Below are 72,089 nucleotides of genomic sequence, written 5' to 3' on the forward strand. Positions count from 1 at the left end.
TGAAAAAAAATTAAATTTTTAAATAAAAAATATGCATATTTTGTAAAGCCTAGTTTTGCACGCCGGACACTTATTTAGGGACGGATGGAGTAGTAGATATTTAATTATGAGAGTTTTGCAGACAAAAATTAATTACGACCCTTTAGAATAATATGATGATAAAAATAAGATCTTTATACCAGTTCAAACATATTGAAAATTCGACCACTTAATTTTTTAAACACTCTCTCTTCTATTTTCCATTGATAAGCCAAGTACAACAGTACAGAGGAAAGCCAATTACAATGAGAAAGAGAAAATAAGAGAACAGAATATATAGGAAAAAGAAAGTGGTTGTGCTAGAGACTAAGAAAATGGGCAAAAAAAAATACCCTTAAAGTGTACATGAACGATTCAGATTCACTATGCAATGAATCTGAGCCGTTCATGTACACTTTAAGGGTCTTTTTTTTGTTCATTTTCTTTGCGCTTTACATTTCTCAAGGGAAAAACATTTTTCGAACTTAAAACATGGCAACCACATAAGAGCCAAAAAAAAAGAAAACTGGTAAAACAGACAAAACAAGATCGAGATAAACGACAATTGGATCATAAATTGGTAAGAGGAAAGGGGAAAAAAATATTTACAGACAAAACAAGATCGAGATAAATCAAGAACACTATCTAAATATCTTTAATATCAGTTTTATTTACTGCATGAATATTCACATATTCTTCGGGCGAATAATACAAATTCAGGGTCTAAACATAAACTAAAAGCGGTCACGAGGAATTACTTGCATCTCCTGGGTAGTTTAGGCGGGAAAGGTATTGTTGTCGTGGTGGTGGTGGTGGTTGTTCTTGTTAATGGAAGCGGAGCTGAAACAACGAGCAGCTGAAACAATGGCCTGAACCATTGATTCCCACATCATCGTCTTAACCAGCTTCCTCTTTCTTGGGAAAACACTGGCGGCAACGGGCTTTGTTCGAGCTCCTCCGGCAATTGAGTTTGCCGCCGCCTCAGTCCCTTCTCCTCCGCCTTTGGCTCTGACCACTTCCTCTCCTGGCTTCGCCTCCATTTCTTTTTGCTAGTGTTCAGTTACTGAACCTCCATTTCCGTTCACATATATATATATATAGGCTTACGTATTATTCCATTCACATATAGTATCATTCCATTCATTGAATCATTTGCCCCTCTCTCTCTCTCTCTCTCTCTCTCTCTCTCTCTGAGCACGCCCGCGCCAACGTCATGTTCAATCAACGTCATGTTCAATCCTCGGGGATGTATTTCAGGGCTCACGTCAATGATATTGATAGGAGTTATAATTTTTAGAGTTGAAAATATGTCACTCTTAAAATTTTATTGACCGGATATCATTCGATATGATTTCGTAATATGTTTGTTTTATAAGAAAATAAACTATTGCTACACTCTGAAATCAGAAATTCGTTTTCTTCAACATAGATGTGTAGGATTTGCGAAGCGACTAAAATATTTTACGAGCTCCTATTTCACTTAAGGATTTTCATTATTCCATGCGACAATAGCGGCTCCACCCTTTGGTTAGGGTGGTCGTATACGAATACCGCAATCTATTTTCACCGTGATCAACTGTACTTATATGCTCAAGGTAATCTCAACTATTTGGCATTTGTAGTTAAGTGAATCCATATTTTTTCGGTAAGTTAAATTTTATTGGGCACAAGCCAACACCAAGATTACAAGAGAACCAAAACAGAACACAGCAAAAAGGAGGGCATACCCTCTCTACACACGCAAGGATGGGACCGGGGTTTAGTGGCGGCGACCATCACGACAAGAATTTTAGAAAATGTAATTATTATATATAAAAAAAAATTATGCCCAACTGATATAGTCTCGCCACTACTAGATTTTTTTAGTATACATTTCGCCACTGGTAGTCTGATAGGATAAAATTCTGATTCCGTCCTTGTACACACAAACTCCAACACAACACAACACAAAACAACACAAAAACAAGGCCAAAAAGCAGCCAAGCTAATTTTTGGCATATATGACATACTCGACAAGCTCTATAGAATGAATAACTCCGATCATTATCACTGATGGCGCTCCATTTTGTTACTATTCCTGATTTGGGACCTTTTTATTTTTTTTATAGGATTTTGATACTTGCGCTTCACTTTTTACTGATGGCGCTCCATTTTGTTCATAAAGTTACAAGTAACTTTACGTTAAAAGTGGAGCGCGATCAATAAAAATAGAGCGCGAATATCAGTTTCCTTTTTTGTATCATTGCTTTGGGACTTCAAGCTTGGCCTTCTTAAACTTGGTTACCAAAGATGGGCATCCCACCTATAAAAATCCAAAAAAGCTACTCGAAACTTGGAAAGCCACCAAAGGAAACTTTCCTTTTGCTTTTAGGCCTTGTTTGATAAGTGAGTTAGAGAGTGGGATAAGATTACTAATCCTATGGGTTCCCTAATTCTATGTTTGATTGCACAAAATTGAAGGGGATTAGTAATCCCATGGGATGGGCAATCCCCTCAATAGGGAGGATTAGTAATACCTTGGGGGACTAGGTATTAACAATCTTATCCCATGAAATTAAATTACATTGACCCAATTACCCTTGGTCATTTGGATAAATTATGCAATTACCCTTGGTATCTCACCCGTGCACCAAAAAACCACCGGAAATTACCACTGATGTAATGGGTATGATATTGACTGTGTAAAAATTAGATCATCAATGCATCAGTCCATTTTTGAAGAGTGAGTTAAAAATATCCATTATTTTCCTACATTTTTTGTGCAATGATTTTAAAACATTTTTTTTCATGTTTTGTAACTTTTTGGTTTTGTTCCTTTTTTTTTTGTTTGCTTCGTGATATTTTTGGAACTTGTAAAACCCAAAAAGACAAACGGAAATGAAAAAAAAAGGAATAATAGATTTAATTAGTAACTTGAATCATTTGTGTGGAACTCAAAAGTGGATTCCACAAACCCAGTTATGCGCCGTTGGTGCATAGCATTGGGTAGCCATAATTGTGTTGGACTTGAATGTAATATAAAAATGTACATTAGTTGTATTTTCAATCCCTGTTAATTGTATTTTCACAAAATGTTGAGTACAGTTAAAAAAAAAGTGAAGAAAGACTAAAAAAATAGGACATTTTAATTGTATTTTCTCTTTTACTTCATCGAGGGCAAAAATTAAAGAAAATTATTGTTTTAATCCAATCTAACCGTGTCCTAAACAAACATGGTATTAACAATTTCATCATTCTATGTTTTTTTGGGTAAGTATTCCATTGTTTATTGCCTAAAAAAAATTAGGTAAAATTTTGAAAATTATGCTCTTAAGCATTCTTTTTCTGATCTTCTGTCATCGCCCTGTAAAGGCAGAAACTACGGGTTCGTCATTTAAGTCAAAGAATCTCCGTTCCAGAACCGTGCATGAACAAGGGTAATGTTGGAACATCAATCTTCCAATCCTACGTGTGGAAAACAAATGTAATATTACTAATCTCATCTCTTTACGAATCCCACTCTATAATTTCATTTCCTTACGAATGTCATCCCAATATCATCTTTTTACTAATCCTATCTAATCCAACACATTTATCAAACAAGGCCTTAGTACATTCAAATTGAAAACGGACTCAACTCCTTTCTTTCTTTTTTGGTACTCCTTTCTTCGGAAATTCGATTCAACTCCATTCAACTACAACATTTGCTTTAGAGAGAGACTTCGGGTGGTGAGTTTCCATTCCCTGCCTTCCCATTCCTTTTTTCCACTTTTTACAATCTCCTCTCTCTCTCTCTCTCTCTCTCTCTCTCTGATGCAGGGCAGCCTCCTTTTACGAAACTATTTGCAAGAAGAGATCACGAACTTGCTTATGTTAAAGATTCTCTCTTTGAAACATAAACACAAATGGATATGAACTAGAGGTACTCCCTCTTCGAACACACAATAATGAGAAAACTCTCAATTTTTCTTTAATTCAATAACAACTCCATTTTAATGTCACCCTACAATTTATTTTATACTAAAAACCTAAGACCATAAAGAAATCAGCAAAACAGGAAGCTGAATCCCGGTGAATCACTATTTGACTCAATATTACCAAAATCAAAAGGTTTGATCTCAAAATACTAAATATTAAAAGAAAACTTGCCAAAACAAATGGCACTTAAAGCGGAATATTCAAAAATAATTTATAACCAAAATAATAAAACTAAAAATCTATTTCTTAAATAATAAACCATTTCCATTCTGCATCATTCTCCCTGTCTTGAAGAAACTCGTCCTCGAGTTTATAAAGTTGGATTCGTCGTGACTTGCCTGCATCAATCTTGTATTTCAAATTAATTTTTCGAACCCCAAACTGTAAAGATGAGTCAAGAAAAATAAAAGCAATATTGTTTGCCACAATTAGCTCTAAGTATGCAATCCAAATATTCTTCGTCATAATAGCTTCAGTACGTTCCCAAAAAGAATCCTCAAATTGATTACCCCAATCAATCTCATCACCTTCAAGCATGGTAAAAACTTTTTTTTCCAATTTTTTTTGATTTTTTTCTTTTGTAATTTTCTCCACCGGTTCTTCATCAAAAACTGGTGATTTACTCCAATCCACTACTGGATTTGGAATAATATTTACTGTGAATGGCCACTCAATAGTAGCTTCATTCACCATTGCTCTCCCCCTCGTCCGATGATTATCAGCCAAAGGTTTGGTGATAGAAACATCATCCGACACCTCCTCCTCTTTCGGAAACCAAGGTTGAACTGGACGATGGCGAGATGGGATTGCAACTTCAAAAGCCTCCATGCGTTGGGTAAGCAACCCAATCGCCGCCAAGACTTGCTGCAATCTTTCCTCCATTCGAGCATCTCGAGCAACCTCATCTCGTTCATAGACTTCATCAACACTAGTTGTATGACCTCCTCTTCCACCTCGACCTCCAGCACGTCCTCCGGCCATAGTCAGGATTGAAACGAGAGCTCTGATACCAACTGATGCAGGGCAGCCTTCTTTTACGAAACTATTTGCAAGAAGAGATCACGAACTTGCTTATGTTAAAGATTCTCTCTTTGAAACATAAACACAAATGGATATGAACTAGAGGTACTCCCTCTTCGAACACACAATAATGAGAAAACTCTCAATTTTTCTTTAATTCAATAACAACTCCATTTTAATGTCACCCTACAATTTATTTTATACTAAAAACCTAAGACCATAAAGGAATCAGCAAAACAGGAAGCTGAATCCCGGTGAATCACTATTTGACTCAATATTACCAAAATCAAAAGATTTTATCTCAAAATACTAAATATTAAAAGAAAACTTGCCAAAACAAATGGCACTTAAAGCGGAATATTCAAAAATAATTTATAACCAAAATAATAAAACTAAAAATCTATTTCTTAAATAATAAACCATTTCCATTCTGCATCATTGATACCAACTGATGCAGGGCAGCCTCCTTTTACGAAACTATTTGCAAGAAGAGATCACGAACTTGCTTATGTTAAAGATTCTCTCTTTGAAACATAAACACAAATGGATATGAACTAGAGGTACTCCCTCTTCGAACACACAATAATGAGAAAACTCTCAATTTTTCTTTAATTCAATAACAACTCCATTTTAATGTCACCCTACAATTTATTTTATACTAAAAACCTAAGACCATAAAGGAATCAGCAAAACAGGAAGCTGAATCCCGGTGAATCACTATTTGACTCAATATTACCAAAATCAAAAGATTTGATCTCAAAATACTAAATATTAAAAGAAAACTTGCCAAAACAAATGGCACTTAAAGCGGAATATTCAAAAATAATTTATAACCAAAATAATAAAACTAAAAATCTATTTCTTAAATAATAAACCATTTCCATTCTGCATCACTCTCTCTCTCTCTCTCTCTCCCTCCCATCTCTATGATTTTGAAATGGTGGAGACTCTGTTCTTGGAGAAAGAATATCTCTCACTCTTTTTACGAAGACCCATATTTCGAGTTCTAAATTTGGATTCTAGCTCTTGAATCAGGCCGGTTTTCCAACTAAAGTGCTTTCTCACCTTCCAATTAGAACGTGGCGTACAACTACACAACAAATCCACCATCGTCCTTGAAATTCATTTTCTAAGAATCAAGATAAAAGCAAATTTACTGCTAAGAATCAAGATAAAAGCAAATTGCAAATTACTACTACTAAGAATCAAGATAAAAGCAAATTAGTACTGGTACAAGAAGATAGTGACACGTAGCAAGGCATCTCAAAAGCTCTCAATTAAGAGCGTCAAAAACAGAGGGGAACTAAGAAAGAAAGAAACACCTTTTAAGATGGGTTTTCCAGTCCTAGGCTGCATTCTTTTCCCCTTAACTTAAACTTGATTTAAATTTAAATTTTTTTTTCTTACTTAAAATTTTTTCGCATTTGTTAATTTTGCGTCAAATTTTTGTAGGTTATTGTTTCCTCTCGACGAGGGGAATCGAAAAAATAAATATTTTTTACTTTTATCCAAGTATTTTAAGAAATAACCACTTTTTAGCAAAAAAATAGACTGGGTTTCATGTATTGTACCCATCTTCAAAACTCTTGGGAGGCTAATAAACCATACATGGAAAAATATCCAAGTAGTGTGGAAAAATTGAAGCAAAACAGGACACCAGATATGGAAGATTGTTTTCAAGATTAACTAAACATCACTATTTTGAGAATGTTTATTACAAGAGATTGTCTTATTTACGGAAGTGCTGTAAACAGCCTGTTTACTGTTTACAGCACCAATCAATCTCAGTTGTCTATTCGTGCAATCAATGGCTAATACTCTTTTTCAATTATGACCGTCACAATTAACTCTTTCCCGACAAAATTTCATTAACATCTTGATCGTCCAAAATATTTTTGGACGGTCGTAAAGAAGATTTTCTCTTATTACAATCTCTCTTTCCTCGTTCTGTACAGTAGTAGTCCTATCTTTGTCATGTGGAGTAGTACTATTAATAGAGGAAGGTCTAGGGCTAATTCAGTAATATACCATAACTAGAGGGACTTGGATAGTAGTTTGGGAGGAGCTTTCCTCAATTTCCCACCTCCTTCCAATTGTTCTTTGCTGAGGAATTCTCACGATGTCGTGACGATGTCATTCCACATGACATCACCCAAGTAATCTCATCCACATGAATCACCCAAGTGATGTCATCCGAGTAGAACTAGTAGGCGTATTAAAATGTCAGGTGAGTTTGGATTGAAAAGTTAAACTCATTTTTTTTTTTCATAATTTTCTGAATAAAGATAAAAATAAGTCAAAAAGACTTTTTTACTTAATTTTTTTTGTCCTTTTAAAAAAAATTATGAGTTTCGATCAAAATTTTATACTTTTCCGATTTTTCTCGCCAAGACGAATCAGTAAGTGACGCAAAATCAACAAATGTAAATTTTTTTTAATAAAGACCAAAATTAAATTACTATCTGATTTTTCAATCCAAACCCCCCAATGCGCCCAATTTTGATGGCATAATTTGGTGAAATAGAAACCATAGTCCTGTTTAAGAACTCAAAGACTCGTTAACAATGTAGGATCAACCTTCTCTCTCTCTAAGAACACTTTCCAGGAATAATAGTCACTTGGGGGTACGTGAGAGCGGGGAGGAGCTGCGCCTCACGTAACCCTCTCCCTACCTGTCGGCCCTCCTCTCCTCCCATCTCCCTTATTTCTTCTGTGACGCTTTTACAGTTAGATTTGGCATTCGCTAGACCAACAACGTTTGTCCGACAACTTGGAATTTATTTAGACAGTTTAGCGACAAATCTACTGAAATCGGCTCTCAGTGATGAAGACCGAATAACGGGTTTTTCTTTTCTTTCTTTTTTGCTTTCTCCCTTTGTGGAAAGCAAGAGAACTCTTATTCTCAAAAAGTGTGTATCTTTCAGAAAAGTATCTTTTTAGCAATGCTCGAAATAGAATTTTAAAAATCATAACTTCAGTAATAGCGTTTCAAGAGCCGATTAACATGCGAACGACTACGCACACAATTGAATCCGAGGTTGTATTCTAAACTTATGTCTCTGGAGTCTGGATAAAGACCTCTCACTCTCTATCATATACACCGTGGGAAATTCTAGTTACACACATTTCAAACTCATCTCTCAATAACACCACCTAATAGAGTGAGTTCCCAATCCAAACTGTGTTCATGTTGTAGATCTCGACATGAGCATTATTCAGGCTAAGGGTTGCTCGAACATTGATGAAAAGAATTGTTAAAACTCCTCCCCGTAATCAATTGATTTGAATCAAGCACTTATCAACATCTGCTCAATTTGATTTTTCGCATGACTAATTGGCCTGTTTGGAGCTGTAAAATTAACGGCTTTGATGTTTAAAATGGATTTTGGGACTCCATGTTATTAGGTAGTGGCGGTGTAAATAATTTAATCTCGTATTTCGGAAATATAAAAATTCATATCTTGCAGTTGGGAACGGGAGTACGGGACTCGTTATAACAAGTGAAATCCAACATTCGTTGGACTTGAAAGAGAAAGTCGGAAGCCCCCCAGAGTCAAATTTCTTGTCTAGCTTTTGGGCACTTTCAGTTGAGAACAAATTCGGCATCACTTGCTCTTTTTCCATTACTTGACTCTCTGTCCCTCCTCTGTAAACCAAGGAGTAGCTCAAGTGACAATATGGATAAGTTGTAGATGCAGGCGTTCTGAGTTCGAAACTTGGCAACCTCTTGTGCCCGGGCCGCAGCGGAGAAATCCCGTGTGAAGTTCCTAATCTCGGCATGGATGGCATGACATGTATTTGATCGGACTGAGGATGGGAATACTCAAGGTGTGGGCAAACTAACCCGGACACCCGTGATCGTCGAGAAAGGAAAAAAAAACTCTCCTATTTTCCATTTTATAAGGCCAAGTACAACGGGAAAGAGGAAAGCCAAGTACAATGGAAAAACAAAATCGATATAACAAAACAGGAAAAAGGTTTTCTTCAACTCAGACAGGTAAAAACTTTTTTCGAACTTAAAACAGGGCAAAAACAGGGCAACGACAAAAAAGCGAAGAAAAAACAGGCCAAATCTAAAGCAACAACAAACGGAGCAAAACCTCAAGAGGTTGGCTGGGTGGTCAACACCAGTGACTTAAAAGTTTGCTGTCTCATGAGATCTCAGGTAAAACCTCTCAAGTGTTATCAATTCTTTTAACGAGCATTTGCTCTGGTTTTAAATAGGGCTCCGCCAGTAGAAGGTGAGTTTATGGTCCCTAGGATTACTCTGGCTCGGACATTTGATAATTGGGAGACAATTTTTGAGACACAGATATTTCATTGTGTTTGATTTTTCAATTTTCTTTACCATGAATTACGCGACAATTGGATCATAAATTGGTAAGAGGAAAGGGGGGGGGGGGGGGGGGGGGGGAAATTAACAGACAAAACAAGATCGAGATAAATCAAGAACACTATCTAAATATCTTTAATATCACTTTTATTTACTGCATGATTATTCACATATTCTTCGGGCGAATACAAATTCAGAGTCTAAACATAAACTAAAAGCGCGGATAAAAATAAAATAAAAATATATATATATATATATATAAATTAAAAGCGGTCACGAGGAATTACTTGCATCTCCAGGGGTAATTTAGGCGGGAAAGGTTTTGTTATCGTTGTGGTGGTGGTTGTTGTTGTTAATGGAAGCGGAGCTGAAACAAGGAGCAGCTGAAACAGTGGCCTGAACCATTGAATCCCACATCATCGTCTTAACCAGCTTCCTCTTTGTTGGGAAAACACTGGCGGCGACGGGCTTTGTTCGAGCTCCTCCGGCAAATGAGTTTACCGCCGCCTCAGTCCCTTCTCCTCCGCCTTTGGCTCTGACCACTTCCTCTTCTGGCTTCGCCCCCATTTCTTTTTGCTAGTGTTCAGTTGTCGAACCTCCATTTCCATTCATGTATATATAGGCTCAAGTATAATTCCTTTCACATACAGTAGTATTCCATTCATTGGTTCATTTGCCTCTCTCTCTCTCTCTCTCTCTCTCTGTGGGCGCACGCGCGCCAAGGTCATGTTCAATCCTTGGGATGTATTTCAGGACTCACGTCGATGATAGCAGTTAGTATAATTTTATGAGTTCTTTTACAATAACACCCAAACATACACCCACATATACAAGTGTATTAGCTCCACACACACTATATTTTAGTGTGTGTAGAGCTCACACTTTTATATGTGTGTGTGTATTTAGGTGTGTAAAATGGTTGTGGTTATAGAATTATTGGTTATAATTTTTTGAATTCAAAATATGTGTCACTCTTAAAATTTTATTGACCAGATATCATTCGATATGATTTCGCAATTCGTTTGTTTTATAAGAAAAAAACTATTGCAACACTCTGAGATCAGAAATTCATTTTCTTCAACATAGATGTGTAGGATTTGCGAAGCGACTAAAATATTTTACGAGCTCTTATTTCACTTAAGGGTTTTCATTATTTCATGCGACAATAGCGGCTCCACCCTTTGGTTAGGGTGGTCATATACGAATACCGCAATCTATTTTTTCACCGTGATCAACTGTACTTATCAAGGTTCTAAATACCGTTTCGGACATGGTACCGGATTTGTTACTGGAACGATATGTACTGGTACCGGTATGGTACCTGGTACCGTTTCGACTTTGTCGTTAAAATATAAAAAAATATATACATTTAGTTACAACTTTGTTTTTCCGTTACATAAAGTCCTACTATTAGACTATTACAATTTTAAAAAAATCAGTTTAACATTTATTTTTAATAATCAATAGCTTTCCAAACGGTGGGCTCAAAACCAAAACCATTGGTTTTCCAATCCATTGGTTTACAAACACACTTTCTTCCCTCTTTTCTCCCCTGTAAAATTTCCCGTTCCAAATTCCCAATGCAACTATTCCACATTTTTTTTCATTCCACTTTCAAAGGGGTGGTGTTTATCTCCCCAAAACTGAGAAAAACGTACAGGAACAACAGAGGATTGCCGGAGAAGACTATCCACAGTGGTGTGGAAACTGAAAACTTCACCAGTTCACCCATAGTGAAGATAGATCAATCAGCTGCAAGATTACGCTGGACTGCCGGAGAAGACCAAGAGGAGTCAACGTCAAATATTGCTCTGATCGTCTTCTTTTTCTCTCTTTCCCCTCCATTTCTCTATTTTCTTCTTTTTCTCAGTTTTGCAAAATCTCGGATGAAATTTTCGGTAACGTGATCTTGGCCGGTATTTCCGGTAAAGCCCGGTATTGAAGCCGGGACGGTATTAGAGGATTGCAGTACCGTTTTCCTCTCAAACTGACCGGTATGGAACGGTATTCACAACCTTGATACTTATATGCTCAGGGTAATCTCAACTCTTTGGTATTTGTAGTTGAATGAATCCATATTTTTTCGGTAAGTTAAATTTTATTGGGCACAAGCCGAATACCAAGATTACAAGAGAATCAATACAGCAAAAAGGAGGGCATACCCTCTCTACACACGAACTCCAACGCAACACAAAACAACATAAAAACAAGGCCAAAAAGCAGCCAAGGTTACTAAAGATAGTCCCACACAGCTAGGGATCGAGGTTACGAATTTGAAACTTAAAATTGCCCTCTTTTTTTTCTTGTACAAGTCTTTTTCGTTTAAGTAGCTATCGATATTCGATCAAGCTAATTTTTGACATTGATGACGTACTTGACAAGCTCTACAAAATGAATAACTCCGATCATTATTATGGGCCCCAAATAGACTCAAAATTGGACCAAAATTGGACCAAAATTGGAAGCCCAAAAGACTGGACAATAGCTCTGTCCCTCTTTGTTATGCTACTATATTTACTATTCCTCATTTGGGAACCTCTTTTTGTTTTTTTAAATCATTGCTTTGGAACGTCAAGCTTGGCCTTCTTGGTTACCAAAGTGGGCATTCCCACCTACTCCATAAAAAATCAAAAAAGCCACCCGGAAAGCCACCAAAGGAAGGAAACTTTCCTTTTGCCTTTAGTCCATTCAAATTGAAATGGACGGATTCAACTCCCTTTCTTTTGTTTTTGGTACTTTTATACTTTAGATAGAGAGAGATTTCGGGTGGTGCGTTTCCATTCACTGCTTTCCCATTCCTTTAATTTGGGTTCTGGCTCTCGAATAATCAGGCCGGTTTTTCAACTAAAGTAGTACTTTCTCACCTTCCAGTTAGAACGTGGCGTACAGCTACACAACAAATCCACCATCGTCCATGAAAAGCAAATTACTACAAGATAGTGACACGTAACAAGGCATCTCAAAAGCTTTCAATTAAGAGCGTCAAAAAAAGTAGTACTACTAACAGTGAGGGGAACTAAGAAAGAACACATTTTTAAGATGGGTTTTCCGTTCTCCAGTCTTAATCATCAACTCATTTTCCTACCAGATCTTACTTATTGTATGGCACATGGAAACTTGACTGAACTTTGGGAAAAGTCACCAATCAGTGGCGGAGACAAGAAAATCTTGATCCAAACAAGGCATGATTATATATGGTACCCTAGAGTTTTAGGCACTTTCATAGGCACATTTATCCTTATGTTTGATTGCAAAAGGTGCTTGTCCTTGAGCTTTAAAAATGTAAATATGAGAGATTTTTGGCTAAGTCTCCCTAGTAATAAAGTGCTGCACTCCAAAACACGAGTCTCTGCATTGTTTCATTTTCTTCACAAATTTACACAAAAATAGAAGTCATCTACTATATATGATCACTTGTCATTATTCAATATTCACGATGTACGTCTTCTTTCTGTATACCTGTTTCTAGTATGACAAAAAATAAAATGCTTAATCTCGAAAATAGTAATTCAATCTTGTAATGCAAAAATCAAGCATGTAGCTAAACAGGGGAGTGAACTGTGAAGTTTTTTGTGATTCTCAGGAAACTTTGCTTCGGATATGCTGTGCAATGCTGATTCTCATCCAAAGGCGTTTACTTGCTGGTGATTTCACTTCTAATCTCAAGTTACTCCAACATTATCCCTCCACAAATATCATCCACCTCCTATACGTCGCAAACAAACTGCGCACACAGCCTGCTCGGTAGTTCTTTCAGGGTTTTTTCCCCCTTCTTGTTTTGCTTTATTTTTCCTTTCCATATTGACGAATTAATCTTACTGTTCATTTTTATTTCTTCTGCTATTTCCCCTTTGTTCTTGTGCCTAAACTTTCTTGTAAAATTACTGATTGTAAATGACCGTTAAAGTGAAAACTAGCGAGGGGTATTCTTTTCCTTTCTAAGGCGTTCTGGTGAGGGAGAGAGGGTGGTGGTCTTCGGCGGACAGGGAGAAGGGAGGAGAGGTGGCCATCAAGAGAGAGGGGTCAGCTCCCTTTCAAATGTCAATATCCTATATCCTCCCTACTCCCCCTTTGTAGGACCATCTTGAGCCACGTTGATGATTCAAATTGTTAATATCGTACATCCCGTTTAGAAATAATCTATGCTAAAATCAACTTCATCTTCATCAGATATTCATGGATATGTGAATAAACTCGTATATTTGTATTACATGTTATTCATAATGTCCTTAAAACTCACTTTATGAGTCCTCTAAACTCTTCAAAAATGATAGGATATGTGAATCTAGACCATTCATTTTCTTTCATAGATTGGGTTTCATGTATTGTAGTATCAATCTTCAAAACTCTTGGAGGCTGATAAACCATACTTGGAAAAATATCCAAATAGTGTTGAAAAATTGAAGAAAAACATGACACCAGATATGGAAGATTATTTTCAAGACTAACTAAACATCACTATTTTGAGAATGTTTATGGCTGCTGATTTTGCCACTCCATTTTTTGTTAACGCCACTCTCCTGCAAGTGTATTTTTGTCTGCAAGTGTATTTTTGTACCAAAAATACACTTGCAGGGGAGTGGCGTTAACAATAAAGGGAGTGGCAAAATCATTTCCCATGTTTATTACAAGAGATTGTCTTATTTACGGAGGTGCTGTAAACAGCCTGTTTACAGCACCAACCAATCTTAGCCGTCTATTCGGGCACCTAATGGCTGAGATCCGTTTTCAATTATGACCGGTTACAATTAACTCTTCCCCGAAAAAGTTTCATTAACATCTTGACCGTCCAAAACACTTTTAGACGGTCATAAAGAAGATTTTCTCTTATTACAATCTCTCTTTCCTCGTTCTGTACAGTAGTAGTCCTTCTTTGTCATGTGGAGTAGTACTCCCTCCGTCCCAGCTTGTTTGTCAAATTTTGACATACGTGACTTTTAAAAAATTGTCTATATATCAGAATCTATAATGTTTTACATAATTTCGAAAATATCATATTTTAGATCTAATTGAGATCTATTAAATAAGATCCATATTGCATATAAAAAATATTATAAATTGAAACATATAGACAATTTTGTAAGAGGTTCCAAATAGTGAAAATGGACAAACAAATCAGGACGGAGGGAGTACTATTTATAGAGGAAGGTCTAGGGCTAATTCAGTAATATACGATAACTAGAGGGACTTGGATAGTAATTTGGGAGGAGCTTTCCGCAATTTCCCACCTCCTTCCAATTATTCTTGGGCGCTGTTATTCGCAGCCCTTTATTTTCTCCCGTAGCCCACTACATTTCGGTAAATGGTTGTTGAAAATCATAAATAACATTTCGGTAAATTTCTGTTGAAAACAAGATTATATTTCGGTAACTACATGTCGAAAATATGTTCAATTTTCGGTAAACAACTGCCGAACATGCATTTTCGGTAAACATCTGTTGAAAAAAATATTATATTTCGGTAATTAGATGCTGAAAATATATCTCAATTTCGGTAACTAACTGTCGAGTATAATTGAAAATTTTTAACGGGTTATGAGAGTAAATAGAGGGCTGCGAATAGCAGCGCCCTTATTCTTTGTTGAGGAATTCTCACGATGTCCTGATGATGTCATCCACATGACATCACCCAAGTAATCTCATCCACATGACATCACCCAAGTGATGTCATCTCGAGTAGAACTAGTAGGATTATTAAAATGTCATTTGTTTGTTTGCGTCAAACTTTTGTGACTTATTAATTGGGCTCGACAAGAGAAATCAGAAAAGTAAAATTTTTTGATCGAAACTCATAATTTTCTGAATAAAGACAAAAATAAGTCAAAAAACTTTTTTACTTAATTCATTTTTCTTTTTAAAAAAAATTACTATGAGTTTCGATCAAAATTTTATACTTTTCCGATTTCTCTCGCCAAGATGAATCAGTAAGTCACAAAAATTTGACACAAAATCAACAAATGCGAATTTTTTTAATAAAGACAAATTAAGTTACTATTTGATTTTTCAATCCAAACCCCCCAATGCGCCCAATTTTGATGGCATAATTTGGTAAAACGGGAACCATAGTCCTGTTAAGAACTCAAAGACTCGTTAACAATGTAGGATCAACCTATTCTCTCTTTCTTTCTTCAAGAACACTTTTTAGGAATAACAGTCACTTGGGGGGTACGTGAAAGCGGAGAGGGGCTGCGCCTCACGTACCCCTTTCCCTACCTCTCGGCCCTCCTCTCCTCCCGTCTCCCTTACTTCTTCTATGACGCTGTTAGACAGTTTAGTGACAAATCCATTGAAACCGATTCTTAGTGACGAAGACTGAATAACGAAATTTTTTTCCCCCTTTTTTGCTTCCTCCCTTGGTCGAAAGCAAGAGAAACCTTATTCTTCAAAAGTGTGCATCTTTCAGAAAAGTACCACTCAATGTGTATATCTTGGTTAGCAAAGCTTGAAACACAATTTTATTAGGAAATTGATTTTAGCATTTCAAAAATTGATGGAGGAGCTCCAAAACGAAGTCGTTTTATGTACCAATACAGTTCAGTTTTGGAGCCCCTCCATCAATTTTTGGAGTGCCAAAATCAGAATCCTTTTATTAAAAAGAGATAAAATTATACATGGAGGGGCCGTGTAAAGGGTTTGTGCGGCAAAGCTCTGAATAATTGACACGTCACTTATTCTTTCTCTTTCATTCTTTCTTTTGGCACCTTATGGAACAAAAACTTGATTATGAGAGTCTTAGAGACAAAAATTAATTATGACCCTTTAGAATAAAATGATCAAAAGTGTAGAGACCCGAAATTTTCTTTTAAATTTTAACATTTTATAAGTGGACAAAAAATGGTTAAGTGTGAAAATTTTAATTGTGGGTCAATGTGCAAGAGTTTGAAAGATGTGGGTGTTGGTGTAATATAGTGCAAGTGTGTATATGTGTGTGTGGCAGGGAAAATATTTTCCACTTTTCCCCCCTCTCCCGTTCTCTCTCCTTCTCTCGGCTCTCTCTCTCTCTCTCTCTCTCTCTCTCTCTCTCATCTCTCAAAAACTCACCTCCAAATTCAAAACCCACAGCAAATAACCTCCATTCCATCTTCTACTCGTGTATTGTGGTCTGTATCGCACTGGTTCGAGTTCGGAGAAGTTGTATTCCGGTTGGAACAAGGTTTTCGGAAAGCTAGAGTTTGTAACTTCTTGGGTTTCGTGCTCCGACTTCGAGGTAGGGAATTTTACCTCACGTTATATGTTATTTGAGTGTTTTTATGCCTTATTCGAGTTGGTATTGGTTGTTATTGAGATTGGATCGAAATTTGAAATTTTCTGTCAAAATCTGTTGAAATCGTCTGTAAGTAACTCCCCCTACCGGTAGAAACTTTTCACCTACCGGTAGAACGATTGAGAAATTTCGTCAACCAGCTCAAACGTATAGCAGCAGCTCAAAAGCTGCTCAACGTATCTAACTTCTACCGGTAGGAATTCCTTGCCGGTAGTAGGAATTCCTTGCCTACCGGTAGGTCAAGCACGAATTTGAATGTTGGCCTTTCTGTTTTCAGTTTCTACCGGTAGGAACCTTTCATCTAACTTCTACCGGTAGGAATTCCTTGCCTACCGGTAGGTCAAGCACGAATTTGAATGTTGGTCTTTCTGTTTTCAGTTTCTACCGGTAGGAACCTTTCATCTACCGGTAGGACTAGGTCAAGCACGAATTTGAATGTTGGCCATTCTGTTTTCAGTTTCTACCGAATTTGAATGTTGGCCTTTCTGTTTTCAGTTTCTACCGGTAGGAACCTTTCATCTAATTTCTACCGGTAGGAATTCCTTGCCTACCGGTAGGTCAAGCACGAATTTGAATGTTGGTCTTTCTGTTTTCAGTTTCTACCGGTAGGAACCTTTCATCTACCGGTAGGACTAGGTCAAGCACGAATTTGAATGTTGGCCATTTTGTTTTCAGTTTCTACCGGTAGGAACCTTTAATCTACCGGTAGGTCAAGTTCTACCGGTAGGACTTGCTTGCCTACCGGTAGGAGCTTGAGTTGCTTTCACCTGCTTTCTTGAGCTGCTGCAGTATATTTCAGCTGCTTTTCTTTATCTTCCAAATCTTATTTTGAAGCCTCTCATCGATTCTAATGAGTTTGTTTGTGTATTCTTCCAAGTGTTTTGGTGAGTATTACTCGTTTCTCACTTAGAGTGGCATCCAATGGACTAGAGTGAACATGTCTAGGGATTCGATGAGTAGTATTGCAATCCGTTTTCTCTCTCGACTAGTAAAATTCTTAGATTCCTTTAGTACATGCTTTTACGGACTCCGAATATAGAAACTAGATAATCGGACATCGTAGAGTCTAGTTGCGGGTTAATATGTGGCTTGTGAAGGTACGAAAAATGTACTTAGAGGTACGGTGAGGACGTGTGGGATTATGGTGTACTTAAAGGAAAAGGCGTGTATTAATTAATTAGTCAGAGTCTTGATATGGATGACAGTTAGGAGCGGTTTGAGATGTAATCAACGTGGTGGATTGGTAGATTGTTTAGAATGCTTGAAGTGGAAATCGATGTGAGAAAGAATTATTTGAGATGATAAAATGACTTGTGTCCTCACGACTCGTCAACTCTTTTAATCCTTTTGACACTCTCTCTATGAGGTTTAATTGTAGAAACTAATGGATAAAGTATGGTAAGATTATACGTACGGGCTTGATACGCTATGTCAGATGCGAATGGGTAAACCAGTGAAAAGGCATGAACATGTACATTTGTGGAGTCACGTATGATTAATTAAAATTCAGTGGTATAACCGTCAAAGGGATGATGAAATTGATTATCAAATGATGTCGATTATGAAAAGTGTGAGAGGTGACCCAAGTGGTCGTTATCAAGGGAAAAGACTCGGGGTGACCCTACGCTCGAGGGAACTAGACTCGAGGTGACCCAACTGATTCATATTATTGGAGGAAAAGACTCGGGGTGACCCTGCGCTCGAGGGAACTAGACCCGAGGTGACCCCACCTGATTATTACTCCCTTCGTCCCCTTTTTTTGTGTCCAGTATTCCATTTTGGGCTGTCCCTTAATAAGTGTCCATTTTGTAATGTTAGGGGGGTAAAAGTTGGTGTATTGTCTATTTTGTCCCTAAAAGTAGATTTTATTTTGAAAAGTTAGTGGGTAAAAGTGTAATGATGATGGGTAAATAGGGAAAGTGGAGGAAAAAGTTGATGTGAAAGATATAATGATGATGTTTTTTTAATAAGTTGGAGTTACGAAGCAGGACACTTAAAAAGGGACGGAGGGAGTATTATTAAGGGAAAAGACCCGGGGTGACCCTGCGCTCGAGGGAACTAGACCCGAGGTGACCCTAGTGATTATTGATGAAAAATACCGGATTAAAGGAAAAGAAAGGTTTTGCAATAAAGGGATTTAATGAAGGTCAATGTGGACACAAGAAAGATTGTACTACCGTACGAAGGATGATAAGATGTTTTGATTTGATTATAGACAAATGTGGAATGACGTGAGTTTAATAATATAACTAGTTTAAAAAGTAAACGGCTAGTGATATTGATGTGAAGTCTAGGACTCTTAAGCGATAATTTGCAACTTGTTGGAAGTCACTTGTACTATAGGCGTATCTGTCCATACTCATTTATTCTCGGTGTATGATTCATTCAAACTACATATAGCTTGAGTTTAGAATTCTCTACTGAGCTAGTGTAGCTCAACCAAATCTTTCTTTTCAAGTTCTGACGCCGGGCAATAGATTGGATGCATTGTGTGCTTGACAGTAAAAGACTTTTGGAAGCTGATATCACTGGTTATTTCGTCATCTTTGTGAAGATATCAATTCGTTAAAGATGGTTTTGTAAATAATTACTATTGAATTTTCTTTTGACTAAAGTTGTAATTATCTAAACTTAATGACTTGTTTGTAAATTAAACAGGTGGGAAACTCCTTTGGATAACGTATATGATATGCGAGGTTTCTTTTCTTATTGAAATGTATTACTTAATTATGTTGAAAATCGAGGGCGTGACAAAAAGAATAAGATCTTCACACTGCTTCAAATGGATTGAAAGTTGTAGCACTTAATTTTTTAAACAGTCTCAAAAAATTAAGTATTCAAATTTTCAATCTGTTTAACCACTACGAAGATTTATTTTTATCATCATATTATTCAAAAGGTTCAAAATTACTTTTTTTTTTCTAGAGCTCTCATAATTAAGTATCTGCTCTTTAGGATCCCAAATAAAGAGTAGATATTTAATTATGAGAGTTTTGAAAACAAAAATTAATTATGACCCTTTAAAATAATATGATGATAAAAATACGATCTTTGTACCGGTTCAAACATATTGAAAATTGAACCACTTAATTTTTTAAACAATCTCAAAAAATTAAGTGCTCTAATTTTCAATCCGTTTGAACCAGTGTGAATCTTCAGATCATTTTATTCTAAGGGTCATAATTAATTTTTGTTTCTAAAACTCTCATAATCAAGTTTCTGTTTCGTAGGGTGCCAAAAGAAAGAATGAAAGAGGAAGAATAAGTGACGTGTCAATTATTCAGAGCTTTGCCGCACAATCCCTTTACACGGCCCCTCCGTGTATAATTTTATCCGAAGTTGTATTCTAAACTTATGTCTTTGGAGTTGGAATAAAGACCTCTCACTCTCTATCATATACACCGTGGGAAATTCTATGTACACGCCTTTCAAACACATCTCTCAATATACATCACCTAATAGAGTGAGTTTCCAATCCAAAATGTTCATTTTGTAGATCCCGACATGAACATTATTCAGGCAAAGAATTGAGTTTCTCGGACATTGATAACAATTTCAACAGTTTACATTTTTCTTTTGAGAAAAAAGAATTGTTAAAAACTTAAAACCCCTCCCCGTAATCAATTGATTTGAATCAAGCACTTATCGACATCTGCTGAATTTGATTTTTCGCATGACTAATTGGCCTGTTTGGAGCTGTAACATAAACGGCTTTGAAAATCCAACATTCGTTGGACTTGAAAGAGAGCCGGAAGTCCCCAAAAGGCAAATTTTCTAGTCTAGCTTTTGGGCACTTTCAGTTGAGAACAAATTCTGCATCACTCAATTCCAGTTGTTCTTTTTCCTTTTCTTGATTCTCTATCCCTCCTCAGTAAACCAATGAGTAGCTCAAGTGACAACATGAATAAGTTGTAAATGTAGACGTTTTGGTTTGAAACTTGGCAACCTCTCGTGGTCGGGTCGCAGCGGAGAAATCCCATGTGAAGTTCCAAATCCCGGCGTGGATGTGCGTGTCTTTGATCGGACTGAGGACGGAAACAGTCAAGGTGAGCGCAAGCTAACTTGGACACCCGTGATCGTCGAAAAAGGAAAAATTTCTCTCTTCTATTTTCCATTTGATAAGCTAAGTACAACGGGGAAGAGGAAAGCCAAGTACAATGGGAAAGAGAAAATAATACTAGAACAAAATAAGAAAAAGGTTTTCTTCAACTTAGACAGGGAGCAAAATATTTTTTGTACTTGAAACGTTTGCGAAACTTTTCTTGAACCTAGAACAGGGCAAAAAACAGTTTTTGAACTTAAAGCAGGGCAACAACAAAAGAGCTCAAAAACAGGGCACAAGCAGAGTACAGCTTTTTTTGAACTTCAAACAGGGCAACGACAAAAAAAAGAGAAGAAAAAACAGGCCAAATCTAAAGCAACAACAAACGGAGCAAAATCCCAAGAGGTTGGTTGGGTGGTCAAGACCCGTGACTTAAGAGTTTGCTTCCTCACGAGATCTCAAGTTTGAAACCTCTCAAGTGTTATCAACTCTTTTGGCGAGCATTTGCTCTAATTTCAAGTAGGGCTCCGCTAGTAGACGGTGAGTTTATGGTCGCTAGGATTAGTCTGGCTCAGACACTTGATAACTGGGAGTCAATTTTTGAGACACAGATATTTCATTGTGTTTGATTTTTCAATTTTCTTTACCATGAATTACGCGACAATTGGATCATAAATTGGTAAGAGGAAAGGGGGAAAAAAATTAACAGACAAAACAAGATCGAGATAAATCAAGAACACTATCTAAATATTTTTAATATCACTTTTATTTACTGCATGATTATTCAAATATTCTTTGGGCGAATATAAATTCAGGGTCTAAACATAAACTAAAAGTGCCCTTTGCGTGTTTTTGCGGGTCAGATAAAAAAACATAAACTAAAAGCGGTCACGAGGAATTACTTGCATCTCCAGGGGTAATTTAGGCGGGAAAGGTTTTGTTGTCGTTGTGGTGGTGGTTGTTGTTGTTAATGGAAGCGGCGCCCAACCAAGGAGCAGCTGAAACAGTGGCCTGAACCATTGAATCCCACATCATCGTCTTAACCGGCTTCCTCTTTGTTGGAAAAACACTGGCGGCGACGGGCTTTGTTTGAGCTCCTCCGGCAATTGAGTTTGCCGCGGCCTCAGTCCCTTCTCCTCCGCCTTTGGCTCTGACCACTTCCTCTCCTGGCTTCGCCCCCATTTCTTTTTGCTAGTGTTCAGTTATTGAACCTCCATTTCCCTTCATATATATAGAGGCTTAAGTATTATTCCATTCACATAAAGTATTATTCCATTCATTGGTTCATTTGCCTCTCTCTCTCTCTCTCTGTGGGCGCACACGCGCGCCAAGGTCATGTTCAATCCTTGGGGATGTATTAATGCCGGAAATATTCAGTGCCCAAAAGTAAGCTAATGGACTGAATTTATAGGAATATAAGCAAAAGTCGGAGAATGGACAAATGGACTGAATTTATAGGAATATAAGCAATAGTCGGAGAATGGACAACTCAGTTGGAAATTTAACCCAAGTGTCCACTAAAGAAATGTTACTTCTCTAGTACTCTATACAAGAACCAATGGACCTTGGGCCCACCCAGGTAACAATCATTCCCACAACACAAACTCTAATCTTCTGTAATACTAAAGGGCTAAAAAAAAAAAAAAAAAGCGAACTACACAAAACTCGTTCAACGCACGTAAAAACACCACAAATAACATTGTGACCAAACAATGGGATGTCCTTACCCATCTCCTGGTTATATAAGATGAGCTAAAATCACAATCTCAAATTGTCTGCTTTGACAATTCTCCCCTTCATGCTAATCGAACTCATTCAGCCATGAAAATTTTAGTATGTAGTTCAACAGTGTAGTATGAAGGCCCGACAATAATGAGTTTATAGCGTACCTTTCACCTTGAGGAAAAACAATAAAGAGTATGCGGCTCACTGAAAGACGCAGCCCCGTAAGTTAATTATTATTAACCCTTTTGCTTTTAAGTCTCCAATCGCATCTATCCGTCTCCATCTTAAGGTCTCATACCATAATCAATCCACTTTCATTTTTGCAGAATACTGTCTTTAGATTGTTGGAAATCCAGTCTTCAAAATGATTAAAGTGATGGGATCGTCTCTTCAAAATTTGGAAACGAAAGAAACCATTCGAGTCGAGTTAGAAGAACACTTTCCTAAAGACAGTATTTACCCCCACCAGAAGGTGTGCATCGGGTTACAGCAAATCTGCCTTTAAGATAAATCGAATCCGAACTCTAGGTTCTTTCTGTCTGCGTTTGCACAAACGAAGACAGACAGAATATCCGCTAAGCAAGTGTAAAAGAACCAATGACTGATACTCTATTTCGTGGAATAACAGAATATCAGTTTTCATTCTAGGAAGAGGGTGTACGGAGTGAGAGATATCCAAACTGGAATTTTCCAATCCACCGAATAACTATACAAACAACCTATTTATAGGAAAAGGTTGTATCTCTAGTAAACAACCATAAGGAATGGTCATGTCTTTTGAAGACACACTAGTTAGAAAATATCATACTTATTAGTAGGCACCCTTTAAACAATTAATTAGGAAGGATCATGCCTCTTGGAGGCACCCCATGTTTTACATAATTACATCATTTCCTAACAATCTTTTCCAAATGAACACATCACAATTCATTGGGTGTTACAACCATTTATATGAAGTCACAACTTATGTGAAAAGATATAGCAATCTTTCACAGAATTCTCACTCAGCACCTTTCCAAAAAATTCCAAACTAAAATCCAATTTTATTTTGAAAAACTCCAACAAGTTCAAGCTTGGCCTTCTTAAAAGAAAAAAAGTGGGCATCCCACCTATAAAAAACCAAAAAAGCTACTCGAAACTCGGAGAGCCACCAAAGGAAACTTTTTCCTTTTGCCTTTAGTCCATTCAAATTGGAAACGGATTCAACTCCTTTCTCTTTTTCTGGTACTTCGGAAATTCGATTCAACTTCGACGTTTGCTTTAGAGAGAGACTTCTGGTGGTGGGTTTCCATTCCCTGCTTTCCCATTCCTTTTTCTCTCTTTTTACGATCTCCTCTCCCTCTCTCCTACCTCTATGGTTTTGAGATGGTGGGAACAAGCTCTCTCACTCTTCCCACTAATTTTTGGACTCCGGAGACCCTAGTCTCGAGTTTAAAGTTGGATTCTGGCTCTTGAATCAGGCCGGTTTTTCAACTAAAGTACTTTCTCACCTTCCAGTTAGAACGTGGCGTACAACTACACAACAAATCCACCATGCATCGTCCTTGAAAAGCAAATTACTACAGGTATCTCAAAAGCTCTCAATTAAGAGAGTCAAATAAGTAACAGTGAAGGAAACTAAGAGAGAACCTTTTTAATCATCAACTCATTTTCCTACCAGATCTTACTTATGGCACATGGAAACTTAGACTGAACTTTGGGAAAAGTCACCGATCAGTGCACCGATCAGTGACGGAGACAAGAAAATCGTATCACCGGTTCAGTGGTTTCCAGTTTTGAAATCATCAGAAACACGACGCCCCAAACACGACCAATACATGGTTATCGTTATTTGTCTGAATCATTTTGCCTTTATTTAATACTAATGGCAAGTATAGCGATGGTCACTTAAAGTGAGCCCATTGAATGATTATTATACGAGGGATGTGCGGGCTTTTTGAAGTGTAAGGTCTCGTTCCGCAACGTGAAATAAGAACTTATTTTTTAAGAAGGCAATTTCAAACTCAAAAATGATAAATTTATTGAAATCTAAAAATATGCAATATGAATCTTGTTTAAAAGATCTCAATGAGATCTTTAATACGGTGCAAAAAAATTAAAAAATTATTTTTCATTTGCATTATTTTTTAGTTTGAAAATATGAAATAAGTACTTATTTTTTAAGAATGTGTTCTGAAACGGGCCCTAAGTCTCACGAAAGCAAGAAATGAATTTATTATGGGAGCAAATCCATCTAATACAAAGGGTAATAAGTCAAAAACGGACAACCAAATTGAGCCCAAGGAATAATTACTCTCAGACTGATGTACAGATCATTTGGGACGCAAATCTCATAAAAAATAGTAATAAATAAGTTCATAAAAGTTATGGGAGCAAGTCCATCTAATATAAGGAAGACTTAAATATTTATTCTCAAACCTCATCCCACGTAAGAATTTATTCCGGTCATTATGAATAGTTATGTTTTTATCATTTCATATGGTGAATTATTTATCTTACCCTTTTAATAATATATTCATATATGTTTTATTAAATTGACATCCTAAATTAGTAGGATTCAATCATTTTTTAATTTAGTAGGATTCAACCATTTTCTAATTTAGTGGGATTCGTAATAATCAAATTTCACAGATTTACATTCGAAAACCATATTTATTTTTTCATTTATACCACGTATTATCATGAAACATTTTGGAACATAGTGGATTGACCATATTTTTATTTTTTGCAGAATTATCATAAAAAATATTTCAAAACATATACAATATTCATACTGACTATGTTTTTCATGGTTAATTTGTCATGAAAACAATAAACCAAAATCATGATTTTTTGGCGGAACTTTAAAACCCATAACATTCCGGGAAAATAGCTCTTTTTGAAACATGGTGGATTGACCATGTTTTTATTTTTTGTAAAATAATCTTAAGAAATATTTTGGAACATACACAATATTCAAATTGACCGTGTTTTTCATGGTTAATTTATCATGAAAAACAATAAACCAAAATCATGATTTCTCGACAAAACTTGAAAACCTACAACATCCCGGGAAAAAACATGAATATAAAATGTTTTTTTCATGAATATACACCATGAAAAAATATGAACATACAATGTTTTATTTATGAAAACTCAACAAGATGAAAATACATCATGTTTGAAACAAAAAACACCATGAAACGATAGAGGTACAAAACTAAATGGAGCTAACCAGCACAGATGTCGAACACCACTCCAGATCTTCGACCGCTCTATTTGCGATGCTAAACCGTAGGTCTACACAAACTTAAAATCTAAGTACTGGATCGTAAACCTCTCTTCAAGACGAACCCGGCACACCCCACCTCGCTGGAACCAACGACGGCTCATCTCAATCTGCGGCATCTCCGCTCAGCTTCTCCGAATGGGCCTCTAGCATCTGCTTATTCCGTTGGGCTTGAGCCTGAATCCGATCGAAACAAGAATTGCATCTTCCCCATGACCCTGCCGCCACTGCCGATTCGTGTATCGCCGCTGCTAGCCATGATCTATTCGTTTCTTCAATCTGTCGTGGAGAAATTAGGCATGCAAAAATTTTAGATCCAAAGGCGTGGGTTGCTGTGTTCGGGGTGGGAGGCGTTAAATATGGGAGACGACGTGAATTACGGGATTTGGTTTCTAGGAGGCATTAAATATGGGAGATGTCGTGTATTTCTGGGACTTAAGTTCTTATAATTTCATCCCCAAATTCTTTACATACACAATCTGCACATATTGAACGGTTCGGATTATAAAAATTTGATCGGAAACTATAAGAGTGAGATTTGGAATGTTTTTTTAGGTATTTTTTTGGATGTCCCTTGAACCGCCCCGTGTATATATAAGGGTAGTTCTAGGATTATTTTAAAATAAGGATGAAATTATAACTGTCCAAAAAGTGCAAGATGAATACTTACGTGGGATGAGTTTTGAGGATGGATGCAAGTCTACCTAAATTGGGCTTATGGAATGATTACTCTCCAAGGCATGTACAGACCTTTAGGGGTGCAAGTCTCACAATAACAAGAAATATAAGTTCATAAAGTTGTGGGAGAAAGTCCATCTAACAGAGATGGATCTTTTTCTATTTAAGTTTATACTAGGATCAATAATTTACATAGAAACATGTTACAGACAAATATTGATACAGACAGAAATATCATTGCGGTCCCTGCATGCTTCAGGCGAATAAACAGATTGCCTTATCTCCGTTTATAAGAGTCCACCTACTCCACTCCCCCGTTAAGGTGAATCCAGCCATCCGAAAGACAATTGTGTCCGTACCGCCATGGAGAACTGAAAAACCAACGGACCTTTAATCAGAAGAGGGTAAACGTGAGATGGTTATACCCATAGCCATAGGTGATAGGGCGATACTACATGAAAACGAAATGGTCACAAACGTTCTTTTCCTTTTTGGTGGTAAGTTCTTGAGAGGATTGAGATCAAGAAAAATGGGCTCTATGCTCTGAAGATTCAGCGAAACTATAGGAATTTAGAGTGGGAACTCTAGTAAGTATGGATCAAAAGAAACGTCTGAGAGGCCATTTAGGGCGAACTAGATCAAACGAAATTCGGGCATAGGGGGAATCTTGGCATGCAACAGAAAGACACGATGTAACTATGTTCAGATGTCCGAATAGAACTATAAGAATCTGATATAAAATTTCTACAAACTAACAAAGAATGGCAGAACAAACGGGACTGTAGAAAGTTCTGATTCACAAGCAAGACAGCCCATTGTAGGACTTTTATCATAATCTGAAAGAATGACAAATGAACGCAGAGTGTACAACCAGTTAGATGCAGGCAAAGAATATGAGGAGATTATGGTAAACGGACAAGCGTTCCGGGAGATAATAAAGCATTGAACAAAGGTAGAATTTTTTTTGATTAGGGAGAGGTCAGTCACTGGAAAATTTCATGTAGAGAATCAAGTAATTTAATTTGCAAAGGAACGTACTACATAGAACATTATTCCTGCATTTTGTTCAATGGATGCACAACATGCAACCTGCTTTCGTAACTACGAAACTCTAGAAAGAGATTCATTATAAATTTATATTGAGAGCTTCTTGGTTTTCAGTTGCTTAAATTTTCTCTAGGTAAGCTAAAAACTCAAAAATCCTCCACAAGTGTCCAATTTACAGTTTTCTTCTGCTCCTTAATATCAAAGAATCTGCCTCATTTTCACTTAATTTTTCTTGACAAAAACTATGAATCATATATAAGTAAGGCAAAACGACAACAAACTATATTAGTTCAACTGCCAAATTAAATTACAAATTCCAATAAGATGAATACCTGAAAGAAGCCGATAAAAATAACTAAACCACTCCAGTCTCCAGTCTTGCATCACTGAGGGATTAGTATGACCACCATCACTATATTCAGAGTTGGATGTGATTAGTCATCAAGGTTTCTAGTTACTGTTCGTTTCTCTCCAATTTGCTCTCCAACACTTCCAGGACATCCCCAGGCGGACACTTGTCAGCTGGATTCTGTGGTGATGTTTGGCAGAAACACTCGGGCCAGGAGTTTGTATAAAAAGACTCGGGCGGGACCCGCTTGTGAGGCCCACCGAAATTTGTTCCAAGCATCACACGCCTAACAGCTTCTTCAAAACCAGCCATTTGCCCATTTTCCCGATTGATAAATATAGGAGCAAGGGCTTTTCTGTCAGGCCGGATCGTGGTGCGGAAACCGTAGTATAAACGGTGCCCTAGGAGGTTATTGGCAAAATTGCTTGGGCCATCATACGTTGGCATGAAAACATCGGAGAGGAGACAAACCATGTAATCCACAGCAGAGCCTAACAAACCCCGATTGTTCCCCACTAGGTCCTCACTGGGGTCCACTGTGCTGTGGTTCTCAAGGCGAGGGAACATAGAGCGAAAAGGTTTCATGAATCGCTCACCGCCAAATATCTCACCCGCTGCAAGGTATATCCTCGTGGAATTGTCAAACCCCATTGCACGTAATATGAGACCAACCTGCAGAAGCAAGAGGCAGAATAACACAACTTTGATCATGTGTGGCACTGTGTGTTGCATTGTGGGATCAATTGACCCCATACACCTTTAAAAATGAGAACATCTATGTATTTACCAATTCATATGGGATTCCTTATTTCACACTATTTAACAAACTTGTTAGCATGTACAATTAGCATATCGGTTTAGTCTAAACTTTTCTTGTATTTAAGTACAACCCAATTGTTTATCTCCGGGTTTGGAGTCAATATACTAAAGACACCAAAAATATTCAACTTAAGTAATAAGCATTAGTTTCGTCAAAAAGCGGAAACTAAATTAAACTAACAACTAAAGAGTTTTAGTTATATAAAATACATTAGTAGACATTGCCTTGATTTTATTTTTTGTCGAAATCACACTCGTCTATATCTAGGGGGAAGGAGACTTGGGGTATAAACCAACAATGCAACACTACCTCGCCTATGGCAAGGTTTGAACCCAAGACCTCCCTGTTGCGAGGGTCAAGGAAGTGCCATCTCAGCTAGAGCCCATTGACTAGGGGTACTTTCTTTTTTCCAATTGACCCCACTTGGAAAATATTATAAAGCCGCCGCTGATTCTATTTATAACATAAAAATTGCTTGTTGGCCCGTGAATAATTGGCACACGAGAATGGTTTCTTCAATGGGAACATGATAGATCTAGATACATGTCTCCAGCTCTCACGAACTAGTAAATGAGAGACTATATCCAAATTATCTGCACACAATGTTCATCTAAGTTTGGACCAGATCGTTAATGAACCAAGTGGTCCAAGCCAGCATCTTCTCAAGTGTGGAATGTGGAACATTCAAATATTCGATTTTACTTCAAGTTGTCCAATAGTGAAAATAAATTAGGCACCACGAAACGCTGCACCTCGTCAAACCAGTCTGGAGTATAACAGCATGAGTTTACATCTGAACAGTACGGCCACAAGAACCATTATACTACGTACTACATATGAAAAGAAAAGAAAATTACTTAACGTATATTACTTAACGTTGTGCAATCTACAAAGGCACTAATTCACAAGTTGACTGGAAGAAAATTAGGGAGAGGGTGACAAATAAGAAAATATTACCTCCTCTGGAGTTAATGGACATTTTCCAATGGCTCTTCTCTCACTATAAACAAGCTTCTTCTCCGCGAAATTTTCTTGCCGATATTTCTTCAATATACTTTGCTCCTTAGTTGTAAATATATCAAAGCACCTGCACAGATAATCTAATATTACACAGGATCCGCCAAAGATTATAATATCTCCATTTCAAAAATTCTAAGGAGAGTTCTAACTTCCATCGACGGTAGTTAAGTGTTACTAGAAGCTAATCCTATATAATAGGCATTGTCACGCAAGATCTTTCTCATAGGTGACAATGACATAACATTGATTCTAAGACAAGTAAAGAAGAGACTTACCCAGCCAACTCAAAGGTTAAAACCAAGGCTTAGACTCTAAAAGCCTTATCAAAGGAAGGCAGTTCGGGACTCAATTGTGGAAAAATTTCAGAAGAGATTAGCAGGATGGAAGTGTCAATATATTCCAAAAGGTGGTAGACTGACGCTTATGAAGACTACGCTTTTCAGCTTGCCTACATAATTTATTTCTCTTTTTGTTATTCTGGTTTCAGTAGCTAAGCGGCTAGAGAAGTTGCAAAGAGATTTCCTTTAGGGAGGTGTGGGGGAAGAGTTCAAGTATCATTTAGTCGATTGGGATACTGTGTGTGCTCCCATTAGAAAAGGAGGTTTGGGAGTGAGAAGGTTAAAAAATTTCAATCAAGCTTTAATGGGAAAATGGCTCTGGAGATTTGCATGCGAGAGAGAGATGGTGGAGGGTGGTTGTTGCAAAGTACGGTAGTGGGTGGGGAGGGTGGTCTTCAAGTAATGTGAGGTTGCCTTATGGGTGGCGCTTTGGAGGGGTATCATGAATGGATGGGAAGGTTTCGCCAATAATATTCACATGTCGGTTGGGGACGGGAGAAGGGTCAAGTTTTGGGACCACGTGTGGTGTGGGGATGTGACCTTGCGGGAGGCTTTTCCGAACATTTATCTTTTGGCGTGTGATAGGGACGCGACAGTAAGATTATCTTTTACTTTATGAGGAGGCAGTGGTTTGGGATATCCGGTTACGAAGGCGTGTTAACGATGGGGAGGAGGAAGAGTTGATGACTCTTTTTTCTAGAGTGTATGGTATGCAAGGGTTAGGAGCAGGGGATGATGAGTTGCGCTGGAAGTTGTAAAAATCAGGATCTTTTTAGGTAAAATCCTTTTGTCAAGCTTTATGAGGGATTGGTAACTCTGTACTTGGCAAGCGATTTGGAAGACATCGGCACCGTTGAAAGTGAGTTTTTTGGTTTGGTGTGCGGCACAAGGAAAGATTCTTACCATTGATAACCTGATCTGAAGGTGGAGAATCATTGTCAATTGGTGTTGTGTATGCAAGAGGGATGCAGAGATGGTAGATCATCTTTTAATCCATTGCCCGTTGGCTTGGGAGCTTTGGTCTGTGGTATTTTGCTGGTTTGGTTTAAAATGGGTTGTGTCTAGGAGTGTTATGGAACTCTTAATAGCTTGGAGGGGTGCTAGAGTGGGAAAGAGAAGGAATCATATTTGGGCTATGATTCCGCTTTGTTTGATGTGGACTATTTGGCGTGAGAGAAACTCAAGATGCTTTGAAGGCATAGAAAAGCCTTTATTTAAAATCAAAAGTTTTGTGGTTAGTAGTTTGTATAGTTGGGACAAGGGAGAATGTAATCCTTCCCTTGATCAATTTCTAGATTGGTTCGAATTGTTTATCTCACATAGAGGTGTATAGGGCCTTTTTGTCTATGGCCGTTTTTGTATGTGGGTGGCATTCCCTTAATGCCTTCTATTAATAAAATTATTTACTTACAAAAAAAGAAAAGAAAAGAAGGAAGACTCCATCTCTGAACAGTTTCTGAATAAGAACTGCAGAAAGTTCACTCGAAGAGTGTGTTTCTAACCAGCCCACTATGAACATCCGCTCAAGGCTTCTCAACATATCCATTCCACACAATATATCACATAGCCTTACAAGTTTAACATTTGAAATACACGACAGAAAGTAGGATACGCTGATGCTATCCCAAATCTAAACTAATAAAAGAAAATCTTAAGGACATCCTTTCTCGTTACTGATTACGAGTCACGACTAACTAGATTAGTAAGTTTCGAACATTGCCTTCACCCTTCAACTAGCAGATTGATATGATCACGTCACCTCACTCTTATTTGCGTGAAGTTCAGCTACCCAAATATAAAACAAGAACCAAAGCACATGGTGGCTATAAGGTATCTTTTTAGGATTTTAATGCATAAACTCCTACAGTATCACCAACACCAGGGGCCACATCTGAGTAGCGAATAATAGGCCTATAGTCTAATAATGCACCATCGAACTTTCATAATACTGAAACTTTTAAAAAAAAATTTGACACATGTTATCAATGTACCTTTGAGAACTTCCCATCCAAATCAATGAGATTAATGGAAATCGGCCCATATAGCCAACCAAATCTAGACTTATGTGATATGTCGAAAGGAGTTATTTTGGACTTCCTCTACCCATAACAGTCCCCCAGACATGTTAATCTAGCAGATATATTCAGTGTATCTGGGAAGATAATTTAAGTTAAACATACCCAGCAAATGCCAGCATATCCATCTCAAACCGAAGATGTATTGACATGAAGTGGCTTTCTGCACGAAGTTTGCTGACTATTGAATTACTTAACTTCATAATGTTGGGCTTAAATCTGAGCGCATGATAATTAACTCGGCATCTCAACCGCTGGTATTCAGGGTTATCAATCTCTTCTGCCAAGCGATGTGAAAAGGGAGTGAGGTAGATAGCAGTGTGTTCCTTCATCTTCTCAAGAGCTTCTGTTGTGTACCAACGGATTGGAGCATCTCTAGGGGGTCGAAGCTGAATTGAGAAGAAATTTCACATTGAACGGTCTGTTAGCAAAACAATGCAATGTGTGCTCAACTGGACATCAATAGGACTGGATTTACCTGATAAGCTTTAATCTTCTTGGTCTTCCCATTCTTCTGAACTTCAGGAATGCTCTCCACAATCCGCACGTCATACCTCAATGCCTTGATAAAGTGCTCAACATCGTAGATACCTTGGAAACCACTGAGGATAAGCATAAAAGCAACGATTGTATAGGTTATAACTTACAAGAATGAGTGCATCATAGAGTGGATCAGACAATACCAACTCCCATAAACGACGAGAGAATTTAATCTAATAACTTCATGAAACACTTTCCTATTTAAGCATCAAAGAAACATGCTCATAATGGCAGGCTATCGTATAAAAAATCAGAGTGGAATTGCTAGAAGCCTAGAAGTTCTACAGAGATCGTGGCTATTCTGCTGCTTTATGTTCAAATGAAACCGCTCAGAGGTGACAGAAACTCACATGAAACTAAAAACACTGGTGGTAAGGAAGAAGGGAGAAAAATGTGGGTTTGTTTACTGTAATTTGGATAAGATAAAGATAACAACCGTCCATTAGAAATTGCAACCCAAACAAAGAAAAAGAAAATAGGAACACAAATATATACCAAAATAGGTTTTTCCGAAAAAGTATAGGCGCATCTATGAGATTTCCAAGCCAATGCATTCCGATCATGAAAATCACGAAAAACGAAAAAGGGGGAAATCTGAAATTTCACATGGAACACGATTTTCTCATGTTTAAAAAGATATATTGCTGTCAATTGAAATGTTACTTTTATGTCTTCTACAAGTTGGAATACAACTGAATGGATTTTCTCTTGTTTTATTGGGTTCTATCAAGAGTAATCCCTTAATGAGTATTTCATAGGGTCTTCTATGGAGTCTTTATATTTCTAGAAATCAATTTTTTTTTCAAAAGAGGCATGACAATAGCACAAAAAATCTATGATAAAAAAGTCCTTGAAGAATAGAAGAACTATAGCAGCCTCTAAGTACCTGTGTAATCCATCTGAAAGTACATCCACAAGGAAACTCTAGACTTCTCTACGGCTACTAGAAACTCTAGACTTGTCCAAGAAAATTAGGATATACAGCATTTCATCCAAAAAAACCACTGACAAATCAATCATACTGCACAACAAAATGTTAAGCAATTGAAACAAGAGACACTCAGTCAGAGTTATTATCTAAAGAATAACATGCATTACAGCTGGAATAGATACCTGTCATCATGCCAGAAAGAGTTTGCGTCCAACTCCGGCAGCACAAGTGTAGCATTCATAATTCGGGCAGCAAGAACAGCATTACAGATCTACAGCATAGTGTATTTATTACTACTTTAATACATGTATGATAACTCCATATTAGATGCAGTAGATGGAATCAATAAAGACTATAAATCTGCTCGAAAATTACAAATGACTAGGGACGCGTATCTAATACAGAACAATGTTGAATTTGCCCAAATTTCATCTTTAAAGATTTGAATGACACATTCGCTAAGGGAAGAAAACCATGATATTTGAGTCTTTGACAATGGGTAAACAACTTCCCATTTCCAGCGGGAATTCCACACACAGGGAATTTGAATCAAGAAGGTGGTGCCACATATATTGCAGCCTAAATTGAATGGCACAACCCCAAAAACGCTCGTATGCGATAAATTAGAGCTTATGTGAGGACTGCTTTATATAGTTTGTGGCAAGGAATACAAACCGCCGTGCGTTGCTGATTCAGACCACCGTTACAACGAACACGTAGATAGCCATTGCTCTCTTTCGGAGGAGCTGCCACAACGAGGAAGGCAGAAATAGACATCAACAAATTGCAAAGAAAAAAAAAAGATTTCAGCATGATCCAAAAATCGTGTAAGCATATTGACCAGGACGTTTGAAATTCCTTACGCGGCCAATCAGATCGCGGAGCAGATGATGGCCGCCAACCACCAGATGCAGCAGTTCCCCATAGTGTCTCTAGATTGATCTGCTTTACAAGGTACAAATGAAGCAAAAGTAAGGAGTCTGTTTTGGACATGCTAGGTGTATCTAGCAAACCACCCAATCAAACTAGGAGAATTAGAGAGTGCATGGACAATGGATATGGTAAACTTCAGTTAACCCCTCTTGGTTTGGCCCACGTGCAAATTACCCCCTCTCATTTTGAAACCAACACATTAACCCCTATGGCCTATGGACCAAAGGGCACACTTGACTCCATTAAGGGAAGATAAAAACAACCATAATGCCCTTTTTACCTCCTTTCCCTCATTTTCTCTGACCTCTAACCTCTGTGAAAACGTGGAAGTATCCACCTAAGACACAATTAAACCGCACCCGACCACCACCATCAACAACAGCTCGTCCCTGCACCGTCCCTGATTTTGTCAAAGACCAGCACTAAATATACGAATATGTATATAAGGTCTGAAGTAATTTTACTGGCCAAGATTACATATATTTACAAATGCACAACTCCCATGATATTAGGTGGATGATGGCACAGCAACGTAAGAAGTTCGAGTTATGAAGTGCATTTTGCATCTCTGGTAGCATCATAAGCTAGCATTCCTCTGTTGGGAGAGTGGGCAAAGGTGGAGAAAATGACAACATAGGAGAAGATGTTCAGCAGGTGCTGAAGTTTACACCAAGGGGATGTTTCTAAAACTAGTAGCACAATCTATTTTTCTTAATCTTCTGCTACATAATTTATATCAAATACATCCCCCATGTTCATGTAGCATACAGATTCATATTTCACAATTAACAATCAGACCTGCAACTGATCGGGCTTGATAAACTGACCTCAGGTTGAGAGTAAGGTTTTTTATTGTTTTGTATAAAAAAGGTTGTTTATTGTTACTCTTAACTACTATAAGTCTATAATAGTTCACTTTTATTTTTTGCTAAGATAAAAGGGTGGAGGAGGTGACCAGGTGTAGCAGCCCTCCCTAGGGCGTAACCATAGGACTCTAGACCACCAAAGCACTTGGGAGTAAGCCATGAACCACTAGGCCACCACCCTTGGTTCACTTTTTCTTACTCTTCTAGTACCTAATCAAGATACAAAACATACCTAGTATCTCTATCATACAAAACCCAGATATCATTCCCTTTTCCCATCGAAACAGGAACATACATGGGCGAAATATCTGTTCAATCAAATCGTACATTTGAATACCTCCAACATTTGCGCGACTAATTAAAACCACAATTAATGGAGCTTGAGATCTGACATGGGATCGAGAAAATTTTTGTTCATTGTTACTCTTAAGTCTTATTAACTACTATACTAGTTCACTTTTTCTCACTCTTCTACTACATAGTCAAGATTCAAAACACACCTAGAATGAGTAGAATCAGTACTATACAAAAGTCAGAGATATCATGCTATTTTTCCCATTAACTCCGGAATATACTTCGGCAAAATATTTATTCAAGCAACATATATTCAACTCGAGCCAATGGCAAAGGGAGCATGTTCCCACAGGCGCATGTGCCCCTGGCGGCCCGCTGCAATCTTCTTTTTTTGTAAAACTTGAATTAATTTTCAAAATTTAAATGCACTTACCTGTCTGTTTTTAGATACTACATTTCCTTCTTTGAACAGTACCATATATTTTGTAACCCAAGGGAAACGTTCTTTAGGCATAAGTACAATAATGAAGGCTTGTTTCCTCATTATTTATTCATTATTCTTTTTAAAATGAGTCAATTTATTCCTTTTTCGAAGCGTCCCATTGAGAAGTTTAAAAAAAACCATTGTTGAAGCTAAATATACAAAAAAAAGTAAGCTAAATATGATTTTTGTCTTCAAAAAGTAAATAAATACAGTAAACAATACAAACCAAACGGGCATATTTGTTATGTTCTTATTTTGAGTGCAAATTTTCTTGAAATTGTGCGTAATAAGTGCCCCGCTAATGTCGATTTCTGGCTATGCCCCCAAAGTCTCCTACATTTTCGCAGTTACAACGATAAAATCAAAAACCACAACTGATGGAGCTCGAGAAACTGACTTTCGATCGAAAGAAAGAATGCTGATTGTTGCTGTTGTTACTCTTAACGGTGAGCAACAACGAGACGGTGCAAATCACTAGGACGATCACCGCAACCGACAGCTTCCCAAACAGGCCCTTGACACCTCCGCTGAGCGTCTGCTTCAGCTGGTTCCGATGGTGCCCCACGAATCCCCCTCTCTTGCCAAGCGTCGATCCGTCGCCAATCCTGCAGGTTGAGCGTGGATCCAAAGTAATTATAGAAAACGACATGCATATAACCATAATATATATATGTCTATATACGCATATGCGCGCGCGCACACACAGAGGGAGAGAGAGAGAGAGATGAGTTATGGTGTACCTTCTCATTTCGAGTGAAAGTTTAGATCCAGATTTTTGCGTCGGATAGTGATGAAGCAGTAGTTGAGTAGTTCTAGAGGCTGTCACGGCGGAAACGTGGATGCGTGTTTTTTAGGGAATGGGGATGTCACGGCGGAAACGTAGATGCGTGTTTTTTAGGGAATGGGGATGCTACCATTACCAACAACCCCAAATGGGTGCCGAATGGTCGATTGGGCAGTTTATCTCAGTAATTGACGACTCAAATTTTCATCGTATGGTAAATGATTCTCTAATCTGTATGCTTTTAACTCCTATCCGAATTATTTGTGCCGAGACGAAAGATCGGATGCCGCTTGCCACCCTCTTGATAAGAAGTGCTTGGTAGCATCCTGGGGCAGTTTTTTTTAGTACTGCACTACTTTTTCTTTTCTTTTCTTTTTTTAGGGAAATTGCAGAACAATAGAATAATGACTTGAAAAGAGCAATGGGTTTTTTTAAAATCCATTTTCCTACTTTTTAATTATTTTTATTTACGTGGAAATATTAAGATTGTCTTTCGTACAAAAAGTAAAAAACAGTAATATGGATGAGGATAAAATAATAGTGCGAATAATAATTTATAGTAGTAAAAAAGTACATAAAAAATAGGAGAATATTATCCAACCCATTTCCTTATCTCTATTTTTCATTTATTAAAAAAAATCATTTAGTACTTTTCAAAACTCAACTTCCTTGAATTTAAGTTAAAAAATACTATTATTTTTAGTATTATGAACACTACCCATCTAATTTTAGAGATATAATGGATTTCAAAAGTGTAAAAAAAAAATTTCCTCCAAAATATGATGTTAAATGTTGTCTTTAATTATCACGGGAGTTGAACACTTCCTCCATGAGAATTGAAACTTAGACCTCTCAGAAGAGTGAGGAACCAACGACAGTAACTTCTTAAAAAAAGTGTAAAGGTTAAACTCTCCAAAACTAAGATAGTTTAGTGCAGTGCTCATTCTTTGGGAAAAAGGGTCCAAAGGTAGCATCGTCCCATATTTTGATACGAAAAATCTATGAGTACCGACCATTGGGGGAGAGAAAACGTACCGACGGCCGCCGGCGGGCGGTCTCCGGCCACCGGACGGCCGATCCGAGCCGTTCAAAAATTCTAAAAAATAAAACCGAGGGGGTCAACGCGGTAATCAAGGGCATCCGAGGTGTTTAGGGTGCTTGATCAAAGCACCCTTTTTTCGTGTATATATGTACACACATATATACACGAAAAAAGGGTGCTTTGATCAAGCACCCTAAACACCTCGGATGCCCTTGATTCCCGCGCTGACCCCCTCGGTTTTATTTTTTAGAATTTTTGAACGGCTCGGATCGGCCGTCCGGTGGCCGGAGACGGCCCGCCGGCGGCCGGCGGTACGTTTTCCCTCCCCGTGGTCGGTACATATAGCAACACTCTGCATTTTGATAATGGTTAGAGAGGCTCTAAATCGAAGAAGAATACAAATACTTCAACATGATTGGCGTGGTTACTCGTAGTAGCAGTGATTTGGCCGCAGTCTACTGCACCGTGGCCTCAAAACTATTTTTAGGTGCCGCGAACTTGTTATCTCCGCGAGTTCCACATAATCGTCGGCCGAGATCTTGAACGGTATGGCCGCAAGCTCTTTACACATTAGACCACAAACTTTTGCATTAGGTCGCAAACTTTTGTCTTGTGGCCACAAACTTTTGTGTTGTAACCGCAAAGTTTTTCTCACGGTCTTTTGTCTTGTGACTGCAAACTTTTGTATTGTAACGGCAAACTTTTTCCTCATGGAACAGTCTGTGATGGACGTAAACTTTTGCATTTTGCCGCCAACTTTAATTGCATAGCCGCAGACTCGACACTGGTATTTCAAAGAAACAGAAGGCGTTAAGTGTAATTTACCCTCAGTTTCATCAAGGTCGTTTCCGTACCCTCTCTCTCTCTCTTCCCTTCTCCCGCCACCCCCTCTCTCTCTCCAAACCCTAATGTAAACTCTGCGCTTCGGCTCAAACTTGCAGCTGCAAAAACAACACTTATACACAGTCAAAAGTCGCATCCAGTTATGGCTTCAGACACGTTGAACGGACCAACGAACTTGAAAGTGAGAGAACTACTGAAGGAGGTCCAGCTCGACTACTCCCCTTCCTTCACTAAGCTCGTCGACGACACCGTTTCAGCCATCAAAGACGCCATTGACAGAATCCCCCAAGACTTACAGGTTCGTTTACGAAACCCTATCCTCCTTTCCGTTCACCCAAAAAGTTTGAATTTTTCTGCTTCGTTTTCCTCACTTGACAAACATAGACCACTAATTCACAATCTGTTTGGTACTTACAAACCCATTTTTTTCACCGGATATATATATATATATTTGCATAGTTTTGTCAATTGACGAACAGAGACAACTGATCCACAATCTATTTTGTATTTTGGTGTGTTGATGTTTGGTAGGTTACAGCAGATGTTGCACCGGGTTTTGTCAGAGATATTGGTGCCGACAAAGTGGAATTTACGTTCAAGAAGCCGATATCTGTAGAAATTGGGGGTAGTTATTCGATGCGTTGCATTGCTAAGCCGGATGTGAATGTGGATGTTTTTGTTCGAATGCCAAAGGTATACTTCTCAATCAGACAGTTTACATTAATTTTTGTGGAAGTTATTGGGTAGTGATTATAAAGGCCTGGAGTTTATCACATGTTAGGGATGGCATCTTAGTGTAATGCTACTGGCACCTTTGGGCGGTGGCAGAACTAGAATTCTTATTTAGGGGTGCCAAATTTTAAAAGATAAACCACGTGAAATATGTTACCATGCAAGATTAAAACTTCACAAGTTTATTTGGAAGATAAAGTTCACTTCTTCTATTGTTAAAGTAAAAGCTCAACGTATTGGAGGAAAACAAAGTCACAACGTAATATATGTTTTCTTTCCGTATTAAATCGGGTTCAATGCTTGTATAGGGGGTGGCAATATACTATAAAATTTTGCTACAAAATGTTTCTCTAGGATATGTGTGGTGGTAATAAGAAAAACTGGGGGTGCCATGGCACCTGCCTTTGGGCAAATGGACTTTTTTGATGTTAATTATGACACGTCAGTTTTATGTTGCCAAATGCTTACACAAAGTGGTTTCATAATTCCACATGACAATCATCAAACCAGTTCAGCATCTTTAAGTTTGTTCTATATAATGGAGTTCAATGTTTGAAATACTCATACCTATTTCCTATGGCAGGAGATGTTCCATGAGAAGGATTATTTAAATCATCGTTACCATGCCAAAAGATTTCTTTACCTTTGCATAATAAAGAGGTATCTCAAACTTTCTTCAGTAGCTGAGAAGGTTGAATGGTCCACGTTTCAAAACGAGTCTAGGAAGCCTATATTGGTTGTCCATCCAGGTGTGCTGCTCTGTGACTCTCTATCCCCCTTTTTCCGTTTTTTGTAGTTCATGGATTTTGAAAAATTGGTCTGAGAGGCCACTTCCCTGTCCTCCATTATCATCGGAAAGGAAATTTCTCTTGTGATGTAGCTATGAGGATTGCTGAAGCCCCTATTGTTTTGTTAAGGATAATTCCCACAGCAACATTGGTATTTAACGTAGTAAAGTTGAACATGAAGCGGAACAACATTCGTGCTCTGAATCAAGGTATTGTGTGCTCACCATTTTGAGTACAGTGCTGCTTTGAATTCTGTGCTGCGTGACTGAACAATTATTCTTTTCTGAATTTCTACAAGGGGCTGTTCTTCAACCTACTCCGAAGTACAATAGTAGTATACTAGAAGACTTGTTCCTCGAGGATAATGCAGAATTTGTCAGAAGAACTTTTCTTGGCTGGAATGAACTAGGAGAGGCTTTGATTTTGCTCAAAGTATGTGTTCCTGGTACCTTTGAAATATTAAGTTTCAGCGCGATATGTCCATGTATTTACATGGATTTTTGGATTCTGTTTTAATGGTGTAGGTTTGGGCTCGGCAAAGAAGTTCAATATATACCCATGATTGCTTAAGTGGATTCCTAATTTCTGTCATAATGGCGTACCTTGCATCAAAATCTGGTGGGAATCGCATAAAGAAGTCAATGAACACAATGCAGATATTTCGAGTCATGATGGATTTCATTGGTATGCAAAGTTTTCCGCCTTTCCCTTTGCCTGTGCTACATGGACTTGCGTAATAGTATCTAAATCTCACTGAAACCTTATGATACTGGTTGCATCAAAAAGTTCAATATGGGTGTGGGGACAAAGTCTGAATGTTGAATCTAATAGGATGCTGTATATTATTACTAGGTAATACGTTGTTAATTTGTTGTATACTTTATGTAAAATGGAATAGCGGAGAATTTTGAGATTTCGATTTCCCATACAAGTGAATAGTTAGAATGATAGATGATACAAGTGTCTCCATTGGAGACAAGGGTCAGTCACCTATCCCACACCTTCACCAAAGTGTTGAATGTTCGATATGGGTACTTATATAGTTATAAATAGGTTAGAAGAGTCCATGTCACATAGCGCTTTACTGTTTAGAATTTTGGCACCACCTCATTGAATATAGCAAGAGGTGTAAATAATTTATTTTCCCCAAATTTTTACTTTGTATAACCTCATCATTTCGTTGAAATAATGTGGTCTCTTCCTTTTGAACTAACAACTGGTTCCTTTTTTTATAAGCATTCACGACAGTTACGCAAATGGTACGCTTTCTGATTAGCAAATTTTTGTACATACTTTTGCAGCTGCTTCAAAAGTATGGGAGACTGGGCTCTTTTTCCATCCCCAAGGCGAGTGGAATACTTCCAAGGAGGTACGTTCATGGACTTTGTGGGTAATTGGTAGTGAAATTGTTGAATCGGGAATGCCTATGAAGATAGTTACTAAATGCCTGTATCCTTGCTGGCTTAGTTTTGTCCCCGAGGGGAATGCATTTGTATTTTGGTGGTTCATATGTCACCTCATGAGGTTAACATGTGGCGCCATCATCCTGAGGATGTTGTGGAAGGGGATGTGGCGCGACAGCCACATCGTAGGTGTACACCTTAGTTGCACGAAGCGGGAACGGGTGCTGGAGTGGAAGCGGAAGCGGGTGCGGGAGTGGAAGCGGAAGCGGGGGCGGGAGTGGGGGAATATAGAATCTCCCAAGGTTGGGAGCGTGAGAGGAGTGTGTTCATATATTATGAAAATAATGTAGCATAGAGTATTCACTTTGAAAAGTACAATAATTTAGGATGTAAAAATATGGGCCAAGTCCTCCATAAGTGTAAGAAATGGGCTAGTGGTACAATATATGATTTTCTTTTCAAGATATCATGACTTAGGCTACATATATGAGTTCATCAAAGACCAATTAATAAGGCCAAGTGATAAATCCCTGTTTTTCTATACAAATATCATACAAAGCTCCCATCTTCGTAAGGAGTGAGCTCCCATCTTTATGGGAGCAGGCTCCTGTCAAGCTCCTTAGTTGGGAGCGCAAAAGCGGGCTCCCAAGGCGGGAGCGGCACCACTTTAGGAACTCCCTGCAACTAAGGTGTACACTGCTGCTACCAATAACCTTTATAAACACATACACATACCTGTGTGTTTGTGTGTGGTTGATGGTTAGAAGTGAGTGTTTGGCCTTCTTCAAATCAGGGTTAATTCCCTTCTTTTCAGTACAAGGAAGCATATTATTCACACATATAACTTAGACGCACAATGAGAGAGAAATTGCAGCAATTCGTAATAACCTGCAGGTTTCTACCTTTGAATTTCTTTTCCTGCCTAATTAGCCTTAATGATATTGAAAACCTCTGGACTTTAAGTACATCGAGTACATTTACCTTTGAACTTATGTGTCAAACTCCATTGTTATATTTGGAAGCCTAGAAGTTCATAACATAATCCCTTCTGCTTTGTTGTTGTGTATATTCTGTTTCTTTGTGGTTTTGGTGTTACATTATGGCTCTAATAGTTTCTATTTACCTGTTCTGCCATTTGAGTTGCAGGAAAGGAGGACATCTTTACAGTCATTTCCAGTAATCATGTGCGACCAGTTTGCTGGCTTTAATTTGACATTCCGCATGACAAAGGGTGGTTTTCTTGAGGTACTATTTGTGCTTTTATACATTTATTATGGGGCTTTAGTTACAGTTATGGATCTCTGTTGTCTCCTATTTGCGAGGCAAAGTGCACTCATCTGAAATTTCTCCTTATTTCAGCTCCGAAATGAGGCTGCTCTGACCATTAGTGGCATTGATAAGTGCAGAGATGGTGGATTCGATGAGGTTTTTATGACCAAAGTTGACTTTCCTGCTAAATATGACTACTGCATAAGGTTTGTCCTCTTCAGATAACGCTTGCAAAATTGGTACTTACAGAAAACTGCTGATAAAATATTGCACTGCTTGTCAGTTACTGAGCTACAATATGTATAACTGAGAAATAAAACTGTGTCTGATTTTGCTTTCTTTTTAAAAATTGATTGGCTGAAGTGATCATTACTACCGTTAGTTGAACCATCAATCCAATTCATGTGTCAACGCTATGCTCCAATGGTATGCTGACTCTTCCTCGATGAATCAGTTGATTCAGCTGTCATCCTTATATTCCTCCAAGTGTAACTGTAACATATCATATGGATTACATGCTCCAGAGTCCAGAGGTGGAGGCGAAGAGACCCAATGCAGCCTCAGTGATAGTGAGACAGTTACAGTGACAAGCCTATGACTAATTGATATGGAGATTGTGGTTGTTGTGTTGTTTTGAAAGTACCCGTGGGGGTTATAACTGTTTAAGGCTAAGCGTGAGCAAAATGGGTTTTGTTTTTTCAAGCATGGACCCTCTTGTAGCACTCAAATGTCTAATGATGTTTAGAGTCTGCTTAGACGAGCTTGCGACTTTGGTGTGGTTGTCTGTACTTGAATATAATCGTTTATATCCAGGGGAGGTGCCTGAAACCTCCAATATTAGAACATGGGTTTGCAGACTCCCATTGGTTGGGTTTTAATTAGTCGGCTAATGGCATGGAGAATGCAAGAGGGAGTTATAAACAAATTCTGCTGGTTGAGATTCCGTGAAGAATGAGAAGATGTTTGCAGTAAGATAATAAGCAATGCATGTGTGCTTTTGGCTCTCAACATTGCGAATTTGATAGGGCAATGCATATTTTGGTTAGTCAGTAGAAATCATGGATATACTAGGAAGGTTTCGATGTTTTGTGCTTGTCAATTTGCAAGGCTTCTTCCTTCTCTGTTTTCATCTGCACGTATTTATTCCCCTTCTGTGCTCTCTTAGGTTGAACTTGAAGGGGTCTACAGAAGTCAATGCCTTGGGATTTTGCTCGGACGACGAATGTTGGAGATCGTATGAGCAGAAAGTACTTTCTCTGATGCATCAAGGGTTAAATGATAGAGCAAAGGTCATCCGTGTTATTTGGAGGAACACTCCTTTAGGATGCAATTTGGAAGATGTATGAAATCTATCAGTTGATCGTTGATAAAACTTTTTGTTCTTTGGCTGGATAATAGATTAATTTGTTTCACTATTCCATTATCCTAGGGTTTGTCTATGTTTGATAGAGAGCCATTGCTCATCGGGATTTCAGTCAACACTTTAGAGAATGCTCTTAGAGTCGTTGACATTGGTCCAAATGCCGAGAACAAAAATGAGGTATTTGACTTTGATTCTGTCTTCTGTATTCCGCTTATGCTGTCGATGCATGTGGTAATGGAATATGTTTGGCACTAGGCTCTCAAATTCCGGAAGTTTTGGGGAGATAAGGCAGAGCTGCGGAGATTTAAAGATGGCACAATTGCAGAAAGCACCGGTAAGGAATTCATGTAGTCTTGTGATTGCTCCAAGGTTCTGTTCACTTTTGTTGTTGTGATGATTAACTTGCCGACCATGTCATTTTGAATTGTAGTGTGGGAATGCAAGCAATGGGAAAGACATCTTATTATAAAGAGCATTTCAGAGCATGTTCTGATGCGTCATCTTTCCCTTTCACAAGAAAGTATCACAACCATTGTGGATCAACTTGATTTTTCTCTTTGCTATGGCAATGAAGGTGGAACAACTTGGCCATTGACTGCTTGTAGTTTTTGGAATGGTTTTTAGTTGTTAATTCCATGTTTCCATTTTATCTTGGGAATTATTCTGAAATTAGTAAAACTGTTTGTTTTCAGATCCTTTATCATTTTCTGCAAGTTTACTTGAGGCATTTGGGGTTTTGTCGAAGCATTTGCGTCTTCTTGATGACATTCCCTTGACGGTATCAAGTGTGCAGCCTCTAGATCCAGGTTTCCTTTCGCAGCCCAAATTGCCAATTCTCTACTACTGCATAGATTTACAAGGATATGTTTATGTTATCATCTTTTGCCACTGTAATACTGGATAGTAAAGTTATACGAACAGGGCCTATTTGACTTGCAGTCCTTTTGATTTGGTTCACTGATATGTGGAACAATGAAAGTTACAAATCAAGCCAAATTAGTTTTATGGGGCTCCACATTTTTGTTGAGGGATATACATACCTGGCTGGGAAAACTGAATGGTTTAAGCACTTAGATATACAAGAAAATAAGAAAGAAGTACACTAGCACACCATCAAATTTTTTAATAAATGTCTTGCCCTACTATTAGATGAATTGTATCTGCTCACTACTAAAGCCTTATTTTGAATCTTGTAATTTTTTAAATGTTCAATATGGTTGATTGTTTTGCTTGTTGTACATAGTTAAATCCTAAAAATGCTTGATACTTACCACAAGTCACAGCTTTCAGGTTCACATCTGTCTTCCCTCCCAAACCTCATCCCTTGGCTCTTGAAAAAGGTGTCAAACAAAGGTTCCAAAGCCTCACTTCATCCTGCATTCAATCTCTTGAAGTTATGATCCAGGTATGATAGCAGCTGGTTTGATTTAGTTTTGTTATCATTTCCTGATTGGTTTGACGGCATATGTCCCTTGAGTTTCTAAATTTTTTGAGGTATATGGGGGCTGCTATTTTAGTGGTAAACTTTCTGAGAGCAGCCACTTGTGCATATATTGCCAAAGTTTAGGTCAATCTCCAGTCCTCTCCGCCCATATCGGTTGGGGATTACATGGTTCTTGTTATTGTGTTGTGTTCTTGACTTATTCTCGAAGTACTTTTTCTTTTGGTTCAGTTGGAAGGTTCTGGGAACTGGCCAATGGGTGATGTAGCCGTTGAGAAGACTAAATCTGCATTCCTTCTCAAAATTGGTCAAAGGTTCGCTGTGATGCCGTAGTTTAGATGCAAAATTGCCTCTTAACTCTTGAGAGTAACTTATGTGGTGATGCTATTTTGGCAGCCTCCAGAGCAATTGGGGAATGATATGTAATGCTACTGAGGATGATGTGGTTGTTTTCACATCTGGATATGCATTTCGACTTAAAATTTTGCATGAAAAAGGGCTTACCTTGACGAAATGGCCAAGTGAGAAACAATAATTTTTGTTTTCGATTTTGTATCTTTTTCATTGAAGAGTGCATCAGTAGGACCCTTGTAGTGGTGTACTCATTCGTGCAAGTTTAAATTTGAAGTGGGAAGTAATCAAGTGAAACGGGTCCCATCAACCGACAAGATCCTTTACATGCGGAGCCAGCATGCGAGCATGATTAATGGTTTACAAGGTCGTTACCCAATCTATGGGCCTGTTGTTCGGTAAGATATTTAATTTGCCTTTAGCCATCTCATTTTCCCCTCCCTTTCCCCTCCAACTCTGGGTTGAGTTCTTTCCCCTCCAACTTTGCATGCATGTTTGTTTTTGAAGGCTTGCAAAACGCTGGGTTGCTGCACATCTTCTTTCAACTTCCTTGGGGGAGGAAGCAATTGAGCTGTTGGTTGCTTATCTTTTTCTGAAGCCTTTGCCATTTCATGCTCCTTCCTCACGGATCACTGGATTTCTAAGGTTTTGTTCCTTTGTCCTATTGTGTGGTACCGTTTCATTTACCCATGACTACTTCACTTACCCGGCCCTGTTCTCCCCTTTTCTTCCCCCATGTATGTTGATTCGGTTCCCTACTGTCTGACTTACATGTTTTTTTTTTCTTTCTTTCTTTCTATACATGCACTATTTGTGATAGTTAATTTCTTTTTAAAATACTTATTTGCCAAATTGTTAGAAGGAGTTTTGAAAGATGTGTTTGAATGAGAGGAAAATAAAGAAGGATTTGTGCTCAGAATTTATTCATCAGATGGAATATTCCTCAGTCAAATTCCTCCAGTTGGTATGATTTATAGCTCTTTTGAATGGAAGGTGTTGGGAACAAAAGTGGTCATTTTGGTGCTCGAGGAGGCAGTAGTGTTTGTAGTGGTGGTTTTGAGACTGGAAATAGGGGTTGTGGCTGTGGTTTATATTTTTGTCGGTTTGGTGTGTTTTCACAGTGGCGGATGGGATTGTAGTGCTGTAGTTGCTGAGTGCAGCTTTTGGTGGTTTCTGTAAAACAATTGTATATCATGGATGTCGTAGATCTACCAAAAGAAATCCTGGTAATTGTGAAGGCACTGTTTAGCCTGCAAGGGCTAAACTTCTTTCTATGCAGTTTAACCTTCTTGAAACCTCTTAAGTTGCTGTATTTGTAGTTTGTACTTGCATTTATCAAATTCTATGACTAGAGTTTTGGTTTGGTGTTGATTGCTGCCTATCTTTTATCATAGCTGGGTTTCACAATTCAACTGTTTCTTTAATGCTAAAATAACCATTTCTTATGTATGCGTACTCAATTGACAGGTTCTTAAGATTACTGTCGGAGTATGACTGGGCCTTTTCTGCTTTAGTTGTTGACATAAATGGTGATTTGACGCTGAATGACGAAAAAGAGGTCAATGTAAGTGCCATAAGTTGAGGCAGTTTGCCATTGCAAGTTGGATTTTATTTTTAGTTCCTTTATATCACTTTGCTCAGTTGTAATGTTCTAGATAAATCATTATTTATATTCTCATATGATAGGGAAACTTTATATCGAGTAGAAAAGCCTACGAAGAAAACATGCAAAATGCAAGCCCAGCCATGTTCTTGGCTACTGCTTACGACAAGGTATCTGAAGCTTGGACCAGATCATCACCAACCTCATCAGTGAGTGTCTAATTCAAACTCAATTTGGTCGCTTTATGATTTATTGTACCTCTGCTGGTACTGCCTATCTCAGAAATATGTGCCACATTGCCTTCACCCTCAGATTATTTTTTACATTTTGTTCCTTTGGAATGATGAATAGTGTGATTTGAAAGACTGGATTTGTCTGATGCCCAAGACCTAGTCACAAATGACATTATTTTGTCAGTAGGGATTGTAATATCATATTTGTTGCAACTATGTCGACTCATGTTCTCTTAAATAGCAATGCAGTGTCAAGTGGATATCGTAAGTTTTTCTGAGCATTGAAAGTCGTATTTAAGATATTAGTTTATTTCGTCTTAGAGATACCTTTTGATTACTCCGTGAGGCATAGCACTGCAGCCCTAAATCGAAATATGATGACTTAGTTGATCTAAACAGGAAAAAAGAAGTTACTTTGCATACAGAATGTCACAGTAAAGGATCTCCTGAAAGACAGTTGTGCCCTCTTTCATGAGTGCCTTTTACGAATGTTTCTCAATGCAAATGTGTGTGCTGGCATTACCAGAATAAAAAGAAAACAAAATAAGTGAATAAAAAGAAAACAAAATAAGTGAATGGTGAACCAGACATGTTTGCTTATTCTGCACATTGTGCGGTTGCTTATTTTTAAGAATGAGCAAATAAGTCGGTGAACCAAACAAGTTTGTGTTGAATATGCTAAACCAGAGGGTCTTCTTTCTTTGAATTGATTATTTCTGTGGATACTGTTCATGTTAAAGGAACTTAGAAGATTGGCGGCTTACGCAAAAAGCAGTGCAAATTTGTTAGCAAAACTCAACTTGGAGGATCAACTTGATTCGTACAGATGGGAGGTCAGTAACAACACACGTGTCACATTCAACTTTTTGTTTACAGGTGTTGTTGCGTCCTTAATATCTTGATGTATTTCCTGGCTTGCTGCAGTGCCTTTTCCGAACTCCTTTGAGCAACTACAATGCCATTGTGCTTCTCCACAGGGATAGATTGCCTTACCCACAACATCTTCTCTTCCCTTCTGAAGTGAACCAAGGTATTTTGTGCTCTTCCTTCCTGTCTTTCTGTCAAAAGCCTTCTTCAGGCTCTGTTTGGTTACAGTTTACACATTTTTTGTAAAATTGTTCGGTTGGTAGTTTACTTAATTATTTTTTCTTGAACTGTTGGAAAGGGGGAAAAAAGCCCAAATATGAGATGATATTAAAAGGATGTTTGCTAATTCTGAAAACTATTTTTTGCTAGGAAATTTGAATAATGAGTTTTTGTGTTTTCAAATCTATATAGAAATAAAATATAAAGTTGATTCCGAATTTTTAAGAATTGAAATTCTATGCTTGCACATTTTTGGTAGGGATGCACGTGGTACGTGGGAAGCCAAGCAAGAAATTCCATCCCTTTCTATTGCCTGGAGACATGAAAGGGAGCTTAGAGGAACTGAAACATAAGCTGATGGTGAACTTTGATCCTCTGAGATGCTTTGTTGGTGATATAGAGGCAAGTATCATTCGCAAAAAATCTTTTTCTTCATTCAAATATAGGACCGTCTGTCATTGTTCTGAGCCTTGGAGAGGAGAGCTAATTTTGTCCTCATTGCATCTCCAGAAAGAGTTCCCCAACAAGTTCAAAGTTTGGTATGATTCGCTTGGGGGTGATGCTATTGGCTTAACGTGGGAGCAATCGGGATCAAAGGTACATCAAGATCCGTCCTTTCTTTTTTCACGCTAAGGATGATTTAAAAGTACCTCACCCCTTTATTTGTTCGTTTCCTTTTTCTTTGGGGGCAGAAACGGGGACGAGAAGAAATAGCTGAGGAAGAAGATCTGTTTAATGTACTAAAATCTGTTGGTGAGGCTGGGAAAGGTTTCGTGAGGAGTATTTATCTTCCCAAGGCCCCAAAGCTAAAATAATTAAAATATTTCACCCTTGGGAGGTCTGGGATTTCAGAAAACAGTGAAGGTGGTTTTGTGGTGTTATTGATTACAAGTGTTCGATTAGTGAAATTGGTTGCCTCAGTTTTGTTCCCAGTGGCTCATACTTGGGAGGTGCAAGTGTTTTTCCCCGGTGATTATTCAGTGCTCTTGGAGCCCCACTACGTGGTGCTTCAAGTGCTTCTCCACCACACATTGGTGTGGGAGCCACGCACTTTGTGATGGAGTCCACACAAATGTGTGGTGAAGAAGGCCCTTGGAACACCACATGGCGGTACTTCAGGAGCAATTTTTTTTTTTCCCCTCTTTTTTTTTTTTTCTTTTCTTTTTGGTTTTTCTATTATTTAAGAGATCATGGAGCCAAAGTGGCATTTTTGTGTATTAGGCTTGGTGGAGAAACAATACAAGGAATAACAGTTTTGTCTCTGTAGAATATGGCCACCTTGTGAGTGTAGGGTATTATTTACAAAGAGTTATTTTTGTTTGTGTGCTTGATATGGTCATATATCTGTTGCTTTAATGAAGGTCCTATTTATTTGTGCTCTTATCAATCATGTTCGATGAATATGCCTCGGTTAGCTTTTTTGTCCTGCAGTTGTTTCCTCGAGAACCCAAGGCACTTTGTGATGAGATGGATTTGGGTCGTTTAGTAATTTGAAAGAAGTGTAAGCCGCCGCCGCCACCCGCAAACGGGTAGGGGACGTGTATACACTTGTTCCTTTTCGGAAGAACACAATCGTAGTTACATTAAAAAAAGGAAAGCAACAAAAGACATATAACATTAACACTTCCACAGTTATAACACGTATGATCTTGTCGTATAATAGAAGTTTAAATTTTGAAGAATTCACAAATGGTTTTTCTGTCACACACATTGCAACCACCATAAGGGCCATTTGATTAGCCAAATGGAAGGATGAAATTGAATATTTATTCTGCAGAGCTCAATTTTCAGCGTTTAAATGCAACAATTATTATATCAAACCAAGAACATGAATTACTCTCCTCCGTAAGATGTAACTAATCGTTCGACAAAACCTCTAACTTGGCAATTACTAATTCCTAGTCATGAAATATTAGACAGCCTCCACTTTTAATTGCGTAAAGTAAACATGACCTTAAAATGTAAAGGTTTTCTATGACGATAGAAGGACAGGAAAGATCACTGTGATGTTAGGGATAATTGAAGGATGCAATGTGTATTTTTGTCAGAAGCCAATTTAAAGTTTCAAACTAGGAAATTGATTTTGGTATTCTAGTTTTAGCCACAGGTACTCCACTTTGTGCATTGATCATATGAGAAAACAAAACTAAAAGTGGAGTGTCATTGGCTTAAAGTAGAGTGTCAAAATCACATTCCTTCAAGCTATACCCGGAAAAGAAAGTTCAGATGAAAAAATAATACTAGTAGCAAATTTTCTCTGCTCGGTTTCCATTTTCAGAGGAAAATAAAACGAATATATAAAGTTAAGTACAACATATTTTTCTTTACGCTTCCTAAAAATTTGACATTATTAATTGACATCTAACTAAAAACACACCATCCAATAGCATGGACTTGTGATTAGGAGATGATGGTCATGGATAGTCAGACCGTGTATTCATGATCCTATTAGCTTAGCTCCGCACTATGTGTTTGAAGTTAATAAATCTTTATCATTTGCCGATCAAAAAAAAATAGTAAGGGCTTGTGGGGTTCTACAACCTATTTTGGCGATTAATCGGATATGTACAAGTGCTTATTTCATACCAATTGATAGCCGGTCATAAATTGTGTACGATTCATCTTATTTAAAGACAAAAGTACAAATTTTAAATTTCTACACGATGTTCAATCAAAGTGATTTTTTCATAAATTATTTATATTGGAACCTACAAAATAGGAGTAAATGGTTTGGATCTTCTGGATAAAAGTGCAAAATTCAAGCTAATTGATACAGCTCCGGACACACTTACACTAATTTGTATGTGTAGCAAATTAATATGTGCCTTGCTTCTTGTCTCTTACTTTTCCCTGTTTACAGAACGCAACCCTAAGCATCCGTACAACAATGGCGACGACCCGAGCTCTCCTCCTCCGACCACAGCAAACCCTGACCCTAATCCAAACCCACCTCCTCCGATCCCTATCCACCTCTCCTCCAAACCACCAATTCCTATCCGCAAATGATTTCCTCAACAGCTGGACCCCTCACACCGACCCCAAACAGGCCGAGGCCGAGCTCGCGCTCCTGAGGCGCGATTACGCGAAGAAGGTGAAGGCCTATCGCAAGGAGTACATAGAGGAGGTGGAGTTGCAGAGGATCGAGAAGCAGCGCAAGGACGAGGCCAAGAGGGAGGCTATGAGGATCGCCAACGAGGAGCGGAGGGCGGCGAAGGTCGCGTCTAAGAAGGCGAAGGCGGCAGAGAGGGAGGTCGCGGAGGAGGAGTTCAGGCAAACCCTAGTATGTCACTCTGGGCTTTTACCTGTTGTAGGATATTTTTTCTGGGTCATGCTATTTTTGGCTACTGTATCTTTAGGGTGCTTTTCCGCTATATTATTGGACTATATGCTAATGACAATTGTTGAAGTTGTTCATGCTAGATGGTGTATTTTAGTTGACGTAGAATGACCTGCCTAGAAATCCGTAAGCATATGGGCTTTAGTCCATTTAGTTAGCAGCAACGCCCCCTTTAGTCACATAATTTCCCAGTAGTGCCCTCCGCTCGCACTCTCAATCCTCGTTGTGTGCTCGTGCTCCCAATCTTTGCTCTCACAAATTTTAGTAGTTTTTTAGAAAAATTTTGGAAGACGCTTTCCTGCTCAAGCATGCAAATTATGTGACTTAGCTCTGCCCCCATATTATTTCAAAGGAACCTTGCATTGTACCAATATCAATAGTATATGATAATGAAGAAATTAAGTGTAGGAGTTTTCAGGGGAAAGTTGGAATCATGGATCCTTCCCTAGCTCCTTGTGTTTTAGGAGTGGTTAAATTGCACATCATGCCAAAAAGATTAGAACTTCAGTACCATTTTAATGTATTCAATGCACTTTTCACATGTTCTTATGCACTGTTCACGTGTTCCAGTGTACAATTTGTACCATACTCGCCATCTTGGGTAGCATTTTTTCTTATTTTTTGACTGTTGTTGTTGAGCTTATGTAACATCTAGATATATATGTAATTATCACTAATTGAACTGAGAGAACTCACGAGGAAAGGGTGACAACTAAGAAATCACATGTTCTGCCATTTTTATTCGATTAAGTAGTGGAGTACACTGAATTGAGCTGATGATTTGCGGTAATGGTGTAGGATTGTGTTTTGAAATCCCATTTCTAGGGCCTTCCCTTCTTAGTATGGAACTTGGTAATCGATCATCGATGTAGGTTGAATGCTGCACTATCTCCAGTAAAATCGGTTTATTTGTTCTTTTAAAATTGAAGGTTTGCATTGGATATGTGTAAACGATTCAACTAGTTTATCAGCAAGCACAACCCATGCTAATGGATTATCAAGTTGATTATCATGAATATTACATGCTTCAAATGCTGGATGCAGAAATCAAATTAAAAGCTCCAAAAAAAAAAAAAAAAAAAAACATGAAATGGCATCACCTCTAGGGTAGTGTCATCCACAACTAGCACGATAAACCCACTAACTTGTATGGGCTGGGTACAGTGCTAGCTTATGGCAACATGGATATGGAAAAACTCCTTACATTCATGTAAGAGGCTTAGAGGTCATGTTTTAAGAGGTCGGGATGTAGTTACTTAGTTGAATGGTGATAAAGAAGTAGTAGTTTTTCAGCTTCAAGCTTTAGGGATCAAGGGGCAAGCGAAGCTGAATGGTGTGTGTATTTGAATGTGTAGATCATATGGCATGACCTGGTAGGTTGAATTTGTGTGGCTCAAGTTTTTGATTGCACTTTCCTGGATCTACCATAGTGACATTTTTTTGGTATTTGCCCTATAAGTTTCCTTCCGTGAATTTGAAGGAGGTGCCATTTTTGGGGTTCAGACAGTAGCTAGAGATAAAACATGAGAAAAGAGGGAAAAAAATAAAAAAGGATTGCCCCTTTCTTGGAGTAATGAGGTTTTGAACCTGCTTCTCGAGCTGCATGATTGTTTTGCTGGACTAGCATTCAATCATTCCATATGCGGCACAAATTATCCATTTGACATTCCATTACCCTAGCCTTCAAATGTTGTGAAATCACAATAATGGTTAATAGAAATTGTGCTCTTAAACTTCTTAAGGAACGGAATTTGTATAGGTGCAGAGTCGTGTAAAGTTTAACTCCAAGGAGCATCCAGTCATTGTCACATTTGCTTCGGGACTCACAAAGGGCGGCTAACTTGGAGGAGAAGAAATTTAGGAAATGCAAGGTAACTGGTGCCCTTGAGGAGAACTGCAGGCTGAGGGATACACCACCATCTTCTTCATTAACTATGGAGCTGTACTGCGCGTGCACTTTAAGGCTATTGCATTGAACCGACAAAATTTCATCAAATCGTTGGAGGTATTGATATGTTTGACTCTATGCAAAGTGGAGCTATGGGCAGTTCTGAATCCTGATTTTCCTAAAAAAGTTACTGTTCTTTGTGTTGGTCCAAATAGCCGGACAAACTGTGAAGCTGGAGAATTCATTTACTCTTAGGGGTTTAGTTTTTCCTTTCTCATTAGGTGTTAGTGCAGTTACTTCACGGACATTGGCGATATAACCGCACCCATGCATGCATTTACATGTTTCTCTGACACTGTTTTTGGGGGTTTGAATCTCCACGGGGTCTGTTGGGATTCAGAAGTCCTACCTCATGGACAAGTTCGCTGATTCTTTAACTCTTCGCCATGGAAAAGTTTATGGATTCTGTTGTTAGGAAAAGAAGAAAGTGTATAGGGTGTGAATTAACCCTAACACAGTATTATCTTATTTATATTAAGAGAGAACTCAATACAAGATTAAGTTAACCAATGTGGGACTAAGACTAATACTCATCAATATTCTCACACTCTCCCTCAAGCTGGAGAATAGATATCATAAAGACCCAGCTTGCTGCACAACGACTCTAACTGAGGCTTGAACAATGACTTAGTAAACATGTCAGCCAACTGAGCGCTAGTAGTCACGAACGGGGTAGCTATCACACCACCAATTAGATGACAATCAACCTCAATATGTTTAGTCCTCTCATGAAATATAGAATTGGATGCAATGTGAATAGCTGCTTGGTTATTACAGTACAAAGGCATAAACAACTGCACACTCTGAATCCTATCTCCTCGAGAAATGACCGCAACCATACAACCTCACACGTGTGTGCTATTGCTCTATACTCTGCTTCAGCACTAGATCGGGCAACTACTGTCTGCTTCTTTCTCTTCCAATTGACAAGATTTCCACCAAGGATATACAATATCCTGTAGTGGATCTCCTATCTAATGGTCATCCTACTCAATCCGAATCAGTGAACGCGTCAACGCGTAAATGTCCACTCGCTCGATAAAACAAACCACCTCCTGGATGTGACTTAAGATACTTCACAATTCTGATAACTGACTCCCAATGTGGATGACGAGGAGCAGACATGAACTGACTAACCATACTCATTGCGAAAGAGATATCTGGACGTGTAATCGTAAGGTAATTCAACTTACCAACTAAACGGCGATACTGATCAGAATTGGAGAGCAACTTCCCCTGGTCAACACACAATGTGATGTTGGGATCCATCGGAGTCTCAACAGGCCTAGTTCCCAACAAACTAGCATCCTCAAGAATATCCAACACATACTTCCTCTGTGATAAGCTAATACCATCTTTAGATCGTGCCACCTCAATATCTAAAAAGTATCGTAGTTTTTCCAAATCCTTAGTATGAAACTGCTGATGGAAGAAAGCTTTTAGCTCATCAATACCTCGCTAATCATCACCAGTAATGATAATGTCATCCATATATACAATCAATAAGACTTTTCCTCAGTCCGATGTGAGAGAGAACACAGAGTGATCAGACTGACTGCGATGCATACCAAATCACAAAACGTCATCACTAAACTTGCCAAACCATGCTCTAGGAGACCGCTTAAGCCCATATAGGGCTTTACGAAGACGATATACCTGAGTACGCTCCCCCTGAGCAACAAACTCCTGTGGTTGCTCCATGTAGACTTCTTCATGGAGATCCCCATGGAGGAAGACATTTTTGACATCTAACTGAAATAATGGCCAACCCAGATTCGTTGCAAGAGAAATAAGGATCCGAACAGAACCAAGTTTGGCAACGGGAGAAAACATCTCCGAATAATCAACACCATAAGTCTGAGTGTAGCCTTTGGCAACCAGGCGCCCGACAAGCTTTATAGCCCTCAACAGTGCCATCAGAAAGATACTTGACAGTGAATACCCAATGACAACCAACAGTGGTTTTACCAGCAGGAAGAGGAACTAGCTCCCATGTGCCATTCTGATGAAGAGCAGACATCTCATCCTCCATAGCTATCTGCCACTCAGAAACAGATAAGGCCTCCTGAACAGTGTTAGGAACGAAAACGGACGAAACAGAAGTAGAAAAAGCACAAAGGGCAGGAGAAGGTCAAAACCAGTCGATTTGGGTTGACAACAACGATAAGGAGGACTGCAAGGTTGGACGACGATTGTAACAGGTATGATTTAGGTTTTTTTTTTGGAAGGTTTAGAGGCTGCGATTTAGGTTTTAGGGGCTGCAATTGGGTATTGTGGTATTTGGGTGTGATGCTAGGGTTTCGGTGGGGGTTATGACAAGAACAGATGAGACGACGGCGTATTGCAGCGGCAGCATATTGTGGTGGCTAAGTTTAGGGTTGTGGTGGTTTAGGGTTAGAGTTAAAGTGGGGCTCTGATACCATGTTGTTAGGAAAAGAAGAAAGTGTATAGGGTGTGAATTAACCCTAACACAGTAATATCTTATTTATATTAAGAGAGAACTCAATACAAGATTAAGTTAACCAATGTGGGACTAAGACTAATACTCATCAACTTTTTTCTTTCTCTGTGAGAGTAGTTTTGGGAGCCGCCGAGCCAGAGTTGTTCGTCAGAACAGATTGACTTGTCCTGTCCAGTTGTCCGAGCATTTTACACTATTTCTTGAATCGATTTCTTGTGCTTTATTCATGTTTTTTCTCACATGCTATCCTTGTTGATCGGTTATCTTTGCCGTATCCTGACGTGTTTCACTATGCATGGGTGCAGTTAAAAGAAAGAACACAGAAGCTTGAATATTGGAGGTTGAAAGAGAAACAAATCGAAGAGAAGAAGAAAGAGAAGAAAGAACTTCTGCGTCGGAAAAGTTCCATGTGGGTAGATGAAGCTGAGTTGGAGAAGACGATACTGCAAGTCATTGTCGATACCAGGCCCCTCTGAGCAACACTGTTGCAGAAATGCACCTTGGTGGTGGTAGGAAGTTTATGTGGGATTGTCAAATTCCTTGGTACATGTTTCAAGCGGTAAAATGACATGCCAATGACATTTTAGGAATCGAGGGACATTTTAGGAATCTTGGGTCCTAGTGGTGTGTTTTTTGATTGAAATGAAAGACAACAAGAAGCTACATCATTATCTACAATGTACAAGTATTCTGTTTGTGTAGCTTGGCTTTACAATAGAGCTATCTCAGCAAGCGGTATTCTTGAGTCTATTTCGTTCTTCTATTAAATCTGGTGGGAAAACATTATTGAATAAGTATTTCATGTGTTGCGTTTCAATTAGGAAATTACACTAATGCCCTTGTATTTTGCGGAGTTCAAAAATTACTGATTTTCTAACTCAGTTACGTTTACTTTCAGTACCGGGAAGTTTTACAGATGTATACAGCTTAGACATGTATTCTTCGAGACCTTTGACCCATCGGCATCAGGGGTACTTGAGTGCTAGGAGAAAGGAGGTCAAAAGTCCAAGCCCCCCTCTAAAGTGTTAATTTAACTATTTTAACAATAAAAAAGAAAGAAAGAAAATAAACTCAAGTCGAACATAGACAAAGGCTGGATTTCATAATAATCGTAGACACAGGACTCCTCCTCCTGTATTCTCTGGCTAATTGTTCCCTCCAAGCATTTCCATTTAGTCCAAATTTGGTTTTTACCATGACTGTGTCTATAACATATGTTAAAAACCCAGGTCAAGGCAGACTACTTTACCCGAAGCAGTGGTTCCAGTTGATGCTCTTAATGTTGCCAGTGATGTCGTAGATGACACACCCCATCTAGATGATACTATGCAAGTCGATGTCCCTATAGACATTCCCGTTTATATACCTACGCCCTTTCCTTCTGTCGGTTCCAAAAATGAGAATCATATTAAAGCTGCGCAAGAGTGGGAGAACACTTTACTGGTGTTGGCCAAAGATTTAAGAGTGTTCGTGATTTTCGTGAGGCCCTGCGTAAATATTCTGTTGCACATCAGTTTGCTTTGGTGTACAAGAAGAATGAAAGTGAGAGTGTGACTGTCAAATGCAAAGCATAAGGATGCCCGTGGAGAATTCATGCATTGAAGCTGGCAACCACCCAATTATTCTGTGTTAACAGAATGAATCCCACTCATACACGCGAAGGGGCAACACTGACGACGGGGCATCAGGCGACTAGAAATTGTGTTGCTGATATCATCAAGGAGAAACTGAAAGTCAACGCCAATTACCATCCAAAGGATATAGTCAATGACATTAAACAAGAACATGGAATTGAACTGAAGTACTATCAGGCATGGCGCCGGAAAGAGATTGCAAAAGAGCAGCTTCAGGGTTCATATAAGAAGGCATACAAGCAGTTACCGTCTTACAGACAAATCCTGGTAGTTTTGCTACTTTTACCACTAAGGAAGACTCAAGCTTTCATCCCCTGTTTGTATCGTTTCATGCGTCTTTGTATGGCTTCGAACACGGTTGTCGCCCTCTGCTTTTCCTTGATAGCACGCCCTTAAAGTCAAAATACCAAGGCACATTGTTGGCGGCAACAGCTGCCGAAGGTGATGATGGGATTTTTCCTGTAGCTTTTTCTATTGTCGTTGCGGAAACCGATGATAACTGGCATTGGTTTTCGGTGCAACTGAAGTCTGCATTTTCAACAGCTCAGAGCTTAACATTTGTGGGCCCGTGGCAGATAGAGATTTTTCACGAAATGACTCAAAAAATAATTTTAAAACTAATGGACAGCTTGGATCGTTTGTGGGAACCCTTAGTGGGCCCTACGGAGCCGTCACGAAGGTGCACAGATTGTTATGTGAAGCCCACATTGAATTCCTCACAGATATTCTAAGCTGTTTAATATTTTTAAAATAATTTTTCAAGTGGTTCCATGAACACTAGGCTCTATTTCGAACTTAAGGAAAGAAAAATTAAAAAAATTCCCTTCTATTATTGTTTGGTTGGAATAGATATAAAGAAGAAAATACAAATTTCAACTTCAATGAATAGTAAATTTGTCCTCCTATTTTCCACCAATTTTCTTTTCTTTTTCCTTAGTTTCCAAACACATAAATACGGAAGATGCTAGGGACACAACAATTTTTTTTTTGGTAAACTGAGGTACATCAATTTGTTATATCTCAATCACATCCCTCTCATATACATGTGGTTCCGTAACATTTATTGTGAATATGTGAGAGATGTGTGGTTGAGGTGTGACACATTCATGCGTCTCTAACATTTCCCCATAAATACTATCACTACTCCAATTTCCGATTGTATTTATTCGTTCTTTTTCTCGCTTGATTGATCAGAAAAGAAAGAAAAAGAGGAGAAAGACGCCTCGTTTCGTTTTGAGATAGTCATATCATATCATAGTAGTACTACGAGAGAACAACAAGAGTTGGTGATGGCTCTTCAGGGAAGTCGTGTTTGTTATTCTTCGTGTTGATTTCACTGCAGAATCCTTACCCACAGAACTCCTCTCCTCTATGGTGCTTTGTAACTCTTCGTGATGGCTCCTTTTTTTTTTCTTTACAGGGTTCAACACACCACCACCCCCCCCAACCTCTACTCTGTTTGAGTTATGGGATTGTGGTTCTCATGGTTTTAATTAACATGGGCATGCCAGTATTTCGTATCTTTAGTTGCTTTGTCTATGTTCCTCCCTAATGCTCTTGGTACTTATGATTAGTTCTCAGTGTTGAGAGCTACTATATTCTTCTGCCCACAAACTTATTTTTAGGTCCGGTCCGTGGACTTTCGATCAAGCACAGGCCTTTCTTATTTGTTTGCATCTCTATTTGTTTGTTCTTGTTTACTGGATTATTGGTTACTAGGACTTGTCTGAACTTCTGATGCATCTGCTCGGGGAACTCCCGTTTTATTGTTATTCCTGTAAGACACATACAGACCCAAAACCATATCTGGTACGAGTTTCCCAAATCTATGTTCTTACACCGCGTGCAATTGATTTTGAACATCAGGGACCTTACTTATTGTTGATGAAGGTGCCTTTTGTTTTGTTTTCTTTTTCTCTTGTAGTTTGTTAACATTGTTTGGTTGTTTGTTTGGTGTTTTTGAGTGAGGGAGTGATCTCCTGCTCCGAAAATCACATTTTAGGTTTTCCACCATGCATGCGCATTTTCCATAACTTAAACATTTTATGTAGTTTTTGAAGTAACTCCTCAGATTTGGTTTCTTTTCTCCAATGTGTGCGTTTGTGTGCATGTGGAACTCTTACGATTTTCGTTTCAATTGAATTTTCAGAAGTTATTATCTCAGCTTCAACTCAACGTTCTTGGAAGCTCGAGTGCAGTCAGGAGTGTGAACACTAATGGGAGTGAGTGTTTTGTAATTTCACCTGTTTATTTCTCTTCCCCCTGTTTCCGGGTTATCTCTTTCGCTTCGAGTAGAGCGCATATGAACCTAATCTGGATGATTGTCAGTTTGGACCTCTCTGCGCAAATCAGGAATGCTGCAGCATACAGAAGATTTTCAAACACTTCGTTCCTCTGCACCCCTGAATCATGCTCTTCAATCGGTTTTCACACACTTCGTTCTGCTGGAAAAAGTAGTACTCCGTATCAGACAAAGTAGTATCAGACGTGCTATTATTACCGGAGATGAATTGAAGAATATAAAGCTTACACGGGCTAGGACCACCATCTATGGATCTCATGTGTGTCTAGCTATCCGTCAAGGTAAGCTTTTGGAGTAGGGACCTTGTTGGCCTTGGGTCACTTGCTTCCTGTGCATGCATGGTGTTCAGGAATCTTGGCCATGATGATGGTTCTAACTTGCATTTTTCAAGTTAAAAGCTTCTTGTACGATTGACATTGTTGTTCTTTAGGTGGTACTGGTGAGACATTGGCTCTGCTCCCTGGGACTATAATACGTTCAGATGGTGTCGTCGCAACTTCTGCCATTCTTTTAAGTTCTCTTAACAGCAGAGAACTCAAAGAGAGGGTTCGTAATTGAACTCCAATATTTCTTTTTCTTTTTTTATTTCCAGTTTTACGAATACAAAACCAACCATAAGGCACTCCTCGCTTTGCATATACTTATTTCCGAATTGAGACATTTGATACGGGTAGGGATCAGAAAGATGAATTGATGCGTGCGGTAGCATAAGAGGATCAGGTGTTAATTGAGCAATTGATATTTGACATGACAAATCAGTTTTCGTAAGAAGCACGAATACTTCCATGAAAGTGGCCTGTCCATGTCAAACATGTGTACTCACAACGCTCCAAACACTTGTCTATAAATGTTCTATAAGCGTCCGTCCCGTGTTATGCATGGATAAGAACTTTTTAAAAAAAAGAATGTACGTAACGTATGTTTAATGTGCATATACTTTCTATGTACGTACGTAACGTATGTTTAATGTGCCTGTGGTAGTGAGACCCTACATTAATTTCTTGGAACTTGTGGATCTTGTGATGATTATAATTTCATATATGGAATTCTCTTTTGGTATTTGAGTTTTTATTGCCATTTCATGTCAACACATAGATCACGGCGGGACTCCAGTCAACATCTCTTGTAATAAAAGCAAGTGTCTTGTCTATTAGACTACGTGATCATCGATTTATCTTTTGAGACAACATTTTGATTGATTGGGACCTTGAAAATGCTTTTCTTAACGTAATTTATATTTATATTATGGCCGAGTCGGAGCGATTCACGATTGGATTCTATTCACCATTACCAAACGGACCTTCTTGACTCGATTCACGGCTTGACAACCTTGGCAAAAATGCACAAGTACAAACATTGCGAGAGTTTCTTTCCTCTCGCTATTGGTAAATTTTGTAGCCCTGCTATTCGCAAGAAAGATTTGCAGGGAATCACGCAAGAAAAAATGCGTTTGGGCCCATTCTGGGTCCCACGAAAATCTAAAAAAAATATTCATAAATTTTTGAATATTATTTTATGGGATCTTATAAAAAATCAGCTACAATGGACATCGGTAAGTATTACTTTTAGATTCATACAGGCAAACTGAGCAGTTTCGTCATACAAATCCAAAAATAATACTTACCGATGTCCGTTGGAGCTTACAGGGCCTATAAATAATATTAAAAAATTTATGAATATTTTTCTAGATTTTTGTGAAATCCAAAATAGGCTCAAACGAATTTTTTCTTGTGTGGTGTCCTGCAAATCTTCATTGCAATTAGAATTTCTGTAAATTTTTGGCATCAGTGTTTTTCTACATCGTCTTTTCTTCTTGCGTAACTGTCATTTAAACAGGTTAGCATCATTTTTCTGTCATCTCGACGTGGCATATTGCTGATATCCACACGTAGTACAGTTCCCCTGGTCTTGAAATGTTATAACTACGTTAGGTCATTCATGTTTTTGTTTAATTGCAGGTTGATGTCATGGTTCTGGATACAAAAGAGACATACAAGGGTGTCTTGTTGGATGCTGATTTCGATCTGTTCCAACATAGCTTTTGTAAAGATGTTGTCCAGGAGACAACAAAAAGTAGCAAAACTTGGGAAGTTGGATGACCTGCTTCCAGGATTTACAGCGGTGGCCGTGGGCAGTGGCGGACTCAGGATTTGTCTCACGTGGAGACACATGTACTAATAACCTTAAGCAAAAATCAAAATTAAGCGCAAAAACACTAACTATGGAAAATTGAATTGTAAATTTCATTGATTAGGTAAAAATCAAGTAAAGAAATGAAGGCCTAATTTTTCCAAACAATCAAGAAATATATTACGAATCTTAAAAGAAAAGAATAAAAAGTCCTGAATTATGTAGCCCCAAATTAAAAGTCCTTTCAATAAAATGTTACTTTTGCCGTGTAGCCCCAAATTTAATTGATGATTGGTGAGAAACACGGTGAAGTGACAGGCGATGACCACGGAGACGAGTGACCGACAACGACAAAGTCAATCAAGCGTTGAGCGAGTTCTCCCCGTCGAGTTTTCTGTGTGGGATTCTCGTTCCCACTCATTTTTGCCAAAAAAAAAACACTCATTTTTACATAAAAAAATAAACTAAAAATTAAGGGGGGGGGGGGGGGGGGGGGTGGGGGAACGTGCCCCTTACTCGGTCCGTTCTTGGCTGTGGGTTGTCATGTTCGGCATGTCATTTTGCGTTATGCAGAATCTCACTATTCTTATGGTTTTTTCGGGTACTGGAAGTTTATTTGGTTGACTTGGGATTTTCTCTGTACGCACATTTAGGGCGAGAAGTGTTATACTCTCTACTACTCGTGCCTTTTTTTACTAAGCTGTGCTACCTTTTTTCTTAGTTCTGTTGCTAACGCAAGGACTTCTGGGCGGTTCATAAGAGCAGCAGTTTCTCAGAAAGTAACTCCCTCTCTCTCTCTCGCGAGCTCTTGTGTGCTTTACTATGTAATGCTGTATTGTTTCCTTATGCATGAATTCTGTACGTCGACCTTATATTTCTTCAATAAGTCTAGGAACACTCCTATCAACCACACCTCTCTCACATTTGTGTGGGCCCCATATAACTGTGAGAGAGGCGTGGTTGGTAGGAGTGTATGTAAATAAAATAAAATTTCTTACGGCCATGTTGGTCTAGGGGAGATGATTGCAGCCAGTTGTTTTAGGTTTATGAAGGTATGGGTTTAAGTCTTGGCAGAGACGGGTGTTAATTTATTTCGTAGTTTCTCCTATCGATATGTAAAGTATGAACTTCTCAAGGATCATTTTTGACGATGTTACTCTTGCGGAGGTTTTGCAAATGAAAACAAGCTAAGAAGATAACTTGGCTGCCAGCTATCATTTTTAAGAGTAGAAGTGAACGCAATAACCTTGTTGCTATACTAGCGGATCTCATGGGAAATGTTGTGGTTGATGAGTGGTGTCGAAAGTATTGGTAAAAATTATGCTTTTGTAATTTGGGAGGAGTTGATGTGGTGGTTTCAGACATAAGCTTTTTCCAAATACGGATTCATAAAGAATTGTCTGGGAGAAAAATGTGTAGATAGTTTTTAGCAAAATGAGCCGACTGCGTTTGGTCTCGACCAGGAACATCCCAGCAAGAGGAAAAGTTAAAGTTCTTCTGGGCTTGCCCTGACACCCCCTTACCTACAACTCATTTTGTGTGTATCCCATGCATCTTTTAGTGTGGTTTGACGGTGGTGTTGGGGCATACAAAGTAATTTTTCCAGCAAGAATGATCGAGTCTTCCGGTTTGGCAGTTCTAGGCTGCTCTGCGTCCTGACAAAATGCCTCACTAATTTAAAGTGCTTGTTCACCTGGATTGTGTGCACTTGACCGTCTTTTTGCATTTACAAGAAGCTTTATCTCGTAAGCTTTTGGTTATTGCTCATGATTAGTGTTATGATTTAAAGATTTTACATGATTAGCGTTTTGCTTCTTTTATTTGGAGATGCTAATTTAAATGAACCTTCAAGCCTGCATTGCGAAAGCAGAAAATCACTCCTATTTTGGTGAAAGAGTTCTGTTGAATGTGGGCACTTGAGTGCCTAATTTCCGTAATTCTGCTGGTTTTTTGGCTTTTGCTGCATTAGAGCTTTAATGTTGCCCGATCTTGTTGTGCATATTGTTTAATCGGCTATGTATCCTTAATTGATTCTTTTTTTTTTTGTGTGTGTTTCATGTTCTTTTCCTTATCTGGGGGTGGGTATGTCTTGAATACCACACTGCAATCTCATGTCTTGTTACTTTGTTTTTTACTTACCACTTGCCCTGATGTAGGCTCTTCTTGTTGGGGGACGTCTTATCGATACAAATGTAGGAGTTCTTGGTGTCATCAACTCTATGGGGTGCCAAATTAAAGCTACCCCAATCAATGATGTTTTGAAATATCTGGAGCGCATGGAGAAACACGGGTATATTCGAAATGTGCGCTTCAGTCAGTGTATGGAGAAAAACTGTCATGTAATTCTGTGGCCTTGCAAAATGTCTTCGGTCAGTGTATTCGAAATGTGCGCTTCAACCTCTGTTTCGCCTCCCAACAAGCATACGTTACTGTTTACTCCACATTAGTTGACAGATGTTGAGCGTGCAAAATAATTCCGAGCAATGTCTCCATTTTTTTCTGAGCAATGTATGGATTTTCTGTTTGGGTTTGGCAGCTCTATGATTAAGACTGGATGGAAAAGTAAACTTTGGTATGTCTAACTAAAAAACATGGCTAATGGTAGTAATTTACTAGCAGCACATAGAAAGGGGCTTTTTTTGCCAAGCCGCATTCTAGCTGTGGCTCAAGTTAGCGTGGTCGACAGCTTTCTGAGCCAGTCAGAACTTTTCCTTGAAATGTCGTGCGGTGGACCTCATGATCTCGTGCGGTGTAATGAATTTCATTATACCGTGCGGTGTTATAGGTTCAATCCTGGGCTTTTGGGCTTCTCTTTGCTTTTGGGATTTTCTAGGATTTTGGGCTTCTTAGGCTTTGTTGGGTTATGAGAGTCCACATTCAAGTTCTTGAATGCATTGTTTCCTTTATTTCATCATTGGGAAATTTAAAGAACCTTAGAGGCCCGGATTAGGGTGTCTACAAGGTGTATGGAAGGATCTTTTTGAGCTTTTCATTTTCAAATTTTTAGCTTTTTGAATTATGGTAAGAATGTATTATTGAATCTATAGATTATTTAGGAGATATGTGCAGAATGCATTTTGCAACATTAGTAATGCTTGGGAGATAAATAAACAAAATGAATTATGAATTGATTTTTTACCATGTTGCCACTTGATTCTTTATTATTGTAATGTAATATGTATGAATAATATTTTTAAACAATTAAACATTATCTTGAAGATATATTGTGAAATACTTGTGTCCCATATTTGAAAGTCTTCACCATAAATTTTTTCAGCTAATTAGAAATAATAGACTGTCTCACAGGAAATCACCCCATAAGACACCAGCCTCTCCTGGGGTTTGAGTCCTGCTTGGACAGACAACCAAACAAATAAAAGACAGCTTGGGAACATAACGCTCAAGAAAACAACAAGACAACTAGGTAGCCAAATAACCGAAAGTTCAACTGTGGTGAGTAAGGAAAGATAGTGCTGACAAATGCTTCATATCACTCTCATGCAAGAACGCTCAGTGTTAATTCACTAATGAGCATTCCACTGCACCACCGTCGATATTGTGGCTGGACCTGAACAAAATAATGTCTGTTTAATTCTGAGTAATAGTAATAGAGTAATTTTTTTTAATAATTTGTGAAACATTGAGCTCACTGAGTATTCGGAACGAGATAAGTCCAAAAATAAGATACCAATCACTAACCCATGCCACATAAAAAAATGAAAGAGAGAGAGAGAGAGAGAGTACTCTCATAGTATGTTAAATTAGAACACATACTTAACACCTGCAAAAATACCTTATTCGATTGTTAACCATCAAATATATCTAAATTTGCACAAGTAAACAATAGAGGCAAGTTTATCATTCATGATCATGAAAACTATGTATCAGATTATCAATTACTTTGATAAATGGAACACCCTCGGAAGCTTTTTAATTTGTGGCAGAATTCCAGAAGTCTTGTGTGGAATTGTCCAGGACTTGGTAGAATGGAAGAGTTCTAAATGACTGGAGGGTCTCATTTGCATCCATAGAGAGTTGGAGAGCAAGTGTGAGTTAAAGAGAGCTTGAGAGAGAGAGAGAGAGGGGGGGATGTGCCCTGTGTATATGTGTGTGTACACGGTGGTACTCCCTCCGTCCCAAATTAGATGTCAATTTTTGATATCCGTGCCAATTTCAATTCCTTATATCTTTCAATATAGATCTCAAAAAATATGCAATATGGATCTTGTTTGATAATTCTCGATTAGTTCTATTATACAAAATTTTCAAACTCATGAAAAACATTATAGATTGAAAAATATAAACGATGAAAAATGACACGAATTTCAAAAATTGTTATCCTTTTTGGGACATTTTTGTTCAATGTTTCTAAGGAATTTCTCTCTCTCAAATCTGTTACAATTCAGGCATGCTTCGTATCAAGGGCGGTTTTTCAAATTTTTTGTTGGTTAAAGGCATTTTTTCTGTTACTCGTTTTGTTTTTTACACACACCTCTTGTGACCACCCCACGCGCCTTCTGGCGAACTAAGACTCCGAGAGAGCAAATGAATTGCATGGTGAATTCTTCCCAACCCAACACACACCTCTTTGCTTTTTTTGTTTTTCCCATTTGGCCTTCCCGCGAGTAGAAGCACTACTTGCGCTTCCAAGCACCTATTGTTTGTGACATTGTTTGACACCAATACCTTGAATTTCGTAAATTTCTTCTCCTCCCAATTAGCCTTCCTTTGTGAATCGAGAAGCAAATGTGACAATGACTGGATGCTCCTTGGAGTTAAACTTTAAACGACTCTAAGTCTATACAAACTCAGTTCCTTAAGAAGTTTAAAAGCACAATTTTTGTTAAATTTACTGTGATTTCACAACATTTGAAGGTCAGGGGAAAATGAACTGTCAAACGGATAATTTGCGCTAAATATGCAAAGATTGAATGCTAGTCAAGTGAAACAAACGTGATGCTTGAGATCGTCCCATAAAGTCGGTCCCTACAAACTATGTGTAATTTTTTAACTTAATAAAAACAATGTGGTTACCAAAATAATTTTTTGATTTCTTTTTCCACCGATCTCATCAAAATCTTGTCATAGAAGATCCATATTGCAAAAACAATTATCTCAATAAGTACATTATTTTTAAACTTTAAAATTGCACGTAATTTCTCAGGGGACCAACTTTATGAGTTAGAGGGAGTATATTTGATCCACACTAATTCAAGTTGAGATTTGTGATGTTTAAACTCTAATGTCATGGAAATTCTTCAAATTTGTCAAATAGACGAGATCTTGACCGTTGAATTGCCGATCGGACAGCTTGAATGGTGCACAACATAGTGCTCTGCACCACCCGCACAACACCAATCTTGAGTTCAACACTGACGATGGTTTGGGGCATCCGAACCTTTCAACCACAACTCTCAATGTCAATCTGTGGTGCATAGAAGGGTAGACTTGACATTGGCTCCTGTCCTGGGCGTTGACCATTGGCGGTGGTCACCTTCTTTTCTCCCAAATATTTGGATTATTGATTTGTGAATGACTTTTTGTTGGTGCAAAGGTACCATAAATGATTACAGGGGCTCAATTAGTAAATGAATCGGACTTGATTTGTCTAAAAATAAGCCAAATTCAATATCGAGTTTTAGGTTCATTTAGTAAACAAGCCAAACTTTGACATTACAAAGCTCGGCTCAGCTCAGCTCTAGCTAGTTTGCATTCAAATAGATGAAAAGATCCGGATCCTCTTCAATCCAAAAGATAATTAATGGTTCGGATTTGCTCAGAAACTCTTTACTCGAAGAATTGAATTGTTTTAGCAAAGAGTTATTGAGAAAATCTGAACCATTAATTGCAGCAATAGACGATCGTGATTGCGATGTCTCCGGGAGTCTAAAACTTTGGACCGGAGAGCATGAACCAAACTGTCGGCTTTAGAAAAGATTCAAAAGAAGAAAGCAAACGACAAGGACAAAAGGAGCAAAAGATGCCTTCAGGGGATTCTTTAGTTTTATTCTTGCCATTATTTTAGGGAATTAATTTGCACACTTTTTTTTTATATCAACACTTTCTTTTTTGTCTTTTAGAAAAAAAATACATATACTTTCAACAATAAAAAAAGGGAGTGTTGATATCAAAAAGAGAGTGAAATTCAATTCTCTATTTATATCTATTCTTTTTTGTCTCTTAGCAAAAAAAAACATACACTTTCAATACTAAAAAAAAAAAGTGGATATAAAAAAAATAAGTGTGAAAATCAATTCCGACATCTATATTTGGGTAAAGATCCGAACATAATCATTTGGTTGTGAATACTACTTGCATCAAACGGCTCAGACTTATTTGTGTCCCTCGACTCCCTCCTACTCTTATTTAGGTAGAGGTAGCTAGGGGTTGATTGTTCAGCTTAATAAGTCATTTGGCTTATTTTTTTGTTCTTATTCAAATTTTTTCCACATTTGTTAGTTTTTCGTCAATTTTTTTGAGAATTATTGCTTTTTCATGACAAGAGAAATCTAAATAGTAAAAAATTACGAGCAGAACTGAATTTTTTTTGAATAAAAAAAAAATAGGCCTATTGGCTTATTTTTTTTCTTTATTTTAAAAAATTGGGTTTCAATCGTAATTTTTTATTTTTAAAATTCCTCTCATTACGACAAAGCAACAATCCTCAAAAAATTGACAAAAAACTAACAAATGTGATTTTGTTTAAAATAAAGACCAAAAAATAAGCCAAAGCCTAACAAGCCAACCACCAAAACCAGTTTTGCAGGGGTTCTTCGTTCCATAAATTATTGCGGAAAATGATTTCCACACTTCCCTTTTAATCATTCACACTTTTTTTTTTTTTAATCCACTTGAATTTACCATATTGTCTTTGAATGTGTGAAAAATCATATTGAATAAAGGGCAAAATAATAAATCCAAGTGAATAAAGACAAAAAAAAAAAGGAAAAAAGAAGAGAATAGTTAAAAGGGTAGTGTGAAAATCAATTCCCCTTATTGCTTATATTTTCTTTCAATAATCCCCCAACGTGCCGTTGTGCATTGAGATTCATGCTTCTAGCCAAGGATGAAAATAAGTACACCCATGAGCCAAAAAAAACCCTAAACCCATAGTTTTATTGTATCTTGATGGAGGAAAGGTAACAGAAAAAGGACAGTGACAAAATGAAGGAGAAGCAAAGTTATTCTCTCCTTTTTTGGGCTAGGTTACAAAAATGAGAAGAAAATAAGTACTGTACATAGTTATGGCATAAGGATCAATTGCTGGTTTTACAAGTAAATACTATTTTCCCTTCAATTTTCCTTCCCCTAGCAAATCCCACATACAAACATTTCCGGAAACAGGAAAAAAATTCAAACAGGTATGCCGAGATAATAAAAATCAACCCAATAACATCTTGTGGCCCAGAAGGTAAAACATAAGAGGCACATAAATATGGTTCCCCAGGAGTAATCTCAAATACGACAGAATTACGTTAACAATGGCTGAAATCATTATTATGGAAGACAAAATGCCGGTAACTGGGCAGGTGATATTGGATTTGTAAGATTCTGCAGGAAACTACAGCAACTTTTCTTCTACATTACTAAAGAAGTGTAAAAATAATCTCCAGGTCACTATCACAAATTCAGCATTCCAAGTACATAAAATTAGGGTACATTGGGACAGCCAAGAGTTTTCACATCGCATAGATCACAGGGGTCAAAAAGAAATTGAATTGCATCTACTGTCAATTTCGCATGCCTTGTCAGAACAAAAAAATGAATCAAATGTCGCACAATGACCAAACAAAACTCAGATTCACAAATTCACCATTGGAGGTACACAAAATTATGGTACATCAGGGCGACAACTAGTTCGCTGAAGATTTAACCACCTATCCCGACGAACATAAACAAATACTCATATCATATACAATACACTGGTCAAAGCTGGGGACAAGAAAACAACCAAAATGAGAAAATCCAAACTGCAACAACTTATAATTTCACAAATACCAAAAATGTGGCACCTACCTAGATTGAATAAGAAACTACGACTTTCTCACCCAGTAACTTCTTTCACTGAGCCTTGGGCTTTTCAATCTTTACATACGGGAAGAACCCCATTAAGTGGACGACTTTTGGATTCCATCCCCGTTGCTGAGCACGGCAAAACATCAAGAACATGTTTGCATAGTAATAGCTAAAGCCCATCAAGATGTGCCATAAAGCATGACCTTGTGGATTGAAGTACGATGTAGAAAACTCCTTGCAAAGCAGACTATCACAAATCCAACAAAGACCTCCTAGGAATAATGTGATTGAATAATACCTGGCAAGCCACTTTGCGGATTTGTCCTGCGTGTGAATGTAGTACTTGTACATCCGAGGGATGCAGAGAAGACAAAGTATCATGTAATGCACCTTGAACGTGATTCCAAGATGGAACAGTGAATGCACTACTGCAAATATTGCGGCATAGATGAACAAAAAGGTGGGCATTGTACTCTTATAATGCCAATCGGGTGAGTACAAGATGTAGATGTAGAGGAGCATTTCCCAGACCATTGGTGTTTCATCACCTTGCTGGTGCCTGAAAATTAATCAGAATTTATCCTTGCAATCACATTATAAAAGTGTTTTGATAGGAATTACGGCCTTTTTGTTTTAAATTTTTAACCCTATGTTTTCTACAACAATAGTAATGGATTGAAATCTTCTCCCAATTTTGCACAGCAAAACAGAAAAAAACATTCTGATTCCCATTACACGACACTTTTAAGGGGAGTCATATCTGCATTCTGTACCGCATCCACTCAATTACTGCCGATACACACGTTTGATACTTCACAATGTATCTACATCTTGTGAACACTCAAGATATTTAACGGTGGCATGTAATATACGGTATATACCATATAATTAAACACCTTGACCACCGTTGAACGTCACAAGTACTAGGTATCAATATTTAGGATTTAGGGGGACAAGCAACTAATGTTCTCCAATTCAAATCAAAGGCATCATTTCCTAATATGCACCCACTTTTCCTAACTTCAAATTTCTTCATAGCTATTTATATTGGATAGCTAGCGAAGTAACAAAATTTTAGCTTTGACTTTAACTGGACAACATTTTTAGGTTTGGGACAATGCAGAAATCAATTAGGAACAATAATATGCTATGGAGGGGGTAGATAAAAACATTTCACGCAAACAGCTCGAGGGCAATCAGGTAAGTAGGAATAAGCTATCTTTCTCATCAAGGAGGGGAAAAAAAACACCCGTTGCATGTAGTAAAACAGCCAAACTCAATGTGCAAAGCAACTAGAGTCCATCACACAAGAATACTTACAT

The 72,089-nt window shown here is 38.2% G+C and overlaps 4 protein-coding genes across 8 annotated transcripts in view; 2 read left to right on the forward strand and 2 right to left on the reverse strand.

The window, feature by feature from the left end:
• Positions 1–26,377: 26,377 nt before the first annotated feature.
• Positions 26,378–36,904, reverse strand: LOC131318097 (O-fucosyltransferase 1-like). Of its 5 annotated transcripts, none has more exons than XR_009197493.1 (10): positions 36,742–36,904; positions 36,399–36,606; positions 34,288–34,366; positions 34,100–34,170; positions 33,607–33,695; positions 32,432–32,555; positions 32,059–32,342; positions 29,478–29,607; positions 27,684–28,372; positions 26,378–26,675 (listed from the first exon to the last, which is right to left on the reverse strand). XR_009197493.1 is itself a non-coding variant. In XM_058347904.1 (9 exons), the coding sequence occupies exons 1-9, from the start codon at positions 36,747–36,749 to the stop codon at positions 27,806–27,808; spliced, it is 1,563 nt and encodes a 520-aa protein (XP_058203887.1). In that variant the 5' UTR covers positions 36,750–36,904; the 3' UTR covers positions 27,578–27,805. The 5 variants fall into 5 exon arrangements, 2 of the variants coding, with proteins under 2 accessions (XP_058203887.1, XP_058203889.1); XR_009197491.1 differs by having other exon boundaries at positions 34,288–34,369; XR_009197492.1 differs by having other exon boundaries at positions 26,378–26,692; positions 34,288–34,369.
• Positions 36,905–38,670: 1,766 nt separating this feature from the next.
• On the forward strand, positions 38,671–50,259 carry LOC131318082 (uncharacterized). The gene is made up of 26 exons (XM_058347886.1): positions 38,671–38,968; positions 39,202–39,363; positions 39,986–40,151; positions 40,283–40,399; positions 40,489–40,622; positions 40,715–40,874; positions 41,492–41,559; positions 42,740–42,838; positions 42,953–43,068; positions 44,028–44,202; positions 44,292–44,402; positions 44,481–44,559; positions 44,656–44,799; positions 44,918–45,031; positions 45,509–45,630; positions 45,898–45,980; positions 46,063–46,187; positions 46,295–46,415; positions 46,525–46,662; positions 47,485–47,581; positions 47,704–47,829; positions 48,594–48,686; positions 48,778–48,883; positions 49,199–49,345; positions 49,454–49,536; positions 49,632–50,259. The coding sequence occupies exons 1-26, from the start codon at positions 38,813–38,815 to the stop codon at positions 49,752–49,754; spliced, it is 3,165 nt and encodes a 1,054-aa protein (XP_058203869.1). The 5' UTR covers positions 38,671–38,812; the 3' UTR covers positions 49,755–50,259.
• A 1,360-nt stretch (positions 50,260–51,619) lies between these two features.
• LOC131318116 (stress response protein NST1) lies at positions 51,620–57,479 on the forward strand. The gene is made up of 2 exons (XM_058347943.1): positions 51,620–52,219; positions 56,991–57,479. Exons 1-2 carry the CDS (start codon positions 51,827–51,829, stop codon positions 57,159–57,161), a joined length of 564 nt encoding a protein of 187 aa, XP_058203926.1. The 5' UTR covers positions 51,620–51,826; the 3' UTR covers positions 57,162–57,479.
• A 13,053-nt stretch (positions 57,480–70,532) lies between these two features.
• LOC131318110 (alkaline ceramidase-like) overlaps positions 70,533–72,089 on the reverse strand; it is a 3,971-nt gene continuing 2,414 nt past the window's right edge. Inside the window, exons 2-3 of the mRNA XM_058347928.1 lie at positions 72,088–72,089; positions 70,533–71,326 (exon numbers count right to left, since the gene is read on the reverse strand). The exon at positions 72,088–72,089 is cut by the window's right edge and continues 349 nt beyond it. Coding sequence (XP_058203911.1) covers positions 70,813–71,326; positions 72,088–72,089 — 516 coding nt within the window. The 3' untranslated portion in view covers positions 70,533–70,812. The remainder of the gene's footprint in view (positions 71,327–72,087) is intronic.

This window comes from Rhododendron vialii, chromosome 2a, assembly GCF_030253575.1.
Source record: "Rhododendron vialii isolate Sample 1 chromosome 2a, ASM3025357v1".
NCBI lineage: Eukaryota > Viridiplantae > Streptophyta > Magnoliopsida > Ericales > Ericaceae > Rhododendron > Rhododendron vialii.

Excerpts from the sequence above, each read along its gene's own strand:
- LOC131318082 (XM_058347886.1), top strand. The coding sequence starts at position 38,813 with ATGGCTTCAGACACGTTGAACGGACCAACGAACTTGAAAGTGAGAGAA. Across the intron at positions 39,364-39,985 it reads TTTTTGTTCGAATGCCAAAG|GAGATGTTCCATGAGAAGGA; the intron begins GTATACTTCTCA and ends TTCCTATGGCAG. Across the intron at positions 49,537-49,631 it reads GGGAGCAATCGGGATCAAAG|AAACGGGGACGAGAAGAAAT; the intron begins GTACATCAAGAT and ends CTTTGGGGGCAG.
- LOC131318116 (XM_058347943.1), top strand. The coding sequence starts at position 51,827 with ATGGCGACGACCCGAGCTCTCCTCCTCCGACCACAGCAAACCCTGACC. Across the intron at positions 52,220-56,990 it reads AGGAGTTCAGGCAAACCCTA|TTAAAAGAAAGAACACAGAA; the intron begins GTATGTCACTCT and ends GCATGGGTGCAG.
- LOC131318097 (XM_058347904.1), bottom strand. Across the intron at positions 32,343-32,431 it reads AGAAGATTAAAGCTTATCAG|CTTCGACCCCCTAGAGATGC; the intron begins GTAAATCCAGTC and ends TTCTCAATTCAG. Across the intron at positions 28,373-29,477 it reads GTCCATTAACTCCAGAGGAG|GTTGGTCTCATATTACGTGC; the intron begins GTAATATTTTCT and ends TTGCTTCTGCAG.